Source organism: Mus musculus, chromosome 14 (genome assembly GCF_000001635.26).
Source record: "Mus musculus strain C57BL/6J chromosome 14, GRCm38.p6 C57BL/6J".
Lineage (NCBI taxonomy): Eukaryota > Metazoa > Chordata > Mammalia > Rodentia > Muridae > Mus > Mus musculus.
Genome location: NC_000080.6, coordinates 43,764,631 through 43,836,719, shown reverse-complemented (window position 1 = coordinate 43,836,719; position 72,089 = coordinate 43,764,631). Strand labels below are relative to the sequence as shown.

Here is a 72,089-nt window from a genome sequence, read left to right as displayed (position 1 = left end):
GAGGGAACCTGATAACTCCTCACCTCTAAATCTCATCCAGGGAAGCCTGGGTCCCTTTGAAGTGGAGGGTAATACAAACAATCTGCTTATTGGTCCTGAGCCTCTCACTTAAGCTTTGGTTCCATTTTCAGAAATCTTTCCTCTTGAGCCAAAAGTACAAAGGAAGATGATATGTTACTCCTGAAGCCATCTGTAAATTTACAAAGAGGTTTGTTTGCTTGCGTTTGCTTTCTACTCTGGCATGGAACTTAGTTTTATTGACTAAGACTGGCCTTGAACTCAAGGATCTACCTGCTTTTTGCCTCCTGAGTTCTGGGATTAAATGTTTGAGCCCAATTCTAAGAAGCGACACAGTGTCCACAATTTGGTCTTCCTTCTTCTTGAGGTTCATGGGTTTAGCAAATTGTATCTTATATCTCAGGTATCCTAAGTTTCTGGGCTAACATCCACTCATCAGTGAGAACATATTGTGTGAGTTCCTTTGTGATTGTGTTACCTCACTCAGGATGATGCCCTCCTGGCCCATCCATTTGCCTAGGAATTTCATGAATTCATTCTTTTTAATAGCTGAGTAGTACTCCATTGTGTAAATGTACCACGTTTTCTGTATCCATTCCTCTGTTGAGGGGCATCTGGGTTCTTTCCAGCTTCTGTCTATTATAAATAAGGCTGCTATGAACATAGTGGAGCATGTGTCCTTCTTACCGGTTGGGACATCTTCTGGATATATGCCCAGGAGAGGTATTGCGGGATCCTCTGGTAGTACTATGTCAAATTTTCTGAGGAACCATCAGACTGATTTCCAGAGTGGTTGTACCAGCTTGCAATCCCACCAACAATGGAGGAGTGCTCTTCTTTCTCCGCATCTTTGCCAGCATCTGCTGTCACCTGAATTTTTGATCTTAGCCATTCTGACTGGTGTGAGGTGGAATCTCAGGGTTGTTTTGATTTTAAATGAGGAAAATACCTAATTATATATATATATATATGTTTGAGCCCAGTAAGGAATAGGTTTTTAATCAGGTGTTGTTTCATGTCCTTTCTGTTGTTGGGAAGAGACTTATTGAGCTGCATATTAATCTTAAAAAGATGCTACTTCTGTTTTCTGCTTCCAGGACTTCCCTTTCAGCTTCTCAAACACAGGACCAAAGGCCTATGCACCTAGTTCCCTCTATAGTGATAGCCTAGGAATCCTTGCAGATGCTCTGCTAGAACAGAAGTAATCACTTCCTCCGCAATAGCCTCCTATGCCAGTCCCATCAACAGACAGCCCAGATTCCCCAGCCAAGGCTGTAACTGGCATAGGATGACAGTTTCTTTAGTAGCGATTGCTTTTCAAAACACAAGGGCATTAAATATGCAGCCCAAGGGGGAATCTGCTTGATGCTCAAAGGGACATACTGGCTCTAGGTCAATATATCATGACAAGTTCAAAGTGATTTAAAAATAATATTTAGTTAGTAGTCTCATGTCAAAAGCTAGCTATATATGGTACTGGCTCTCTTGGGATCCATCATCATGGCTTTTCTGAGCTTTGCCCTGTCTGGGGCCATCGGTTGGTGAAATGATTACTCTTGCTTGGATCTTGGTTTTGTTTTGTTTTGTTTTGTTTTGTTTTGTTTCGTTTTTGCCTCCTGATAGGATTTATATCTTAGAAACTACAACAGTTTTATACTGAAGTATGATGCCACTATTGCAGACAGTTCTGAACACAGGGCATCCAGACCCTCTTCAACAACAATAGACAGAACAGGAGGAGAGTTTCGCTGTCCTCTGGATGAAAGTAGTCATAGAAACCTGACTATTGTTCTTCAATTTCCTTGAATGATTTCTATGGCCACAGGTCTCAGGAAGCAGTTGAGGCAGGAGAGTAGGGAAGAGAGTGAAGCCCAGAAGTCCTTATCTAAAGTCTTCAACAGTAGTATTTGGAAAACAAACAATTTGGCAAAATGGAAGACTGGAAACTCCCCATTGTAGCTAAAACTGGTGCACATTCCAGAGCAGGTTCTTGGGAACAGTAGAGTGTACCTGAGGGTAACACATAGCTCATTATAGTACTCAGCCTTTTGGGTGGAGCTTTGTGTTTTCACAAGAGATGAGATGTATGAAGTTATATTTAGAACTATGTGTAACAGTAAAGGCACTGAAAGCCTACTCTATGCAAATGAATCAGAATCTCCACATTATGCAAATGATCTATAAAAGGTAGGAAGCACAGCTTAGAGTAAGCACCGGAGAAACCAGGATTGTCAATTACACAGGCCTGTTTTCTTTAAAGAAAAGAAGTGAATGATGCCTGGTCACCTGAAATGCCCTAGGGAAAGTGATCAAATGACCTGGTGATCCTTTGCTATTAATTTAGGGGCCAGTCTCTTCCTGAACCCCCTGCCTTTCCTAACATCCTAAGCATTGTTGCGCCCTAACGCTGGGCTTTATCTTCACCTATCCCTGTGAAAGATGCCCCATGTACTTTGCATCCTCCACCAATAGAATCTATCCCTATGCTTATCACTGATTCTTCCTCTCTAGACCCAGCCTGAGTTCTGCATGTCAGCCAGTAGAACTCATTCTTATTGAAAAAGACACAGATGCTTTGCAACTTTGCTGGGGAGTTTCTATGTAGCTGTGCCTTAAGTTTTAGTGTGATAACTGCCACATGGAAACCTTTTCCCAGAGTTTTACTACACGCATATGCATAAGAAGAATAAACCACAAAGTCAGACTATGAAAGTTTTGACCTGGTGCCTTCAACTATGGTACTGACTCCAGTTTCGTTCTTCACCTTGCATGTATGCCTCCCCACCAGCTGCAAGGCCCGTGGAATCCTGAACAATAAAGGGCCAGACTTCCATCTGTGGTACCTTGAGCTGTTCACTTTGGCATATCTCTCCCTTGGAAGTAACTTTCCTTATGAAGCTGTCCCTGATTCTGCTGCAACCATATGTTTACATCTACTCCTTTGTCTGAGAAAACAAGAATCTGGAATTTCTCAGGGAGAAGCAAAGTGGAAATTTCTGGTTTCTTTGGAGACTCAGGTTATTTTGATGTTTTACTGGGACACACAGGTGAAAGAATGTTTTGCTGTAGCAGACACAGATTAAAGGATATTTTGCTAAATTAAATACATGAAAGAATGCATGGTGTTCAGAAGTTAATATGAATATGACCCATCAGACAGTGGGAGCTTGAGCATTGGTTTGCTTGCTCTGCTTGCTGGTCTCCCCTGACGACATGCATGTATTGGTTTACCTTACATTGTATTGCTGAGCTTCGCTTGTGGTGACTTCAGAGAGAGAAACTCAGTCAAGAATTTCACATGAGATTCCTGTGGCTTCTTGCTGCTTCCTAGGACTCTGGCCAGTTGGTGAGCCTCATGGTTTCTTCTGGATTGAATTGACCTTGCTGATTTATGTGTGGTGTCTGTTGAATGGACTGGACTACAGCTACTGATTCATGTTTGGTGTTTGGGAGTGGACTCCACTGAGAACAACAAAGATTGGAATCCCCCCAAAAGATCTGATTCTGAACAGATCCACTTCCCTTGTATCCTAACCTTTCTTTTCCCTACCTGTGATGGGCGGTGGGCTGGAAGGGAGCTTGAACTCTTATTAAAGTAGGTTGTGAAAAATATGTGCCTACAGAGAAGGAGTGTCTATCTGTAGAGATCTATCTGGAAAGATTATATCCAAGCCAGGCCTGAGAAGGGAACTGTCAGCGCATCATAAAATCTAGAGTTCCTGTTTGGTTTGGATTTTTTGAGACTGGGTCTCTCATACAGCTTAGGCTGGCCTTGAAATTGCTATCAGAGGATGACATCAACCTTTGATTCCATGACTCTACTTGCCAAATACTGTGATTGCAGGCAAATGATGCTGGGGATTGAATGTGGGGGTCTGTGCATACTAAGCAAGTACTACTGCCAGTCAGTTAACATCTTCAGTTCAAGGTCCACGGTGATGTCAATGGAAGAAGCACTTAAGGATTTTGTCAATTGCTTTGCTGGAGTGAAAAGTATTCCCTCCTTTTTCTCATTTTCTTCGTCATGGCAGGAGACTGGATTAATCCAGAACAATCTACACAGTCTGTGCTGACTGTGGTTTAACACCATTTTCACTTCATGTCTAAATCGCCAGTGTCATCCTCAGATGGTGGCACATGCTCTTAATCCCAGCACTCACGAGGCAGGACAGGAGATCTCTGTGAATTGCAGGCAAGACTGGTCCACACAGTGAGACCTTGTCCCAAATAAACATGACTGAACAAAACTTAGTGTTAACATTTATCCAGCAACTAATGTATAGCATCTGTACTTCTGAACGTCCCTTTTGTTTTGATTTGCTATGGATTTGCTATGGCTCCTGGATAGGCAAAGCCCCCAGATATCACCCCAGTTTGTCCTTACAGGCAACAAGATGCTATCACACATATTCCCTTGAACCAGACTGTCCTGCGTCCATTCTCAGGATTTTGGTTTAAAAGTTTTGTACTGTATCAGCATGTGAAAACTGGATATGGGTCTTAGAAGTCCTCTGTCCTGGTGGGGCATGGTGGCAGCGCCTAGAAGTACAACACTTGGGAAGTGGAGCTGGAGGATCAGGAATTCAAAGTTCTGTCACCTTCACAGGGAGTTTAAGACAGGTAGGGACTTCATTATACATTCATACACACACACACACACACACACATATATACATACATACACACATATATTCATGGTATATATTCATGGTATGTATTCATGATATATATTTTAAGCATAAAGTGTCAAGTTTATATGCATGTTGTAACTTCTAAGAGTTTTCATTTTATTGAGACAGTTGAGGCAGAAACCATGTTGCAGACACAATATTCTCCTATATACCACACCCAACACTATTACCATGCATCATATTTCCTTCTTTATGTTCATTTATTTTTATTTTATGTGTATGCATGTGTCATATTTCATATAGAAAAGTCAGTCATTCTCTTACTTAACCATGACCACCAGCTATCAAATCCAGGAAATTCAAGAAAGAAGATGGTAGAGAACAGGCAGGCCTGCCCTCTACAACCTCTACAGAATTAGCTGGGAAATACTTGGTAACAGCTCTCAGTTAGGTGTTTGATATCTCAGTATCTCAAGATGTAATAGCAAAGTCAATGGGGAAATTTGTAAAGTAGAAGGGAAAGTCCAGAGTCCATTTCATATAGAGTTACTCATCTGCCAACTGGTTGGGAGCCAACTCTTAGCAGAAAGTGGCTATCATCTCTGCAGCCATCTCGGGGTATTTACTTACAGGTGGATGCTTTTCTGCCCTGATGAGAGATTTGTTTTCCTAACGTGATGTTTTTGCAGGAAGCCCACCACACCTGAATACACTCTGATAACATCTTGGTTTTCTCCTATACATCCTGGACTTGTGGATAAATGTCTCCAGCTGCACCCCTCCCCCCCAGCTTGTGCTTATATACCCATAGTTGCCTTTCAATAAAGAAGACTTGAGACTTAAGCAGACAGACTGTCTTTTCTTCACTCTTCAACTCTCTTGCAGTCTCTCAGTCACCACTCTCTCTCTTGAGGACCACATTGACAGACCAGAGGATCGGGTCACCAACTCAATACTAACCACTTGTGTTATCTGCCTCACCCCACCCCCAATCATAGGAGTAACTATTATACTAATGTATACAATATTGTGAGGATTCCCTCTGGGCACACCTGATGGCTGGAGCTTGAGGCAGCCAGTCCCATTGCATCCACAACCAGGAAGCAGAGAGTGCTGGTGGCCTCCCTTTTTTCCTCCTTCCTGTGCAGCCCAGGACCCCAACCCATGGGATGGTGTCACTCTGATGAACATTGTCTTCTTACCTCAACCCAATATAGAAGCTCCCTCACAGCATGCCCTGCTTTGACCTGGATAACTTGGCTCTGGAAACCTGACCAGGGTTGAGAGGTAATGAAGAAACTATCAGGTTCACAGACCCCTGTATAGAAAAGCTGGGCTCAAGTGCCAGTGGGCTCTGATGCAGATGTACCAGCAGCATCCTGGAAAGAGTGTGCATTGATTGTACACGGCTGTAGAGGAGGGAGGGTAGCCAATCTGGGCAGGAGGTCTGTGTAGGGGAGCAGTCATCTTGCAAGAGGAAGCTGTGGCTAACAGTTTCTGCATACAGAGGTTTCAGCTAAAGGTCAGTGGTTCCTCTATTTTCAAAGGTCTTGGATATTTCTGCAATGCTCTTCCTTTGTCTTGTCAGATCAGGGTCTTAGGCAGAACCCTACTGCTGAGGTACAACACCATCACTGAGAGGAAGAGCTTTAATAAAAAGAAAACCTGGGAGCTGAGAGTGTAGTTCAGCATGGAGGGTCACATAAGATTACATTAGAAAGCAGACAGACACTCAAACAAGAAAAAAACAAAACAAAAACAAACAAACAAAAAACCCAACGCTAATAAAAAAAGTAAACACAAAACATCATTTAATTAAAAAAACAACAACAATAACAAAAAAAAATGTTTAGAAAGTAACCTGTCTTCAGTGTGTTTTGAAAGACAGCATAGAGTGGAGGGTTAGCTAAATGGGAGCACAAGAAGACAAGATGAAGTCACAGAGAGGACATTGACTTGCTCATGTCACTACAAGATCTCTGACAAAGGCCCTGAGAGCCAATTTGCTCTGGGTGGGAAATAATGAGCGCCCTGCTGAGCTGTGCTTTCCCAGTCCTCTGTGAGAGATTAGAGATAAATACAGGAAGAAGGAGGAGACAGAAAGGAAGGAAGGGCATGTGGGTGGGAGTGGGTATAAGAGACACCAACTCTTAGTCTGTTTTATCAAACACCATTAAACTTACCTTAATGACAAGGAATTAATTTTTAATTCCCCCCAGCTTAAAAGACTTTAAGGTAAATACCCTCTCCCACCTTTGTCTACCCAAAGGCCCAGCTGCATTCTCAGAATTTAAAGAACTAAAGAAGCTGGCTCCTTCCCCTTTCCTTCATTTTCTTTGTGCAAATGATCCTTTTGAAACTAGTTAATGTTAGACTGGACTACAGCTCACATATATTTGTGTAAAACACTCACCATAATCAAGAGCCTGGTGCACTCTCCATTCAGAGCGCACTCTTTTGATCAACAGAAAGGCTTTGCCTTGTCCAGAAACTTCAGGCAGAGTGCTGGTCCCTTGTATTATGACATCAAACTTAATAATTTAGCAGGGTGGAGGGAAGAAGGAAAAGGTTTAGAGATTCTTCTCAGACAGAAGCAGTAAGCCACAGAGCAGCAAAGGACTGGCTTTTCTAGAAAATGAGAGAAATCCTCAGGGGACAGAAACAAGGAAAGGTGTCAGGACACTAAAGCCCAAAGCAGGTCTGGGCACAGATGGCCAAGACTGAAGTTATTGCTTAATAGAAGGATCCATGTTCCCAAAGGAGCCAAGCTGAGCTCTCTGTGCTTCAGCATTGAGCCCCTCAGGTGGCTGCAGCCTCAAGCACCTTCCATTCCATTTGCAAGAAGCTCTTCTGTGCTGCCATGGTGCTAATGGTGAACTGAAGGAGTGCAGGAGACGGAGGGTGTGCAGTGACTAGGGGTTGCCCACTGTCCTCCAGATCAGGCTTCCTGGATGGAACTGTCCTGCCAAGCCTCCTGGAAGGAAAGAGGTGTGCTTGAAGAAGTTGTCTTCCTAGGGCTTCCTTCCTTCCTGTTTTCCTTCCTTCCTTTTCTTTCTTCCTTCTTTGCTTTCTTTCTCACTTTCTTTTTATTTCCTCTCTCTCTCTCTCTCTCTCTCTCTCTCTCTGTATGTATGTATGTATGTGTGTGTAATGTTTTCTGTGGAAGTGTGAGAAGCATTTCTGTACCTTAAAAACTCTCTGGGGAGGCTTGATGAATCTGTGTGAGGCAGGGGGATGAAGGGGACTGCATGCTTGTGGGCAGAGGAGAAGCCAGGAGATGGATCTCAGTGGGCCTGAAAGAAGCAAACAACCTACTTCAAAGTCATGGCAGCCATTGTTCCTCTTGATCAGTCCCATCGAGTAAGACTCCCCACCTCTCCTCTCACCCCTCTCCACCCCTACATCAACTCCAAGAAGAGATGATTCAAACATCCAAGCCCTGGGTTGAGGTCAAGCAGACACACAGTCCCCTTTTCCAGATGGTTGCCCTGACTGGCAAGTCCAGCAGGTGGAGTCACAGCCCTGTCTCCAGGACACACAGACCTTATCTCCTAAACCATCTCAGACTACTGACACTATCCATTTTCTTCAGTTCCAAGGAAGGAGGCTCATTCACCAGATGCCCTTTCCCACTTTATCAGTTCTAAGTCTTCCTAAATGGATCAGATGTTGCCCAGTGTGCCAGAAGAAACAATGTGGCACTCTCACTCTCTCTTTGTGTGTATGCTGTTGGTGGTGGTGGTGTTACAACAGACCGAACTATCTTTCAACTATAGTTGTTTCCAGGTCTCTTTCAGTCACTTTGGGGAAAATTTACCTGTCTCTGGCAACATTTCCCTCCAGAGCAGGCACCAGTGTCCCCAACCCAAAGCTGAGGGGCCACTCACTTGTCCCAGCTCATTCTTTGCAGCTCACCTCCCAGGATTTCTGTGTGAAATGACCCTTTGTTATGAAAAATCAGGAGGAGGGAGGATGCTGGCAGTTGGAACTGCTCTTATAAAGCAGAAGGTGAGCGAGTGAATTAGGGGAAATTTTGGAGCAAATTGTGATGAGGAGAATTTCATGGGAAAAAAACCACACCCATATACTTAAAGTTTGGTGAAAAGAAAGGAGAATTTGGATAGAAAAAAGTTAGAAGGAGAAACACCCACACTGGGCACTGTACACTTACCATATAACAAGTGCCTGCATGTGACCAGGATGAATGTTAATGACAAATGAAAAAGGAAATTTAGTCCAGTGAAGGAATGTCTTGACCTCCTTAAAGAAACAACTTCAGTGTGAAAAAGACAAGCAAACATTGACCTCTGAACTCAAGCTATAAAACGTCTTCCAACAACAGGGCCAGACAGTTTTGGCAACAGAAGCTGAAACCAGCCTTAGCTACTCAGCTTTGTGGACCCACAGCCTGTCATAACATTGGGCACCTCATCTCTGGAACTGAAGAAAACGGATAGAGTCAGCATTCTGAGGTGGGGTAGGAGATAAGGTCTGTGTGTCCTGGAGACAGGGCTGTGACTGTACCTGCTGGAATCACAGGAAAGTCAGGTCGAACATCTAGAAAGGGAGGTTGTGTGTCTGTTTTATCTTTAACCTGAACTTTCTGGAGTGATCCTAGCAGATTCCATAGGAAATGGAGACAGAGACATTCCATCTCATGTTTATCCATGAGGCCATGCTAATCTCTGAGACAGGTGTTGGCAATTTCTCCCTTTGCTCTCTTCCTTCTATGTAGCTAGGGTGGCTTAGGCTCTCCCACACTGTCATCTCTCTGAGAAGCAGATGTTACAGGCAATGGTCTCAATCTGGACAGTGGCTCTTGGGGTTTAAGGGAGGTTGTGATTTTCTTTGATTATTATCCATGTTTTTGTTTGCTGTTTTTCTTTATTATCATGGTTTACGTTTATTGTGTTGGTGGGTGCACACATACCACAGCACAATGTGTGAGGTCATGTATGTGGAGGTCAATGGACAACTTACAGAAGTTGGTTCCCACCTTCTGCCATATGGATTCTGCAGCTCAAATTCAGATCATTAGCAGTGCCTTTTATCACTGCTGTGATAAAATAGGGCAAAACCAACGTGTATAAGAATGGGTTATTTTGACTTACAGCTCCAGGCAGACACTGGGACACAGTCCAGCATCTGTCAAAGTTATGACAGCAGACATGGAAGCCATACTAGTAGGAAAAGAGCTACTCACATTGCATCCACACTCAGAAAGCAGACAATGAGCCAGGCATGAGGATAAGCTATGGAGCCTCAAGACTTAACTTCAAAGACCTATTCCACTACCTTCTGAAAACAACAGGGGTCAGGGGCCCTCAGTGTTTGGACACACAGATTCCTGTGTGATTTGGGAACCTAATTAAGACAAAGCATTAGAACCAATTCCCAACAGAAAGGATGAGATGTTGGGATATAGAAAGTGTTAACTCAGGAATACCAGAGGGAGTGTGTGCTAGCCCCAGGGAGGTTTGGAAGTGCCCAACCACTGAGCTAGTAAGGCATATCAAAAATCAGCCAGCATGTGTGTGTCTTTCATTCATGAATCCAGGTCTCTTGAGCAACTTCAGAGCTATGAATGCTCCCACTGGGAGCTCAGAGCAGACTAACAATTTACCACTACACTTAACCACTGAGTCCTCTCTCCAATCCCTCTTAAATTTCTGTTTAGTGTTATAGGGGGATGTGGAAAACAGAGGTCAGCTTTGTGGAATCTATTCTCTTTTTCCATCTTTACATGGGTCCTAGGAATCAAATTCGGGTTGCCAGACATGAATAGCAAGGGCCTTTGCTGGTTGGTCCACCACCTCCCTCCACCCTCACCCTTATCTCTATATTCCTTAGTAGCAGGATTCACATTGTTAAGACCTAGTTAAAATAGCAAGGCCAAGATGGAATGTTAAGGCCTAAGTAAAAATATTAAGGCCTAGGTAACTGTTTCCTGGCTGACCTGTTATTTTGTGCTGTTACTAATATTATAAGGAAACTTTCTCATGTGTTGTTTCTGCTGTAAGTAGGAATTTTTCTCATGCCAAGTTGATTAAATATTCTTTTATGTTCTGTGCCCTTGGAAATCATGATAAAAGTCAATAGAACTGCTTTGTATAGGTGCCCACATAAGCTTAAACCCGAACAAACCACTCAGCAGCACTTCCTGCACCTGTGTATAACCCCTTATGGTATTTACTTTTATACATTGTGCCTGGGATGGAACCCAACATAAGAGAGACACCTGCATCGATTTATATTAAGATTTCCATTTTGAGTAAGGGTCAAATAAAGTTCAAGTTGCCAGGACCTCTGCTTCCCTGCTCTCTCCCTCTCTCTGCCTTCCCACAATAGATGCCTTAAAACCAGGAACTGCCTCTTCTAAACGCACATGCTGAGCTGGAGCAATGGAGCAGGCATTCCTGTAAGGAGGTGCTTGCTCAGAACCTCCCACCAGGAGATCTCTCTGTGTTCCCAGCCACCACCACCACCAACCTGCCCACTGAGGAAGCCACCTAAGCTGGCCAGACAACTCCTCCCCATGTGAACTGAGCCAGTGCTCCCTCTTCCTGGACATTTCCCTTCAGGCCCCAGACCAGAGTCTGCCTGAGCGTCCCCCCTCCCAGTCACCCCCACTTTAGTCTCAGGTCTTCAGGGTCATCCAGTGGCATCTGCAGTGTCCAAGCCTGAGAACCTGACACCCCTGGACTCTGTGTGGACCACAGACTCCAGAACGAGGTCTTCCACAGCGCCCAGAGCTGTCTTTGGTGCCCAACAGTCTGAACACAACTCTGTCAGGTCTGCAGGAACATGTGTCACCAGATCTGGCTAGTAAACACATCCTTTTCAAAACAAAAAGATAAATAAGAGAAATTGATGCTGGATTATATTTTCAAAATCTCTTTAGAGGCTGACATCTTGATTCCAAATCTGATTTTTATCTGTACTGTTCTACATCATTGTTCTGTTGAATTATACAAAGTTGGGTTCATACACATAAGCAGTGGAAAGAGAAGAGCTGACACACAGCTACCACAGAAGAGTTGATGGACCACCAGGGTTATTGGTCCACACATGATGTAATCAGCGACAGCCACTGGGATCCACTGTTAGCTCACTGGGAGAACCTTGACACTCAGAAACATTGTCTTGAGAGTGTTGAGGGATAAAGATGGAGACCTTTCCCACTCCTCTCATTCTTGAGACAGTAGGGTTTGGCCCTGCTGCCACCGGAGTAGAATATGCTAGAAAAGACCAATTACTAGATATAGACTTATTGGTTTATTTAGTTATTTACTTGATTTACTGATACTGTTTGTACTGCCTGTTTGTCAAGCACGACTTCACCTGCTACCTGAAACAGAATGGCCTGGAGAAATGGCAAGGGTCTGCTAAATTTAACCTTTGGACTGCCAGGGATGCTTCTGTAATCTCTTGCTTGCTTATCTGCCCAACCTTGTGGTCCTAGAGTATAAAATGAGAATAAAAGCCAACCCAACCCTGAGAGCCTTCCAGGATTTATTCTAGCTTCAGTCCACAGGTGACACCACCTCTCTTCTGGTCTCATTGGTGTCAGTGTGCTGATTTCAGAAAGATTGTCACAAAACCAACATCTTACCAATGCATGTGGGACTTTTGCCTGAAGATAGACCAAGACAGAAGAGATAGAGGGGTGGCGAAGTAACGGATTCTGCTTTCACCATCTGAGTTATGATAAGCGGCTTGTTAACTCATAACAACACCTTATTGCTTAGTGCCTTTTATCTAACATGTTCTGGGGACATCAGAATGACAACGGTTTTTGTTTTTTTGGTTTTTTTTTGGTTTTTTTTTTTTTTGGAGGATCGAGTTTCAAGGCACAAGAAGGCATGATTTTATAATAAACTTTGAACGAGAACACATGATGTATAGTTTTGTTATTATCACATGAACATTCATGAATAGAGAAAGGTATTTAATGACTGCTCATGCAAGTATATAATGCTTCAGGCACAAGCTGCCCTTACTCCACCGAGATCTCATTCCTTACCCCACCCCTCTTCTCAGTGCTTTCCAAGCTGTGTCATCTCACCATCTCTTAACACTCCATACCACTGCAAATCAGCAAGAGAGCTCACGTACACCAATTCAAAGTCCATTTGGGTCAACTGCTCCTGCCATGATTCCAACACTTTGGGAGGAAAAAGGCAGAAGACTCAGGCTGGCCTGAAATACATGCTGAGAAAACAAGAGGGGGTTGAGGCAGGCAGATTTCTGAGTTCAAGGCCAGCCTGGTCTACAAAGTGAGGTCCAGGACTGCCAGGGCTATACAGAGAAACCCTGTCTCAAAATGACCAAAAAAAAAAAAAAAAAAAAAAAGAAAGAAAGAAACCTTAAAGAACCACAACTCCAAGGAGAAGAGCTGACAGGAGAGAGAAAATGGGACAGGCCTGAACAGGCAACCAGTGCTAGTATGCTAAGCCTGTTTGTCCCTCCTGTACCCTGAGTGAAGTATCTGCTTTTTATTTAACCCAAAAACCTGGTGATCAGTTCATGTTTGCTAAGACAGACAGCTTCTTCAAACTTGTCCATAGCAATGTTGTCATAAGCTTACCTAATTTCCACTAGCTGACTGGTTTTTGTGCCTAGCTCTATACTGTTCTTCCTGAAAGTTCACAGTCAAAAAAAGGGGGATGATGTGGCCACGAACTACAAAGCAAAGGATAAGGTCGCCAGGTAGGAGCAGAGACCTGATGCCCATACCTGTGTTCTGACTGAACTACACTGTGCCTTTTATGTTTTTAAATTAACTACAAATATAAAGATTTACTGTTTTCTTAGCTCACTGGCTAAGAGCACTGACTGCTCTTACAGGGTTCCTGAGTTTGATTCCCAGAAAACACATGGTGGCTCACAACTACCTATAATGGAATCTGATGCTCACTTCTGGTTTGTCAGAAAATGGTGACAGTGTACTTACATATATTAAATAAATAAATAAATAAACATTTACAGTTTTCAACATAAAATAATCTTTATTTCTGCCTTGTGAGAAATCAGAAAGTTTGCACAGTGTGGATCTAAATTTCCCAGATGCTGTGCCCAACAGAATCTGAACGAGATGCTTTCTTCAGTGGCATCAGACATAGTGGCACAAGCTTTTACCCCAACACTTGAGAAGCAGAGTCAAGTGGCTCTGTCTGAGTCTGAGGCCAGCCTGATCTACACAGAAAATATCAAACCACCCAGGGCTAAATAGTGAGACCTGTTGTTCAGAAAACAAACCAACAAATAAAACAAACCAAAAACAGTCCTCAGCCCCTGAGTAGATGGGAGGTAGTTTATTCAGTAATCCAGCACTTGGGAGGCAATGCCAAGAATAGTACTAGTTCAAAGAGAGTGACCTGGCTGAAGACAAATCAGACAGAAGTTGGACAGTTGGTGGCACCTACAGACTCGTGCTGGGTAAGGGCCATACACTGAACAGGACCAGAGCTCCTGATCCCTTGAGTCCCCCAAAACACCATGAAACTGAAGAGAGTGTTTTATTGATAAAAATGAGAATAAAAGTCTTGTAGGTTAGGGAAGGAGGCAAGAGCAAGTGTGTCCTAGAGACTAACATGCAGCCTTTAAATGACTGTCCCCAGGACTTATCCTAACTGCTTTCATCTCTAGTGTGTTCTAAGCAGCCATATCCCAGGACAGTGTCATCAAAGGGGAAGGCTGCTGAACATGGAAGGACAACCACACTGGGATGATCTCTCATTTCAGAGTGAAGCAGCACCCTACACACACCATTACCGGTAACCCTATTAACAGAGTGAGGAGCCTGGGCAGTCCATTGACTGCCAACTCCAGTTGTTAAGTTACAACATTCTTAGTCTAGTAAAGAGACTCTAGATGAAAAGGTTCCAGTGGGAAGAACATCCACATCTGTGTTTTCTGTGTTACAGAAGAAAATGAGGCCATCTCTATGCCAGGTCCTCCTTTCCCAGGCCCCACACCAGCACAGGACTACAGGCCCGCTCCTGCCCTCTGCTGACCACAAGGAGGTCTTACAGACCTCATTCTGAGCTAGCTCTCAGCCCAACCTTTCTTAGCATCATGAAGGTGCCCAGCTTCAGCCTCTTCTTCTCTTTCTGAGACTGCACACTCTGCAAGTGATCTCCACCACAATTCTGAAGTTGTTAGAGTGCAGTGTGACCCTCAAATCGGAGAGTCACCAGTCCTATATCGTGTCAGCCTGGAACATCACCCCCGATTCTGATCTTCGGTTGTGAAATGTAGGATCTGTAATAAAAGACCTCATAGATTCCTTCCATCTCAGAATCTCTCTAGTGCTTTGAGTCACTGAATAAATGAGGGTGCACGTGCATATGTTTGCATGTGTGTGGGGGGGGGGAACAACTATGAAGGGAAACAGAACATCATTTAATTTTAGTGTCAGGGATATCATCCCGTCAGTTGGCTTTCTTGTTTGGGTGTCTGTGGTAGAGAAACACCCACGATGGGAGGCATGTGTTAAAGCAATGCTGCTCAAAGTCATGGGAGAAAAAAGGAGGACAGGAAAGGGCACTGTGTCCCACAAAATCCTTCAAGGGCAAGCACACGGCATCCTAGCTTCTTGCTGCTGAGTCTTACTTCCTAAAGCTGAGCATCCACTCACAGCAGCACAGGCTGCTTACAACCTGGCTCATAAGCTGGGTCTGGAAGTGCAAGCCTGGGACCCTAGAACTTCCAGCCTGAGGCAGAAGGACAGAAAAAATTGAATCCAATTTGGGTTTCTAAGCAAGTTCAAACCAAACCCAGGCTACAGAGTGACACCCTACTCAACACTCCTTAGACCCCCAAAAGATTAGTTCCTAAAAACAGGTTCCTGTGACAGTTTTACAAATGTTGTCCACTGTCATTTCCATAGACAGTCGGAGCACTTGACAGAGCTGTGTCAAATACTCCACTGACACTGGGCATCTGTCAGTCAGAGGTCAAGAGCAGTCATTGCAAGAGGATCTCAGGGTTGGAGAAATTCCAAGTTTTGGAAACAATCTCTCATCAATGGAATCTGCATAAAAAACATCTATCAATTGGGAAAGCAAAATAGTCACTGTAGCTTATAGGTCAAGTGCAAAAGTATTTCTTGAGATATTATTATGATATTCATCAAGATTGGAAAGAAAAACCCAAGACTTACTATTGGAATATAACTCTGGCTGTACTTCACAACAAACCCGGGAACAGGTCTGGAGATGTGTCAGTGGGTGGGAGTGCAAGAGAGGTTTGGATAACAAAAAACTTAGAGAGGCTTTTAAACTATGGAAGCCAAAACTCTCTATCTATGTGACGCTAGGGATGTAGATCACTGGCAGTTTATATCTCTATATTGCAAAAGGCCTGGTTCAAACTCCAGTACAAAGAAAAACAGAAATCAAAATTCTGTTAGAGTTATTGCATTTTTTTTAGCATTGGCTTATAGTAACTCTGGCATCTTAGATAAAGAGATGTTTTCTGAGGGTCCATGTTGTAAAACTAGGCCATCAGTAGTAGCTCTGGAACAAATGAGGGTGGATGGAAATGTAGAAAGGAATCTTATACAGAAAACAATCAGAAAAATACTATGAACTATGCTGTGAGTACAGAGTTTTGTTATAACAGTGTTCCTATATGCAATATTTAAACTTTACCTTTTAACTTTCACATGTGTGTGCACTCACATATGCCATGTGTGTACAGGTACTAACAAAAGGCAAACAGGTGTCCAATTCCCCTGGACCTAGAGTTATCTCAAGTTCTGGCTTCTTCGTGACAAACTGGGATCCTCTGGAAGAAGAGGAATCTGGAAGAGCGGAAGTTCTCTTAACCACTGTCATCTCACTGATCTCTAAGGCCTATTTTTACTAATGTGTTTCTGTGTGTCTGTGCACATGTGTATGAACATGCCAACAGATGCTATTAAAAGACATGATATGTCCTGGGATGAAGTTACAGGCAATTTTAAGCCATCCAGCTCAGGTGCTGAAACCAACCTTGGGTCCTCTGGGAGAGCATAAAGTACTCCTAACAACTGAGCCATCTCTGCAGACCTCACCATCATATAATTTTAAAGATGCAAGACAGAAGGTAAATAGCTCTTATGATTCAGGCTACCCAAGACTTTCTAAAAGTGTGTAGTCGGGCTAATAGAAAACTTGTCTGTCCCTTACTGAAAACAGTCGCAAAGCCTACAGCCAATCAAAAGGCAATAAGAGATTTCTGTGTAGAATTCCAATTCAGAATTAAAACAGCCCTGCACAAGAGGGCTTGGAATTTCTTCCTTACAATGGAGCCAGCAGCACCATGGCTTGGCCAAGTGAAGAAACAGAAGGCTGGTTGCACAAGCAGAAAATGTACCAATGTGTGGGTTCTGCACCAGCTCCACCCATAGAGCCTGCTGTATATCTATGGGCCCAAGTGGAGCTCACACATTATCCCTGATTTCCAGGACAACCAGCCCTCAGTTCCACGGGAGCCACAAAGCAGACAGGGTAAGACACTGACTGTCTATGCCTGGGACAGGGTGGGCAGGTGATGGGGCAGTGTTCAGGAAAAGTGGCACTATGAACCCACAGTGACAGCAAGGGCCTTCAGGAAGACATAGGGAAAACTGAGGCAAGGTGGGAGCAGTCACTTCTCTTCTGTCCTCACAGGAAACATGGGTCCGAAGCTGCTTGAGTCCCGACTTTGTCTCCTGCTGCTGCTAGGACTTGTCCTAATGCTTGCCTCATGCCTGGGTCAAACCCCTTCCCAGAAGTTTGCCATCCAGCATATCAATAATAATACCAACCTCCAATGTAATGTTGAAATGATGCGTATTAACAGGGCTAGAAGAACATGTAAGGGCTTAAATACTTTTCTTCATACAAGTTTTGCTAATGCTGTTGGTGTGTGTGGAAATCCAAGTGGCTTGTGCAGTGACAAGAGAAGTCAAAACTGTCATAATAGTTCATCTCGGGTACATATAACTGTCTGTAACATCACCAGTCGGGCAACAAATTATACCCAATGCAGATACCAATCAAGAAGATCATTGGAGTACTACACAGTTGCCTGTGACCCCAGAACTCCACAGGACAGTCCCATGTATCCAGTGGTTCCAGTTCACTTGGATGGGACATTTTAGCTCCAGTGCCAGCACTTTGCACCTTCGCTCATCTGCTACTGCCGAGATCATAGTAGTGAAGAGACAATTCCTCTGTCTGCGCTCCATATAACACATGTCCTCGTGAAACCTGTCACTTACTCCCTTTAATTTTGCTGAATAGATCTTTTCTAATTAATAAATACCTTTGCATACAAATCTAGATCTCTGGTATCTTTGTGTCTGTCAGTGTTGTGGAGAGAGGAAGGGGAAGAGACACACACAGAGAAGTGTGTGTATATGTGTGTGTGTGTGTGTGTGTGTGTGTGTGTGTGTGTGTGTGTGTGTTGAGGCAGGGCCTTATACCAATTGAGACATCTTCCCAGTCCCTGGAAACAAATGAATCTGAGAAGAGATGGGCATCTTTCCCGAAAGTTCCCACACAGCATCTTACCTGAAGTTTCTCTGTGGGAAAGAAGTGGCTGGCAGAGGAGACCAGGGAATTGGGATCTCTCTGTGAGGCTATCCCTTGCCCTCTCCTTGTATAGCTATCCTTAGATATCAATTGTGAGAACATTCAACACAAACCAGAAGGACAGACTCCAAGATAAGGGAACTGGAATCTGCACAGGAAAGAGATGAATAATGAGAGGTTCTGCCCTGGGGTTACAGATGATTGTAAGCTACTTGGGAACTAGGAATGAAACAAGCAGGTCCTCTGCAAGAGCAGTCAGAGTTCTTAACTGCTGAGATATCTCTCCACCTCAATGGATTTTTAAAAGTGGGGTGTGTGTGTGTGTGTGTGTGTGTGTGTGTGTGTATGTACTTATATGTAACCATACATGGATTTAGATGAAAAGCAAAGATGAAATCTTAAGGAAAGTGTAAAATAGGGGAGTAGAATACATGGAATAGGAAAGCAGAAGCTGGGACTGTGTGAAACCAGAGAACCTGCCACACAGGGTTAGGAAGTGCAAGACAGTTCAGAGAGGCAGAGGAATGAAGGAGAAATTATGATTACACAAGTGAGTGAAATGTCCATGATGAACACCACTACTTTGTATCTAACCTTTACACAGACAAGAAGCAGGAAGTGGATCTTCAAACTGTGCTTTCTGGGGTGGCCCATCCATCTGAGAAGACAGAGGCTCAGCATCCTGCTGCTGTGTCTTCCTGTCTCCTTTAGCTAACAGATTCCATAGGAAATGGAGACAGAGACATTCCTTCTCATGTTTATCCATGTGACAGTTCTTGTCTCTGAGATAGGTGTTGGCACTTTTCTCTGTATAGCTAGTGTGGCTTATGCTCTCCCACACTATCATCTCCCTGAGAAGATTATGTTACAGGCGATGATCTTAGTCTGGACAGGGGGTGATGGCATTTCATGGGGGTGGAGGTTTGTTTATTGTTTGATGTTTTATTTTAATGCTTTACATTTATTGTGTTGGTGGGAGCTCACATACAATAGCACGTATGTGGAAGAGATGTATGTGGTGGTCATGTATGTGGGTATCAAAGGAGAACTTACAGAACCTGGTTCCCTCTTCCACCACATGGACTCTGCAGCTCAAACTCGGGACATCAGCAGTGCTTTCATTTGCTGAGCCAATTCGTCGGTCTATTAAGAGAAATTTGAGAGCCTTCCATAGATCATAGGTGGGGGATTATTCCTCTATGTCCTCAGGTGGAATCTCTGCTTTGAGGCCGCTGATTTTAGCTTGAAACTATAACCCCAGGTATTAACATAAAAAATGTGACAGTCATTAGAGTTCTCAGAACCACCTCATAAGGTCCCTTCCACAGAGGATCCAACTATTCTGTGGATTTTACCAGGAGAAGCCAGATCCATTTAGGCTGAGTGTGTACAACTTTGTTTCCATATTCTTGTAGGGTTTTTGTACTTGCCCAAGTTCATAGTGTATTGTACTGAATCATCTGATTGACCTCAGAGTCTAACCCAGGACTCATGTAAGGAAAAGGCATAGAACAACCAAGGACTATATTTGGTGTCAGTTTGTGGAGTTATTCTAACACTCCTGGGGGCAACAAGAACAGATTCACCCATTTATCAGATGTTTTGAAAGACCAGGAAACATTCAGAGGCCCTAGCAGCAAGAATGTAGGTTAGCAGGTTCAGTGACGCTGCTCCAGGACCTGGCCAACCACAAAAGTTAGATTAAAATCCTGAGAACAATCGTGAGAAGCAGGGAGTTTCCCCTTGTGATTTTTAGTTCCCCCTTGGGATTTTTTTCACTAGTGATTTTGGCATTTTCCAATAATGCCCTCCTTACCACCTTGGGCTGTGCTTTTTTCCTTTAAATACCTCCTTTTCCAGCTACTCGGGGTCCACGGTCCTCTACCCCTGCGTGGTGTGCAACTGTGGGGCCCAGAGCTTGCCTGGAATAAAAAAAAAAAATCCTCTTGCGGTTTGCATCAAGGCCATTTCTGGTGAGTGATTTGGGGTGTTGACTCTCCTGAGTCAGAACACGGGGGAGTCCTAACTTTGTGGGTCTTTCATTTTCTTGGCAAAGTTTTCCTAGGATCTACTTAAGAGCTTGGTTAATACTTTCAATACCACCTGAGCTTTGGGGCTTCCAAGCAGAGTTTGGGTAATGTTTTATCCCTAGAGCTGTGGATATAGATAGAGTCACATGTGTAAATAAAGGATAATCTGTGAGTCTTAAATGACCAGGAGAGACCAAACCTTGGGACAGTGTCCTTTACAGACACATATTTGACTCCTCTGTAATTGTTTCAACCCCAGTTGCTAAAGATTCTATCTAGTACAAGAAGGTGTGTACAAACACTAACACAGATTTGAAGCTGCCCCAAGGAGACAAAAGAGTACATTCTACCTCCCAGTCCTCACTGGGATAGGAGCCCCTCCTCTGCATTGCTCCAAGATGTGTAAAGAATGAGGGCAACAACATTGTGAAGACCATAGCCCTGATATTCTTACTTTACTGTAGGTTACTCTCTACCCAAGAACAGTCAAGATACCATTTACAGAGTGACATCCTTCCCTGGATGGAATGAATCATGTATTCCCTGATTTTTCTTAACTGCAGGACTTAGAGAGGAAAGGTGCTTTCCACATTGATCCATGGCCACTTTCTGTTGCCCCTTTTTCATGGCACAGTGATGTACATATAGGTTTTATATCATCTGTCTTTGGAAGGATCAGTACTCTCATGGAGATCTATCTGCAATACTGTCTTCTTTGCTTTTCTCTGTGCTGGTATATTTCCTTGGGACACATGAGACATGCCTGCCCTTCTGATGGCCCTTCCAGTAGATGACTGATCTTTGTCAAAATCTTCGACAGCGTCCAACAGGATTAAAATCTTTTTTGCTTATGTTTGCTTCTATTTTATAGGTCAGATGTTGGCCAATAACCATTATGTGGGATCTAGGAATCAAACTCAGGTTGCTATACATTCATAGCAAGGGCCTTTGCTGGCTGATCCACCACTTCACTCCACCCTCACCCTTATCTCCATAATTCTTATTAGCAGGATTCAAATTGTTAAGACCTAGGTAAAATAGCAAGTCCAAGATGGAATGTTAAAACGTAAGTATAAATGTTAAGGAAGGCCTAGGTAACTGTTTTCTGGATAGCCTGTCATTTTGTGCTGTTACTAATATTATAATGAAACTTTCTCATGTGTTGCTTCTGCTGTCATTAGGAAACTTGCTAATGCCAAGTTGATTACATATTCTTTTCTGTTCTGTGCCCTTGGAAATCATGATAAAATTCAATAGAACTGCTTTCTCTAGGTACCCACAATAAGCTTGATCCCGAACCAACCACTCAACAACAGCACTTCCGGCACCTGAGTATAAATCCTTATGGTATTCGCTTTTATAAGTTGCCACTGGGATGGACTCAATCATAAGAGAGACATCTACATCTATTTAGATTAAAGCTTCTATTTTGAGTAAGGGTCAAGTAAAGTTTAAGTTGCCAGGACCTTCCTGGGAGCTGACATCCTACTTGGTACAAAGAGACATGTATTTTGGTAACTGTCATCCTGGTTGGCACGTTTAGACATGAAGGTTAGACAAATTCCATCCTGGTTGACAAGTTAACACATGAATGTTAGACGAGGCAAGTCCCTTGCCACAGTTGAATACTCCAACCAATGGGAACAGGACGAGTGTACAACAAAGACATGTTCCTAAGGAAACCCCCATCCCTAAATCCTGATGGGTGAAAATCTTGGCACAGATATTTGTAATCTCAGACTTAAAAAGCCCTACTGGATCTTGACACAAGGTGACAGACTGCTCCCACGTCTGACTGGAGTCCCTGAGCTATCAGCCTTGGGGTATGGTGTTCGATAAACCATTCCTGTTTGCTGAGATCCACCAGTGTCTGAGTGGTGTGTGTGAAGATTCCCAGACACCAACACAAACATTTGAGTCATGGTGTCATTTTACACTCTCTAACTTGCCTTGATTTGTGGGGCAGTTAGCTGTGCACCTACAGGCTGGTCCCTAGTAGAGCACAGACCTTGAACCATGGTGACCTGGTTGGTGGTGACTTCTGCCTGCATGGGACGGCAGGTGTTCAGCCACATCTCCTGGGCCCCTGGCTCCTACTGCAGGCACAGCCTCCCACAGTCACCCTGCAGGGGGGTGTGTGCCTATCAGTCACATAGACAAGGCCCCAATCTCCTGGTATTCTGTATGGTCTCCACCCTGCCAATTACCTGGCCACATCTAGGTTCCTCTCCACAATTACTTGGCAACAGCCAGGTAGATCTGTGTACTCTAAAAGGGGTTATTTGCCCCCTTCTCCCTTTCTTAACCTCTTACCCTCTTACACTCTTACTCTCATGTCTCTCTTATTCTTGCTTCCCACTTTCTCCTCCTTTCCCCATCATCTTCAGCTTTCTCTCCATATGGCCATAGCGAGCCTCCCTGTTTCCTTGCTCTCTTCCTCTCTCTGCCTTTCTAAAATACATGCCTTAAAACCATCGACTGCCTGTTCTTATTGGGACCCGCCTTGATGGAGCAATTGAGCAAGGGAAAACCCTCATAGAAGCATGATAAAGGGGGATGGCATGGGGATTTGCAGAGGGGAAACCTGGAAAGAGTATAAGATTTGAAAATCAAATAAATAAAATATCCAATTAAAACACAGAGTAAATTGGCGATAGGTTAAAAAAAAAAAGAATTTGGGGTCATCTTAATAAGGAATCAAAAGCACCTTAAGAGCACACTTAAAATCTCTAGGATGAAAAGAAGCAAGCACATTGAAGAGGAATAAATGGCAGAAAATACTCAAACTCAGGGCTGAAGTCAACCAAATGGAAACAAAGAGCAAGATACGAAGAATCAAAGAATCCCAGAGCTGGTTCTTTGAGAAAACAGTTAGCAAAACTAACTAAAGGGCACAAAAACAGTACCAAAATTAAGAAAATCAGAAATGAAAAGGGAGACATGACAACAGAAACTGAGGAATTTAAAAACTCAGCCTGTCTGACTACAAAAGCCTATGCTCAACCAACCTAGAAAATGTAGATGAAGAGGAAGATATTATTTTATTTTAAGATTTATTTTGAAATGTATGAGTGCTCTGCTGCATATACACACACGTGCCAGAAGAGGGCATCAGATCCTGTGATAGATTTTTGTGAGCCACCATGCTGCTGCTGGGAATTGGACTCGGGACCTCTGGAAGAGAACCCAGAGCTCCCAACTGCTGAGCCATCTCTCCAGCCCAATACCAAATACCAAACTAAAATCAAGATAAGTAAACTATATAAAAAGTCACATAACCTCTACAGAAACAGAAGTAGTCATTAGAATCCTCCCAACCAAAACCAAAACAAAAAACAAAACAAAAACAAAAAACAGTGAAAATGAGGGCATTGACTCTCTAATCTGGAATGAGTCTGCACAAATCATGTTTGGAACCTTAAAGATGGGTGCTTTAGCTCAAAACCTTAGCAATTCCAGATGCCTCCAAACCTTTTCATCTACAGGTCCATGAAACAAATATTACTGCAAGTTGTGTGGAACTACATATTTTAGGCCCATTGTACCACCGTGCAACAACCCTGTCCAGGCTACTGGACCCTGTCTCCTCAGGTTGTTCCACTTAGGGAACAAAATACCTATAGTCTCGTGCGAGGCTATGCAAGTGCCTGTCAAATACAGATGTGGATGCTCATAGTCATCTATTGGATGGAACTCAGGGCCCCGAATGGCAGAGCTAGAAAAAGTACCCAAGGAGCTGAAGTGGTCTGCAACCCGATAGGTGGAACAACAATATGAACTAACCAGTACCTGTAAAGGGCTGCAATCTATGTGCCGCCACTAGATGGTGCTAAACCTCATTGTGCGCAGCTGTGAGAGCACAGCCAGCTAAAGTCACCAGTCCGTCTCCGAGGCTTTTGCCCAACCCCTGGGGGCTTTAACCTATCCCCAGGGTGCATGAAGATCATGGGTGTTGCTACCAGTCCTAGTTTAGACACGTCACCAAAAGTATTTAAGCCACACACTTTCTGAGCTTTCTTTGTCTACCTCAATATGATATAGAAGTAAAAGTTAACCGTGGAAGAATCTGGTGTGTCCTGTGTTTATTTCCCGCGGGACGGGGATAAGCTCGGGATACTTGGTGCCGAAACCCGGGAAAAAACGCCTTAACAACGCCGGCACCAGAGGAGACCCTTCTAATTGAAGCAGGTTCAGAACCACGGTGGATTTTGGAATTCCGAGAGCATGCTGAATCCTTGTAAGTAACTCTGATCCTTCTTAATCCCTCCCCTTAACTGGAAGGCGGCACTGAAAGCCTTTTGTTCTCATGCTGGCTGTGTTAACTCTATTTCTCCCGGTTTGATCCTGCACTCACCAGAAGTGGCGCTGAAAGAAAAAGTTTTGAATGCTGTTAAGCACGGTCAGACGGACGTATATAAGCCGCAGTGCTCGTCTCATATTTAAGCCTCTCGTAGATAAGGGAGCAGTATGGGAAATTCACATTCTGTAACTACAGCTCTACACTCTGTTTTAAAACAGCGAGAGATAAAAGTTTCTACAAGAACCTTAGAAACGTTCATTAGGGAAATAGAACGTATATCACCTTGGTACGCGTGTTCAGGGTCGTTAACTCTTTCCTCTTGGGAGAAATTAAGGGAAGACTTAGCTAAGGAACAACAGAATGGGAAATTAAAGGCAGGGACCATGCCATTATGGAAACTGGTGAGATCATGCCTGGAGGATGAGAGATGCCGTCCAGCAATAATAACAGGGCAGGCAATATTAGAAGAAGCACAGGACAGCATGGCAGAAACGGAATGGTGTGAAAGGTTAGGAGCTCCAAAAAAGGAAAATGTGCACAAAAGAAAAAAAGCCCTTCCAGAGACCTTGAGTCAGAGGAAGTGAAAAATTTGAGGATAAGTCCTCAGGGAGAGAAAAAGGAAAAGGAGAAAGTTCAGAAAAGGAAAAGCCTTTATCCGGTAAAGGAACTAGAGGCTTTGAAGCTTGATAGTTTAAAAGCAGATGAGCTTAGCTCCTCTGAGGAAGAGGAGTCACATTATGAGGCAGCTCATTATAAAAAAGAAAGATACCATCCAGAGGAAAGGCGAGTAAAGAAATCAGAGAAAAAATTAAAAGTTACTGGAGACACAGAACAGGCCACCTCTGGGCCTTCTAGTCTCAATACACCTCCACCTTATGTGGAGAAATTTTATTCTGATTCTTTTCTTTCAAAGGAGGAAAAGAAAAAATTATATCAGGCATTTCCTGTTTTTGAAGCTGCAGATGGAGGGCGAGTACATGCCCCCGTGGAGTATACTCAGATAAAAGAACTTGCTGAGTCGGTTCGCAATTATGGAGTTAGTGCCAACTTCACTATCTCCCAAATTGAAAGATTTGCTACTTTAGCCATGACCCCAGGAGACTGGCAGACAACAGTGAAGGCTGCACTCCCTAATATGGGGCAATATATGGAGTGGAAAGCGTTGTGGCATGATGCTTCTCAGACACAGGCCAAAGTCAATGCCACTGCTGAAGGCAATCAGAGAAATTGAACATTTAAATTATTAACAGGACAAGGGCAATATGCTAATAATCAGACGAATTATGATTGGGGAGCATACAATCAAATCTCCACTGCTGCCATTAAGGCGTGGAAGGCACTTTCCAAAAAGGGAGAGTCTGGAAGATACTTGACAAAAATTATACAAAATCCTCAAGAGTCATTCTCAGACTTTGTAGCTAGAATGACAGAGGCAGCAGGCAGAATTTTTGGAGACTCTGAACAGGCAATGCCTTTAGTGGAACAGTTGATTTATGAGCAAGCCACTCAAGAATGCAGAGCAGCAATTACACCTAGAAAGAGCAAAGGACTGCAAGATTGGTTAAGGGTATGCCGTGAGCTTGGAGGCCCCTTATCTAATGCAGGGTTAGCGGCTGCCATCCTGCAAGGCCAAAGGCGTTCAGATACAAATAGTAATACAGGGTCTGCTATAACTGTGGCAAACCAGGGCATATGAGAAGAGACTGCCAGGCACTCGTAAAAGGGAAAGTGCTAGGGCTATGTACCAGGTGTGGAAAAGGCTATCATCGAGCCAGTGAGTGTCGTTCAATTAAAGACGTCAGAGGCAGATTTATTCAGTCTGGACCTCAGGCAGAAAGAAGTGAAGACAATTCAAAAAACGAGTTTCTGGGCCCCAGGTCTCAGGGCCCCAAAACATATGGGATCCCAGCTCACAACAGGCGGACACTACAGTCCACAGAGCTGCAGAAGTCTCAGCAAGAGTGGATCTCTGTGCCATCACTCGATTCATGCTGACACCCTCAATAGGGATGCAGCCCATTCCCACTGACTTCAAAGGGCCTCTGCCATCCAGAAGTGTTGGCCTAATACTGGGCCAGGCCTCCTTGGCTTTGCAAGGCCTCATTATCCACCCTGGAGTCGTAAATCAAGACTATGAGGGGGAACTTCAAGTTCTTTGTTCCTGTCCTCAAGGTGTTTTTTCTATAGCACAAGGAGATAAAATAGCTCAGCTAATAATCTTGCCAAGCCTACATGGCTACTCCCCCTCCCCTGGTGTCCTTCAAGCTGCTAGAGAAATTGGCTCTGCTAAAAATGATTCTGCTTACTTAATAATGCCTCTTGATTCCAGGCCAGCTTTAGAGTTAGTTATAGAAGGGAAACACTTCAAAGGGATTCTAGATACAGGAGCAGATAAAAGTATCATCTCTTCCCACTGGTGGCCAAAATCTTGGCCCGTTACTCAGTCATCACATTCTTTGCAAGGGTTAGGCTATCAGTCCTGCCCCACTATCAGCTCTCGAACTCTGAGCTGGCAAGCACCTGAAGGTCAAACGGGAAGGTTTACTCCCTATGTCTTACCACTCCCAGTTAATCTTTGGGGGAGAGACATTTTACAGGCACTAGGAATAACCTTGACTAATGAGTACTCACCACAAGCTGTTCAAATGATGAAGAAAATGGGCTATAAAGAGGGAAAGGGATTAGGGAAAGGAGAGCAGGGTAGACTTGAACCTATTCCTCAAGAGGGTAATAAAGGAAGACAAGGCTTGGGTTTTTTCTAGAATCAGCTGTTGAGGGTTCCATGCCCATACCATGGATTACAGAGGAAATTGTATGGGTTCCTCAATGGCATCTATCCTCTGAAAAATTAGAAGCAGCCACAAAACTAGTCTCTGAACAGCTACGCTTAGGTCATTTAGAACCCTCTACCTCACCCTGGAATACACCCATTTTTGTAATTAAGAAAAAATCTGGCAAATGGCGTTTATTACATGATCTTAGAGCAATTAATCCACAAATGCGCCTGTTTGGATCAGTTCAGCGAGGGCTCCCATTGCTCTCCGCCCTACCTAAAAATTGGGAAATTATAATTATAGATATTAAGGATTGTTTTTTCTCTATACCTTTATGTCCTCAAAATAGGCAAAGATTTGCATTTACCATCCCAGCCATTAATCACTTAGAGCCTGATCATAGGTACCAATGGAAGGTCTTGCCTCAGGGGATGGCAAATAGCCCCACTATGTGTCAGCTGTATGTGCAATTGGCACTTAAGTCAGTTAAAAATCATTTTCCATCGATTCTTCTGATAAATTATATGGATGACATACTGATATGTCACAGAGATTTACAGTTATTACAAGAAGCATATCCTATATTAATAAAAACATTAGGGAAATGGGGACTGCAGGTAGCCACTGAAAAGGTGCAAGTTGCTCAAATAGGAGCCTTCTTAGGGTCACTCATTTATCCTGACAAAATTGTTCCTCAAAGATTAGAGATTCGCAGAGATCATTTACACACCTTAAATGATTTTCAAAAATTATTAGGAGATATAAATTGGCTAAGACCATTTTTAAAGATTTCCTCTGCTGAGTTAAAACCTTTATTTGACATTTTGGAAGGAGAGTCTCATATCTCCTCCCCTAGAGCCCTTACTCCTGCTGCAAATCAGGCCTTGCAGACAGTAGAAAAAGCTTTGCAAAAGGCTCAATTACAACGCATTGATGAGTCACAACCTTTTGATTTGTGTGTCTTTAAGACAGCCCAGTTGCCAACCGCAGTCTTGTGGCAAAACGGACCTTTATTATGGATTCATCCAAATGCATCTCCTGCTAAAATAATAGATTGGTATCCCAATGCAGTTGCACAACTTGCACTTCGAGGAATAAAAGCAGCTATTACTTATTTTGGACAAGATCCTAAAATCCTAATTGTACCTTATACTGCTGCACAGGTTCAAACCTTGGCAGCTACATCTGATGATTGGGCAGTTTTAGTCACCTCCTTTTCAGGACAGATTGACAACCATTATCCTAAACATCCAATTTTACAGTTTGCTCTAAATCAAGCTATAGTGTTCCCACAAGTAACAGCTAAGGACCCACTTACAGATGGGATTGTGGTGTACACTGATGGATCAAAAACTGGTATAGGTGCTTATGTGGTTAATAATGAGATAGTAACTAAGCAATATAATGAGACCTCACCTCAAGTTGTGGAATGTTTAGTGGTACTAGAGGTTCTTAAGGCATTCCCAGGACCGCTTAACATTGTATCAGATTCCTCCTATGTAGTAAATGCAGTTAACATTCTTGAGACAGCTGGGGTAATAAAACCCTCCAGCAGAGTTGCCAATATTTTTCGACAAATACAGTTTGTTTTATTAAATAGAAAATTCCCTGTTTATATTACTCATGTTAGGGCACACTCAGGCCTCCCTGGTCCTATGTCTCTGGGAAATGATTTAGCAGACAAAGCCACTAAGGTTATAGCTATTGCTCTGTCTTCCCAGGTAAAAGCAGCAAAAGAATTTCATAAGCGCTTTCATGTGACAGCTGATACTTTACGTCGCCGCTTTGCATTAACTAGAAAAGAAGCTAGAGAGATTGTTACTCAATGTCACAATTGTTGTGAATTTTTACCTGTCCCTCATGTGGGGATAAACCCTCGTGGCGTCAGGCCATTACAGGTCTGGCAAATGGATGTCACGCATATTTCCTCCTTTGGGAGAAATCAATATTTGCATGTTTCTATTGACACCTGCTCTGGTGTAATGTTTGCAACACCTTTAACAGGTGAAAAAGCCTCTCATGTTATACAACATTGTCTCGAGGCATGGAGTGCTTGGGGAAAACCCAAACTCCTTAAGACAGACAATGGACCAGCTTACACCTCTCAAAAATTTCAACAGTTCTGTCGCCAGATGGAAGTGACTCATCTGACTGGTCTTCCGTATAATCCTCAAGGGCAGGGCATTGTAGAACGTGCCCATCACCCTCAAGTCCTACCTTATTAAACAAAAGGGGGGAGTCCAGGAAGTTCTATCCACAGTGCCAAGAGTAGCTGTTTCTATGGCACTCTTCACTCTTAATTTTTTAAACCTTGATGCTCAAGGCCATACTGCGGCTGAACGTCACTGTTCAGAGCCTGACAGGCCAAAAGAGATGGTAAAATGGAAAGATGTTTTGACTGGTCTCTGGAAAGGCCCGGATCCTATATTAATAAGATCCAGGGGAGCTGTTTGTGTTTTCCCACAGGAAGAAGACAACCCATTCTGGCTGCCGGAACGACTGACACGGAGAATTCCGACACCTGAAGATGACTCACAGATGGATCCCTTGGAAACTACCTCTAGTCCTCGTGCTACCTCTGTAGATTTGGGTTCCTAGTATATTTGGAGAGTATAGATGGGCAATTCTGTCTGCTTTCCCTAAGCCCATGCCTGTCCGTCATAATACAGCTGTTTTTCCCAAGTTTTTTACGACCAATAAAACTTTAGGCCTGCCATACCTACCATTTGACCCTATCTGGGCACCATTGGGAGAAAAACGCTCTTTAAGGGAACGAGGTTCTCTCTGTTTCCAAATTTATGAATTAGGAAATTGTATCAGACTCACCAGCCGAGCTTTGGGAATGTTTTTTAAGTATCGAGGAGGCGTGGTGAAAATAACCCAAGACACTTCCAACAGAGATATTACCCTTACAAATCGGACCTTCTGGCATGAGGCAACTTGGGTTAATGGTACATTTCTACCACCTAACTTTTCAGACAAAGAACGTCCCAATCAACCAAAAATGGCTCCTCATTGTAGCTTGGAAGATGAAGGGCTGATCCTGCCTTGGTCTGATTGTCAATCCTCTGTCACTCGTTGGGCAGATCAGAGTAAAACTTTTTCCTTTTCTCCCAACATGATAGATGACCCAGAGCAAAAATATGTTATGAAAAAGGGACTTTTCATACAGGACTTTAGAATGCATCCTTTTCATAAATGGGTACTTTGTGAGATTAATGGTAGCTGTACAGATCTTAATCCCTTGGTTTTCCTCCAAGGAGGAGCTGCTGGAAAAGCGATTTTTAATGGTATTTCAAAATTTCCTCAGTTTCATCAAGTTCTGTTACCTGATAGAACCATTTATCAAAATTCTACTACTGAAATCACTGGATTTAATAAGACACTGATAAAGCAGACTAATTATTTACCTACTCCAGTTTGTGTGTACACCCCTTTCTTGTTTATTCTTTCTAATGGTTCCTTTAAATCCTGTACTAATGAAACCTGCTGGATGTCACAATGCTGGAGCCTTAAGTGGGCCAGCCGTGCAATGCTTGCCAAGATTCCACGATGGGTTCCTGTCCCCATGGAGATCCCTTCCACCATAACCTTACACAGGCAAAAGCGAGACTTTGGTATCACTGCAGCCTTTGTGGTGGCAATGGCTGCCAGTGCGGCGGCAGCTACAGCTGCTGAAATTGCTATGGCAACATCAGTCCAGTCAAGTACAACTGTCGAGCAGTTGTCCTCCTCTGTAGCAGAGGCGATCGATCAAAATTCAGTGCTCAGTGCCCAATTAAAAGGTGGGCTAATGATAGTGAACCAGCGCATTGACCTGGTGGAGGAAAGGCTGGAAATTCTGCTCCAATTGGCTCAGCTTGGCTGTGATAAGAAATCAGGAGCCTTATGTATTACTAGTGTCCAATATGAAAATTGGACACATGCAGCTAATCTATCTAAAGAATTGTCTTTGTTTCTTACAGGAAACTGGTCTGAAGGATTTGACGAAAAGCTTGAGGCGCTACGTACAGCAGTGATGACGATTAATTCTACTCGCGTGGACCCATCATTGATCGATGGAATCAAAGGACTTTCTTCCTGGATGTCCTCTACATTCTCACATTTTAAAGAGTGGGTGGGAGTGGGCCTGTTTGGCGCAACCCTGTGTTGTGGACTAGTGTTTCTTCTATGGCTGGTATGCAAACTCAGATCTCAACAGAAACGTGACAAGGTGGTAATTGCTCAAGCACTTGCTGCCATAGAGCAAGGCACCTCCCCTGAAATTTGGCTATCTATTCTCAAGAATTAGTTGGCATTTGAGTTCTCTGTCTTTGCATCCCACAAAATTGTGGATACATTGCATTGAGATGAGAGAAACTCAACGATCATTGATCAGTCCGTGCACATTGCTGAGGTTTCCTCATTGCATGTGATAAGGTGATCATGATTTCCCCACTAATTCATTTTTGGCTGGCCTCTTTTGTAGAGTTCACCCTAGGCCATTTAGCAGTTATAGTCACACAGCACTGTGGTATCCAAAGACGGGCAACTTTCCTCATGCACAGACCAACCTAAGACAATGGGGCCCGGTGGTGATAGGGTTACCCGATAACGGGTAAGGCTGTGACATTGGAGGAACAACCTAAAACAGGGGCCACAGCAGATGGACGTAACTACATAGGCCTAGACCAGCCTCATTTTAATAAATTATAGAGGGGGAGATGTAAAGGGCTGCAATCTATGTGCCGCCACTAGATGGTGCTAAACCTCATTGTGCGCAGCTGCGAGAGCACAGCCAGCTAAAGTCACCAGTCCGGTCTCTGAGGCTTTTGCCCAACCCCTGGGGGCTTTAACCTATCCCCAGGGTGCATGAAGATCATGGGTGTTGCTACCAGTCCTAGTTTAGACACATCACCAAAAGTATTTAAGCCACACACTTTCTGAGCTTTCTTTGTCTACCTCAATATGATATAGAAGTAAAAGTTAACCGTGGAAGAATCTGGTGTGTCCTGTGTTTATTTCCCGCGGGACGGGGATAAGCTCGGGATAAGTACCCCCAGAGCTCATGTCTCTAGCTGCATATGTAGCAGAAGATGGCCTAGTCGGCCATCATTGGGAAGAGAGGCCCCTTGGTATTGCACACTTTATATGCCCCAGTACAGGGAAACACCAGGGCCAATTATTGGGAGTGGTTGGGTAGAGGAGCAGAGCAGGGGGAGAGGACAGGGAACTTTTGGGATAGCATTTGAAATGTAAATAAAGAAAATATCTAATTAAAAAAAAGAGCTATGTTGGCTACTACTATTTTAGCGAAAGAAGCAGAGACGTTAACTCTGGGTCAGCATCTCATACTTACATCACCCCATGCAGTGAAGGTTCTTCTCAAAGGAACACCAGAACCCTGGCTTATCAAGGCATGTTTGAAAAAGTAGCAGGTCCTTTTCTTGGACTAACCTGGAATCTAGATAGAAAACCCCACTGTCATCAGTCCTGCTACATTCTTGCCAGATGATGACACACAGAAACTCATTAGTAATTATCTGAGTAAAGAAACATGTCAAAAGAGATCTCTCTCTGTAACTCGTGTACCCATAGAAGGAGTTACAGAGACAAAGTTCGGATCTGAGACAGAAGGAAGGTCACACAGAGACTGTCCCACCTGGGGATCCATCCCATAAACAACCACCAAACCCAGACATTATTGTTTATGCCAGCAAGATTTTGCTGACAGGACCCTGATATAGCTGTCTCTTGTGAAGCTATGCCAGTGCCTGGCAAATACAGAAGTGGATGCTCACAGACATCTATTGGATGGAACACTTGGCCCCCAATGGAGGAGCTAGAGAAAGTACCTATGGTGCTGAACGGGTCTGTAGCCAATATGAACTAACCAATACCCCCAGAGCTCATGTCTCTAGCTGCATATGTAGCAGAAGATGGCCTAGTTGGCCATCATTGGCAGGAGAGACCCTTGGTCTTGGGAAGATTATATGCCCCAGTACAGGGGAATGCTAGGGCCAGGAGGTGGAAGGATGTGGGTTGGGGAACAGGGTGGGAGGAGGGTATAGAGGACTTTTGGGATAACATTTGAAATGTAAATGAGGAAAATCTCTAATAAGAAATTAAAAGAAAGAAAGAACAAAAGAAAGAATGAAAGAAAGGAAGGAAGGAAGGAAGGAAGGAAGGAAGGAAGGCAGGCAGGAAAGAAAGAAAGAAAGAAAGAAAGAAAGAAAGAAAGAAAGAAAGAAAGAAAGAAAGATAGATCTGTCTGTTTAAACCTAATAAATATCCCCACATCCCAGGAAATCTTTCAGTTCTGAGGCAATGCTTGGCATTCTGAGGCAATGAGGCATGGTTGGGAAGACCATCTTTAAACATGGATTCAGGGACACAGGGGCTTCAGCAGAAATTGCAACTGAAATGATTTGGACCCCAGACTTATAGACCAAATATATGGTGAAAAAGAAGACCTGTTATCTCATAATCTATGCCTTAGATACTGCACATGTGAATGTTCTGATCTATCAAGAAGGAGGGCTCATCACTGCTGGCAGAAAGAACATTAAAAACAAAGAGGAATTCTTGGCTCTCCTGGAAACTCTTTGCCTTCTTCTAGGAGTTTCTTGGTTTCAATGCTTAGGACATCAGTAGGAAGTAGGAAGCCAAGTAGGAAGGGTCATTCTGCCAGGAAATATTGGCAGGGTTCTGGAAAGTAACTTTCACCAGGGTACCAGACCGGGGTCCAGTATACTTTCTGAGTTGCCCAGAAAAAGGTATGTTATAACTAGACATGACAGCCTGGCCCGATTTATCTAAGCAATATGTCAGGTTTATAGTAAAATAAATGTAAAGACAGACACTTATCCCAGAAGTGGGCACATATGAGGGGCCAAACTATGGTCAATTGTGAGAAACTGACTTCAGTGATGTGGCCTGCTAGGGGAGGATACGAGTCCATGCTTCTTTTTAGTGATACCTTATTTGGGCATGTATAAGTTTTATCCACTAGTCTCAAAGGTCTCAAAGAGTAGCTCAAAAGCTCTTCCAGGCACTGGACCAACAATTTTACCACTCACTTGGAATTGTGTCAGACTATAGCAGAGAATTCATAGCCAAACCTTGTCAAGTAACAGTGGATGATTTATGAATAGATGAGAAACTTCATTGTATATGCAGACCTCAGAGTTCTGCTCACATTCAAATGAAGAATAGTTCATTAATGGAAACGGTACAAAACTCTCAGGAGATTTCCTGGAAGGGTGGATGGGCCTCCTTCTTCCTTGGGCCTTTTGTACCCAATACATGGAGGAATCCATCCCTACAGTATTTGTTTAGAATGCCTCCCCCATTGCTTCCCAATATCAAAGATAATCAGTTAACCGAACTATAACTATTTCTTTTTCATTGTCCAGGTCCTCCTGTTCTCCATAAAGGCTATTCATCAAACTCTTTGAGAAACACAGTGGACATCTGACTTCTCCACCATCATCCTAGCCACCTCTGAGCCTTGTTGTAGTGATACTACTTGGCTGAAAAGGGTAGCCAAAGACAACACAATCAATTTGAAAAAGACTTGCAAGATGTTTCCACTCTTACACCTGAGAGGTTAGGTGGCATTTTACCATGCATTCAGCACACCCAAGTCAAGAAGCTAGAAGCCAGAGATGACAATGCCAAACAGAGACCATCCTGAAATTATGGACCCATTAAAATTGAGGTTTCCCCAGACATGAGCCCTTTCCATTGCCTATACACCATATTGAGTATTAGGTATCTTGTGAATACAGGATCATAGTTTAACCTAGGAATGGAAGAAGGTAGATATTGGAGAAAGGAGAGCTAATGGGACTACAGAGCAGCAATCCAAGACCCCTGTTGACCTTTGCTCACAGATGCCTCCTTTGTCTGGTTCTTTTGGATAAAGAGAGAATGTGAGGTTTTAGCTTTTGAAGAAGGGACATATACTTTACAATTTGATATTCCCCCTGTATCTGAGTTCCTCTATTGCCAAGTACAAGGGAGTTTTCATTGCAAAAAAAAATCTGATTGTAAAACAGAGTTTTTGTGAAAGCATATATCTCAATATATTGAAACAATGTCTCCTCTCAAGGTATGTTCCCACTAAAAAATATAACCCAACATGCAGAAAATTAAATGTGCAGGAGAATGATTTTGGCCTCTGAAAACCAGGGCAACCTGGGGAATTGGACTATATGTTATATGAATGGACACCAGAAGTAGATTTATATTGGAGAACAATCTACCACATGCAAGGATCCTAGAGCTCTTGGTCTTAACGAAGATGAGCTATCCATGTTTAGGCCCTATGAAACTCTCCCCATCCTAAGCACTTAACATGTAGTGAAGCAGAGAGAGCTCTCTAGCTTTGGAAGCAGAAGGTGAAAAAGGGAACCCCTGGGTCAAAAGAGAGAATCCCATTGTTTTTTTGTTTTGTTTTGCTTTGTTTTTGTAATTAAAACTCCCTTGTTCATGGCAATAGGGAATCTCAGGTACAGGGGGAATATCAAATTGTACAGGCACCCCAGAAAAGGGTCTAAATGGGACAAGCTGGTAAGCCAGTGCACCATGGTAGTTCCCAGTGACATCACCAGTAGTCACATCCCTGGACAATCTCTTGTATCCAGGAGAACCCTTGACTCTTCTGTGATGTCACCATTGTTGTGGTGACACCAAAGGCCTGTGGTGTATTCCTTCAGAACCAATTGGTTTCACAGGCAAGCATGTTGTCCATGCAGCTCACGCTATTTTGGAGGGAAAATACAATACACACAGAGACCAGACTTTGGAGGAATGAGGCCGGCCTTCTGTCATCTTGGGAAATGGTAAGAAAGAAATGGTCCTGGAGAAGGCACAGTATGTCCTGGGCAAAGGTTGGGGAGCTACATTGAGGACGTGGGCTTGAGCTGGTCCTTTCAGGAATAGAGCTTATGATTTGGATCCTCAAAACTCTTCAATCGCAGACCCAGAAACAAGAATTTATGATGATTAGTTTGCCGAGAGCCAGGAATTGAGAAACCTGTACTTACTTTGTTGAGAAATTTTAATATCATCCCAAGTGGCAAAAATATGCCCGGAGGAAGCTCTGGGAGGATAACAGAGTGTTGCTCTCAGGATAGAGTGTTGAAGTACTTCTTCCTGTTAGATTTTCCAGAAGGTTATATGAGGATGTGATGGCAAGAATAGAGTGGGCTATTCACCCTGCTCATGAATCAAGGTCTCTGACACTTTGGCATTGAACACACAAGATGTGGACTGATTCACAGTCTGAGGTTAGTGTATTCATGTGGGAGCTCTCATCATGCATTTTAAGAAGCCTGGACAGGTGTTGGTTTATGGGAGATGTTAGGTGTTAGTGTTTATGGTCAAACTTTTTTATGCTAAGTAGAACGGACTACATTGTCAGATAAGAGCTGACAATACCCTCCAATTCTTCTTGCATGGGAGAGCTTATGCATTTCAGGGCTAGGTGAATTGCAATAGGGAGGGAGGAATATGCTTAATGATGGTGATTGGGAACAGGGATCTAGCTGAGGAGCCCAGCCTGAAGATAGCTTTCCTGCTCTTTCAGGGATTCTCTGTGACTCTAGATTTTCCTCTTCCTGAGACTTCTGTGTGGGACAAAGCATGTTGTCTCCATTCCCTGCCCTATTATCTCTACGAGTTTACTAGTGTTGGTCAACCTACATGGTCTGTTGGAAAGGCATCACCCCAAGCCTCCACCACCAATAAGCAGGATCAGAGAATGAAGAGGATGGAGAAGCTCAAAAGGGATCTCCAGAAGATCAAAAATGGGAGAGACAACTCCAGGGAATCCTAGTCAATTACACTAACAAGGATTTGAACAACAGGTAGTCATTATGCCCAGTTCTTTGCTGACTGTCTTGGGCCCTCTCTGTTAACCTCAGATTCCCTCATATCACAGGAGCCTACAACACCAGGCTGTCCACACATCCAAATTCATTTTGCTGAATGGATTTTCAACACAGAACTTCAAGTTCAGATAGGAATGATATGGGTCTTAAGGACTTTTGATTCCTCCAAAAGTAAATCAGAGCCTGTGGTATGAATCTTAGTCTGGGGATAAGGGTAGTATTGTGTGAGTCCTAATTCTGCATTGTAAGAATCCTATACAGCTGTTGGTTTGTGGGAGATACAAGGTCCTCTCTGTTTATGGCCAATCATGATTGCAGTTTACATGGAGGTAATTTGAGTCCAACTAGTCCAGTCAACAGCTGGAGGGACCTGGTCCCACATACTGCCTCTCACGATGACTGGATTGGTTGTAGTTCATCACTGCTTTTCTCAAATTTTGTTCATTATACTCTCAGATAATGTGTGTTTATTTGGAATTCTGATTGTGTTTAATTATGTGGTGTGTGTGTTTGTGTGTTTGTGTGTGCATGTTCCACTTAAAATCTAGAGTAACTGTTTAGTATGCTGGGGCCTGAGATTTTGCTTGACACAGTTTCGAGGCAATAATAATGAAGATGCCAGGGAGCCTCACTTTGAGCAGCACAGCACATAATCTCTGTGCTCACCTTAGATGCACACTGGAAACTCCTGGTGTATGTTATAAAGGCTTTCACCTGTAGAAACTAATTATGTCCTTTGAGAATTTATGTAAGCAATAGAACCAAGGATTGAAAATTTCTTTTCTACAAACAGATGTGCCATCACAGGTCTATAAGGATGACAAACAGAACTCTCCAGTGGAATGGGAACACTCTGGCCGTACAGTCTTATTCTGACAAAGGCTCGAGAATTCAAGATTACGAACCATAAAACTAGAGCAAATCTGTGTGTAGGACACTATTGGCTCATCAAGCCTGGGATGCACCAGGGCATACAGTAGGCACATATTTGTTGTAAGGAATCCCTACAGGAATGAGAAGACATGATGAAGACGCCAAGATCATCCCTCTAAAAATAAGAACTGAGAATGTTAACTCGTCAACTAATGTGTAGAAAAGTCTGTGCATTCCCTTTTAACTTCCAGCTATGCATGTGTTTAAAAAGGAGAATGAGAAAAGGCAAAATAGGGAAATCCCAGCATCTTTAAGAAAACACCATTTTCTTCAATCACAGGAGAGTGGGTTAGGAATGCCTCCCCCACCAACCCCCACAACTCTTCCAGGGAAAACAGAGGCTTTAGAATCTAAAGCACAGACTCACATCTTACCAATGACAGAGGCATTCTAAGTCAGATCATACCAGTCCACAGACACTAAATGATACAATCAGAAAACCTTTTGAGAAGCAATCCCCTCCACCCTACCACCCACTCCTCCTCCCTTTCTTTTCTCAGACAGGGTCTTTTGTAGCTCAGGAGGGTCTTGAACTCTGGATCTTCCTGGTTCAGTGTTCCCAGTACCCCAGCCTTGAGAGACATTTTTCAAAAATGTTTAACACTAGGCATCAGAGTCTAAACTTTGGAACTTCTAAGACTAGCAGAAGCCATTTTACACCTATATAAAAAAGTCACCACTGTGGGTGTGATTGGCAAACACATTCTTGCACATTTCTGCATTTTCTTAAACTTTATTTACATTATGCTCCACCCTTAAAGTTTCCTTCTAATTATCTGCAAGCTGGATAACTATCTCACTCTGTCTCTCAAAAATCCCCCCACGGACTGGAAAAGTTAAGTAAGGGCTGGAGGGACATTTCTGGTTTTGTCCCTAAAAGACACTCAATGCCCCTGGACCCCTTGGGGCAGGCAGAGCAAAAGCTCTTCAGAAAAGCTTGGCTGGTTGGAAGCTTTTTTCTGCCCTGTCTAGCAGGGTCACAGGTTTTATCTGGGGAAACTCAACTCTTAACTTTAGTTGGGCCACCAGCCGCCCTTGCCCAGCACCTTCCTGGACCCCATAGTCAGTGCTCCTGGCTCAACTGACCATGTTGGGGTGCTCCAATTCTCCAGGTGCCTTAGCACTGCTACCTGGTGGATGATGGAGAGTCGCATGCCCTCCTCACTGGTCTGCACTCCCAAGAGCTTCAGAGCCATGAAGTGGCCACCTTTCTTCAGGTCACAAGCCTTGAACCCCTTCCCATAGGCGCCTTCGCCAATCTCTGCCAAGCACTCATACAGCTGATCAGTGCGACTCAGGCTCTCCTTCTCTGTGCTGGCTGCAGGCTGTCGTGGCAGCACAGTGGAACCCGGGTGTACACTGGCTGCCTTACACGCCTTGGGGACGCCCAGAATCGGACTCAAGGCCGCAGGGCTAAACAGACCGACCTCCTCGCCCTAGGGTGCAAACCAAGGTGCAGCTGCCAGGAAACTTGGCCTAGCCTAGTCGCCGCGCCTCGCCTCCACCACAGGAGAGCGCTGATCCCTCCTCTTCCCCCTCCTCAGTGATTGTATAGTCCGCCCACTATCTCTGCACCTAGGAGGAGGAGACCGGGGGACGGGGAGAAAGTGGGATCAGATTGCCCGGGAGACTTCCACCGGGTTCCACCAGCTCCTCTCCTCCTCCCCTCTACTCGCCCTGGCTTCCTAGTCTGGCCGGGTTTCTCGGTGAAAAGCCAAGTTACTTTTTTCCCCAGCAGGGCTCCTGCAGTCTTCTGGAGGAAAAGGTTGCTGGGGCCCCTCGGGGATGAGTACAGCGAGGGAAGAGAGGGGGCTTGCCCAGCAGTCTAGAGTGTGCCCAGAGCGCGGGGGAGGGGAGGCGCTGGGCCCATCAATGTCAATGGCTCAGTATTTATACTGGTATCATTGTTCTCTGCTGCCCTACCTGACTCTGGGGACCTGGTTGTGCGGGGTACGGGGCGACCTGGGATAATTCGGAAGCTGGCATGAAAGCACGGGGTGGGGGGTTCACCTGGGTGGGGCCGCAGAATGGGGTTGGGGCTCCTAGGATGCTGTAACCCAGTGCTGCCAGTATGTCAGTAGGGGTGTCAGACATCTGCTCAGAGATTGCTTCCTTTCTTTCTACTTTCATTTATTTCTACAGGGAGACATTTGAAAGGGACTCGCTCTCACAAATGGTCTTTGGAGTATGGCAAGCTTAGTGGAAGAAGAAATTCTGCCTCCAACTTGGAGGACCTCCCTGGTGGAAACTCAGGGTGGACAGACCATCTGGTAGAGGAGGGCTGGGGCTACTAGAGGTGGGAGAGCAAGGGGCTCTGGAAGGGGAGAAGTGTCCTGCCCCACTACCCCACTTCACACACACACACACACACACACACACACACACACACACACACAAGCAAACTAAGATCCCAAGGGTGTGGGAAAGGCAGGTCCATCACACTTTTGCTTGTCCTGTCCTGAAAAAGTAACTTTGAGACTTTGCTAGCTAACATGGACTGATCCTTAAGTTTTCAACACATGCAAAAGCAACCAACTTTACGACAGTGGGGGTGGGGGCAGTAAACATGGGTCTCTCAGGTGTGAGAAGGGGCGGCCCTTGTGTAGCCACTTCTGAACCGCCTCCTGGTATCCTGGGCTGCTGAATGTTGGTAGTGTTAGAACCTAGTGGGGAAACCCCCACTCAACTCCCCATTCGGTGTGCACCCAAGAATCACGAACAGACTACCATCTTGATGTAAATACATGAGGACGTTTAATTATGGAGCTCCAGACCGACATGCATCCCACACAGGAGATAAAGGATGTCGGCCACGAGGCTCGAAAGCTAGGGGATTTTATGGGGTAAGGGGCTTAGGGATGTGAAATACAGCATAGTGACACACTATTGGCTTATTCAAACATTAACAGAAAGATTACAGGGCATCAGGATTTTGTTCCTGTGGGCTGGGGGCTTATCTTTATTCACATAGCAACCAGTTGATGTATGACTTTACCCAGCATCAAGGGGCAGTAGACAGATGGGAGGTACCAGCCAGATGGTGTTGACCTAGACAAGATAGCCCTGCTTGTACAATCAAGCTGTTCTTAGGAATGTCTTAACAACAGCCCTGTCTGTTCTGCTTTGTTCTCGGCCCCAGGCCAGGGGCTCATAGACAACTCTTTTACATGAATTACAAGATACAAAATCTCATTTTCTTTCATTCCCCTCTTCTTCTACTAAGTAATTCTAATCTTAGAATTTCAGAAGTCTATATCTCTATGCAGAGAATACCGCATTTACTCTATCTTTAACATGGGAACAAAAACAGAATAAGAAGGATTAGTAAACAGAACTAGGCAGGGACCCTTTTAGTGAGGCTTGAGGGTCTGGGCATAATGTAGGTGCACGTAGATCAGATCTCTGGCTGGAACTGGTGAGATGTCTTTGGGGTACCCGGCTCGTTCGCTGTAGCCAATTGTGACCAGCCTTCTTTCTGCACCACCTGCAAGCCTTTTAACTTAGCATACAGATTATTATTACAAAAACAAGTAGGTGTAAACACATCATTTAAGACAGTGATGGGCATGGGAGCCCCATAAAGGATCTCAAAAAGAGTAAAACTGAATCAAGAGGGAGTATTTCTAGTTTTAAATAGGGCAAGGGGAAGGAGCACCAAGTCTGTGCCAGTCTCTATGATTAATTTTGTCAAGGTCTGTTTAGAGTTCTATTCTCTTTTTTCTATCTGTCCTGAGCTCTGAGGTCTGTACACACAATGCAATTTTTATTTGACCTCTAAATACTTGGTCACACCCTGACTTACCTGGGCAACAAAGTCAGGGCCATTATCTGACACTATTGCTTTTGGCACTCCGAACCTTGGAAAATTTTTCTTTAATAATCTTCTTGATGACTATCTGAGCAGTCTCATTTTTACAGGGAAAAGCTTCTATCCATCTTGAGAACGTTCACAAAAACCAGAAGGTATTCATACACATATTTTTCTCAGTAAAGCGATGTCAGGTCTGTCTTACCAAGGGACGACTAGTTTTCTTCCTTCAGTTTCTACTATTTTATACAGGGTTTTTTGTTATTTTTTACCAGTCTTAATTTGTCTATAACTTGATAGTCTTCAGACTGTCAGGATCATTGCTCTTTGGGATGCCTGTCTGGCTGTTAGATCTGCCATCTGATTTCTTTTAGCCACAGAATCTTAGGTCTTTCTCTGCAGATGTCAACAGCTCTCTTTGTCTGTATATTGCTCCGTACAGTGGCAAAAGCATACCTGCTGTCAGTGTAGACTTCCCTTTTGTCATTTATAGAGCTTGTATCAAAGCCACAAGTTCAGCTTTCTGGGCTGAAGTCCCTTCAGGGAGGCTGCTGGCCTAGATCACTTGCTTTCTGTCCACCACTGCACTGCTGTCCCCGCCTTCTGCTTACCTGCAACCGTGAGGCTACTGACATCCCTGTACCAGCTCAAACTCTCAGGCCAAGGCTGATCTGATCCTTCAGATCATTTTGAGTATCAGTTTCTTCTGCCAGAATGTCAGAGCAGAGGTGAGTAGGTGAAGTCTCCGCAGGTTAGCAGGGGGAGCAAAGGTCACTCGTTCAGTCAACAAAAAGCTCTGATAATGTGTCCATCGGTCAGGGGAACAGTTGGATAATGTTTTCAAGAGCATTAGTCAGCCATCAGTCAGGGGGGCTGAACCACACTTTTTGGGGCATGTGCCAAGTTTTGTCTCAGAGTCAATTTATCTGTATCTTTGACCAGAAGCCACTATGTGCAGACAAGCAAGCCATCTTACAGTCACCAGGTCTAATTTTTTACAAGTATGCCACAGGTCTTTTTTAGGGTCTCAATCTCTGAGTAAGAACCTCTTTGGCAATATCGTTGTTCTCAGTCACATCTAGGAGTCCCAAAATTGGGGACAACATTAGGGCAGTCTTAATAGCATCAAAGGCCATCTAAGATTGTTCTTTATTTCTCTATATGAAGGACTGTTTATCTCTTTAATTTAGCAAAACCTGGAATCCACAATCTGCAAAACCCCGCAGTGCCCAGGAAAATTTCTAGCTTGTTTTGCACTGGTTGGTGGGGGAATATGAAACATAGTCTCCTTTCTAGCTGCTTCAACAGGTAGGCCACCGGTCTCTTCTAAGGACTCAGCTTCTGTGTTAGCACCCCTTTTGCTATCTCTTTACTTTTAGCCATGAACAGGTGAAGGGTTTGGTGATGAGGGGGGCTCCTCTTCTTTTTGTTAGGGCAGTCTCTCACCCAGTGCCCTTTTCTTTACAGTAAACACATTGATCTTTAGCCAAAAGCTTTCTTTTGTTGCCAGGTACTAACTTTTCTAGTTTCCCTGACTTTTGTGGCCAGCATTTTATTTCTTTTATCTTTTTTAAATTTTCTGGATTCCTATTTCTTACAGATCATTTCTAACACAATCACAAAAGAACTCAAATGATATGTACTCACTGATAAGTGGATATTAGCCCAGAAACTTAGTATAGCGAGATATAAGGTACAATATGCAAAACACATGAAACTGAAGAAGACCAAAGACCAAAGTGTGGACACTTTGCCCCTTCTTAGAATTGGAAACAATCACCCATGGAAGGAGTTACAGAGACAAAGTTTGGAGCTGAGGCAAAAGGATGGACCATCTAGAGACTGCCATATCCAGGGATCCATTCCATAATTAGCCTCCAAACGATGACACCATTACATACACTAGCAAGCATTTGTTGCAAGGACCATGATATAGCTGTCTCTTGTGAGACTAGGCTGGGGCCTAGCAAACACAGAAGTGGATGCTCACAGCTATTGGATGGATCACAGGGCCCCCAATGAGCGAGCTAGAGAAAGTATCCAAGGAGCTAAAGAGATCTGCAACCCTGTAGGTGCAACATTATGAACTAACCAGTACCCAAGAGCTCTTGACTCTAGCTGCATATGTATCAAAAGATGGCCTAGTCGGCCATCGCTGGAAAGAGAGGCCCATTCGACAGGCAAACTTTATATGCCCCAGTACAGGGGAACGCCAGGGCCAAAAAAATGGGAATGGGTGGGTAGAGGAGTGGGGGGGGGGAGGGTGTGGGGGACTTTTGGGGTAGCATTGGAAATGTAATTGAGGAAAATACGTAATAAAAAAAAAGTCACTCAAAGAAAATACAAACAGTAAAAATCAACTAAACAAAAACATCCAGCAAATTCAGGACACAATGAAAAGAACAAACCTAAGAATAATAGAAAAAGAAGAGGGTGAGGATTAATAGTTCTAAGGCCCAGAAAACATTTTCATCAAAATCATAGAAAAACAAAGTCCTTAACCTAAAGAAAGAGATGGTCATAAATTTCCAAGAAACCTACGACACACCAAATCGATTGGACCAGTATAGAAAATCATCCTGTCACATATTTTTAAAAAAAAACTGTAAATATGCAAAAGAAAGAAAGAAAATATTGTGAGCTCTAAGGGAAAAATGTCAAGTAACATACAAAGGCAGACCTATGAGAATTACACCAGACTACTCAAAAAAGATGATAAAATCTAGAAGATACTGGACAAATGTCATGCAGACCCTAAGAGAACACAAATTCCAGCCCTGGCTCTAATATCCAGTAAAACTCTATCACCATAGGTGGAGAAACTAAGATACTCTGTGAGAAAATAAAATTTAAACAATATCTTTCAACTAATCCAGCACTACAAAGGATACTAGAAGCAAAATTCCAACACAAGGAGTGTAATTATACCCACGAAAACACAAGAAATGAATCATCTCACATGAACCCCAAAGAAGAGAATCTCTTTCACAAAACCACCAGGAAAAACAAACAAACAAACAAACAAAACAAACAAACAAACCGTGGAAGTAACAATCATCTCTCATTAATGTCTCTCAACATCAATGGACTCAATTCCCAAAAGAGGCATAGGCTAAGAAACTGGAAACATAAACAATATCCAGCATTTTGCTGCAGACAAGAAACACACCTCAGTGTCAAACAAATACATTCCTTCAGAGTAAAGTGCTGCAAAAAATGTTTGCAAGCAAATGGTCCAAAGAACCAATTTGGAGAAGCCATTCTAATGTCCAAGAAAGTAGACTTTCAGCCAAAAGTTATCAAAAGAGATGAGAAAGGACACTTCATACTCATCATCCAAGAGGAAGCCTCAATTCTAAACTCCTATGCCTCAAGTGCAACAGCACCCAGATTTGTAAAAGTTATGTTGCTAAATCTCAAAACACAGGTTCAACCACACATAATAATGGCATATTTCATCTCTTTACACTCACCGGTGAACATGCCACCCAAACAGAAATTAAAGACAGACACAGTGTAAGTAAGAGAAGTTATGAACCAAATGAATTTAGCAGATATCGACAGAACATTTCACTCCCAATTTTAAAAAGGATAGGTTCTTGTAAACACACCATGGAACAGTCTATAAAACTGACTATAGAATCAGACCAAAACCAAGTCTTAACAGATACAAGAATATTGAGAGAATAGCATGCATTTTATCATATCGTCAGGAACTAAGACTGGTCTTCAATAACAACAAGAACAACACAAAGCCCACATACTCATAGAAACAGAAAAACTGTCTACTCAATGATAACTTGGTCAGAAAAGAAAGACATTAAAGATTTTCTGTATTCAATGAAAACAAAGAAGCACCATAGTCCATCAATTGGGACACAAAGAAAAGCAGAGTTATCAGGAAAATTGTCAGCACTGAGTGCCTTGGGGAACTGGGGGTAGCAACCAGAAAGTACCAGATGACAAGAAAGCAAGAGCCTCTCAGTACCCCCTCCGGAATGACATTAGCTGAAACACCACACAAACTGGAGGGAGAACCTGTTGAGACAATATCCAGAGGTTAGGCATGGGCTCCCAGTTGAGGGAAAGGGCTAACCTCCCATCTCTAAAATTGTAACCCAGAATTGCTCTAAATTCTAAATTCCTGTCTAAAGGAAATACAGAGACAAAGAATGAGGCAGAGACTGAAGGAAAGGCCATAAAGAGACTACCCAACTTAGGCATACATCCAACATGCAGACACAAAAGCCAGACACTCTTGTAGATGCCAAGAACTGCTTGCTGACAGGAGATAGAGTGATACCGCTGTCTCCTGAGATGCTCTGTCAGATCCTGATCAATATAGATGTGGGATGCTCACAATCAACCATCAGACTGAGAACAGGGATCCCAATGGAGGAGTTAGGGAAAGAACTGAAAAAGCTGAAATGGCTTCATCTGGCATCAGTGGGAGGGGAGACCCTTCATACTGTGGAGGCTTGATGCCCCAATGTAGAGGAATACAATGGTAGTGAGGCTGGAGTGCATAGTTGGGAGGGAGAACACCCTCATAGAGACATGATAAGGGGGATGGCATAGGGTGTTTGCAAAGGGAAACCTGGACAGGGGACACAATTTGAAAATCAAATAAATAAAATATCCAATTAAAGAAAAAAGAGTAAATTGGTGATAGAAAGAAAAAAAAAAGAATTTGGGGTCATCTTAATAAGGAGTCAACAGTACCTTAAGAGCACACTTAAAACCTCTAGGATGAAAAGAAAAACACATTTAAGAGAACTATGGGCTCTATGTTACCCAAAGTTGAGTATTTCAACCCATTAATGCCTTATTAGGCTAAGAGAAACCATGTTGCCATACTTAAAAGTGAATAAAAACATAGATAGTAAATCCCACCCTTCCCAAATCTTACCATTTGACCTCAGATTCCCCTACCCAGTCCTTCCCTCATTCATTACACCTTCCAGACACAGGGAAGTACTCTGCACAACTCTGAGTGAGAATATATCCTGAAACTAAGCCATGCCCAAAATATAGTTAGCAAAACAATGTCAGCAGAGGGATGCACTGTAGGCTTCTGTGTATTCTCATGGTTAAGCCAATATGACAAGTCAGAATCTCCCAGGGCAATAACTCTAAGCAGGAAAAATTAAGAAATCTAATACTTATTTTAAAAATAGTAATACTGTTTATCAATTTGTTGATATAAATAAGAGACATATCTCCACATGGTAGTAGACAGGAGATGAAAAGTCTACTGGACATCGAACAACAGGAAGTATCAGGTTTATTGAGAGACCTAGGCCCAAAGAACTAAGTTAGAGAATGACTACACAAAATCAGATGTCATTAACTTGCCTTACAACATACACACAAAGGTACAGATTGGCGCACAAGCATCCATAAACACACACACACACACACAAACACACACACCCCTAAAATAATAACTGAGCAGAAAACAAGGAGGAATCTGTCATGCTAGAGGAACAAGATAATTTAGACTATGCAGAGCAGATGTTTCAACTGAGAAACATGACTCTGCTATTCTTCCTAGAGAACTAGAAAGCTCTAGAGAACATTCTTCTTGGTCAGAATGGGGGGTATATATGGAGACATTTTTTCATGAAGCCTCAAGACTCTCACATCCAATCTGAGATTGTGAAAAGCGTTTGCTACAACCCTGGTCATCCAGCCAGCTCCAGACTACAAGGCCCAGGAATGACAACTATAACAGCAGTCAAAGAAAATAGGACAGACAAGCTGCTACTCAGGCTCTCTCAGTGTGAATCAAGATCTATGAAACCTGAGCAGACCAATTTGAGATACAGGAAGAAGAGGCGAGACAAAAAATTCCAAAAGGCAACAATGAAATCCACATATTTCTCAATCCCACTAAGCTCTCATCCCTGCAAACTCCTTCCTCCCCGAAATCTCACAAGCTCCCCATAAAACTTTGAAGGCCTTTACATCTTCCTTCAAAGCTCTCTACTATTCTAAAGAAGGGCTCCAACACAGCACCCTTCAAACTTAATATCATGTAGAGTGGTGATGTGTAATCAACTTATCATCCTTAATGAACTGCAGATTTTAGCAGAACAGAAAAATTTGCTTGTCAAACATGCAGTTTCTTGAAAAAGGCTACCTCCACAAAAAGCCTTGTAGATGACCCCATAAATAAACACTTGAAGGAGACGCAAACAAGTGCCTGGATAAGTTGGTGGATTGTTACATTGGATTGTCTATGTTTATGGTTAGCCATGAGGGCAAGCTGCCTCTGATTCACATCATTCTACCTGCTGCTGCTTGGCACTTGTGACAAAGATGTTCTTGCTGGCCTCATTACAGAACCTGTTTTCTTCACCATAGGATGCTTCCTGGTCAGCCTGCTCTACCAGCAGCTTTCTGTTCCCATTCAGCAACATCCTTACTTTTTCCTTCAATTAATTGCAGTCATTCAGGAGGTAACAGTGCCAGAACTGGTTCACAAACAAACAATCAAAAAATGGTCACTTCCAGGAAGCTTAGATTTCTCTGCCACTCTTCCAAGTACTATGATACCTGCAAGAGTCCTGATATCCAGACAGACCCAGACTAGAGTCCACACTATACCAACCAGTACCAAATAGAGGCAGGTCAAATCCAGAGACCAGCCACATGTCAGAAGACGACTTTGGAAAACCATATCACCAATAATGTTCCATGTACATCACTGAAGAGGAAATGTTCCGCATGGTTGCTTATATGTCTGTGTACCAGAAAACAATCAGCAGGGAAAGGGAAAAAACCCTCTGAGGGAGGAGAGAAGACCCAACAGGTATAAACTTATTCCATTTTTGTCATGGATCAAAGAACTTTAAATCTGCTGTCAGAATCCTAAAGGTTCAGGGTTGCTTGATATTCCCAGCGTGGTGGAAATGGTTTCTATGCAGAGGATTATGAATGTGGGAGAATAAAAGTTGGAGTGTCTTGGACACTCTTCACACTTAAGAAATCTGAGTCCAAGAGTTACAAATCCAAGACCCTTACCTCAAGAGAGGGCTCCTATTAAGAAACAGATAGTGGGGCTGGAGAGATGGCTCAGAGGTTAAGAGCACTGACTGCTCTTCCGGAGGTCCTGAGTTCAATTATCAGCAACCACATCGTGGCTCAAAACCATGAGATCTGACCTCCTCTTCTGGAGTGTTTGAAGACAGCTACAATGTATTTACATATATAATAAATCTTTTTAAAAAACAGGATAGAACAAGAGCCCTTATTTTTGTTCAAAGTCTTAGAAGGCCACAAGCATTCCCTGCCTAGTGCTGCCTCTCAGCTGTGTCAGGGGCTCACCTGTAGAAATATTTATCTTCTATAAGTTCCTTGTACTTCTCTATGATATCACTTATTGACAGGGTCATTTTTCCCATATCCAACATTGTCTCATCATGTTGTGATTTAATAATAGTGAATTCATTGTTCATCCTGTGGTAGAGCATGGCCCAATATCAAATATTCCGCTGAACTAAGCAACCAAGTATCATGTGCAAAAAGGCTGTATCTGGAATTCCCAAGCAAATTGAATGCCACATCCTTGCTCCTTCAAATTGGGTCCTATTGGTACTGATTAAACTTATTATCTTGCCCAGAGGACAGCAGAGTCTGGGGACCAAATGAAGAGAGATGACCCTCAAGAGCTCCTTAGGTGAGCCTGAAGGAATACATTAGTTCTGTGAGAAGTTTCTAATAGACCTATCAAGATATTGATTCCTTTAAACTCAGACTGGTCCTCTTGTCTTAGAGATGTGGTGGCTACCACTATTCTAGTGAAAGAAGCAGAGATTTTCTCTCTGGGTCAGCATCTTATATTCACATCACCCCATGCAGTTGAGGTTTTCTTAAAGCAACACCACATTTCTGGCCATTCACAGCAAGGGTCAAAGTGCAACCCTTTGACAATACTGGAGTCTAGTTTGAAAAACCCACTGTCATCAACAGTGAAGTCTACTGACATTCTGGTGACATACTGTGAACATGCTGCCTGAGACTCTATAGTATAAACAAGGGGAAATAAGGGATGTAAAAATATCCAAAGGGTAGCTGAAACCAAAGGTTGGTGGTGGACACCAGAGGGAAGGATCACTCTGCCAAGAAATACTGGCAGGTTTCTGGAAACAAACCTTCACCAGACTACTTGACTGGTATTCACACTACTTTCTAAGATGCTCATAACAAGGTATTGTATAACTGGACTTAACAGCCAAGCTCAGTTCCTCTAAGCAATATGTCAGCTTTATAGTAAAATACATTTAATGACAGATACTTCTTCAAGAAGTGGGAACATATAAGGGGCCAAACTATGGTCAATTGTGGGAAACTGACTTCACGGATATATGTCCTGCTGGGGGAGGATAAGAGTCCATGCTTGTTTTTAATGAAAACTTCTATTAGTTTATCCACTAGTCTGAAACTTCTAAAAGAGTAGCTGAAAAGCTCTTCAAGGTACTTGACCAACAATTATACCACGCTCTCTGAATTCTGTCAAACTATAGTAGAGCACTCATAGCCAAAAGCTGTCAATAAACACTGAGTGATTTATGAATAGATGGGAACCTTCATGGCGCATGCAGACCTCAGAGTTCTGGTCTCATGCAAGTAAAGAACAGTTCCCTAAGGAAACACTACAAATCTCTCAGAAGAGTTCAGGGAAAGGTGGATGGGCCTCCTCATTACTTTGGGCCTATTGTACCCAATACAGGGAGGGATTCATCCCTATACTATTTTATTGGAATGCCTGCCCCATTGCTTTCCAGGTTCAGATATCATCAGCTAGCCAAAATATAACTATTTCTTTTTCATTAGCCATGTTCTCCAGTTCCCCATAAAGGCTCTTCATACGACTACCAGAGAGACAGAGTGGACTTCCTACTACCCCACCATCTCCCCAGACACCTTTGAGCCTTGTTGTAGTGATAATCCATAACCAAAGGTGGTAGCCAAAGACAACACAATCAATTTGAAAAGCCTTTGCATGATTTCTCCACTCTTACACCTGCGAGGTTAGGTGGCATTTTACCATGCACTCAGCACACCCAGGTCAAGAAGGCAGAAGGCACTGATGTCAATGCCAAAGAGAGCCCCTTCTGAAATTATGGATCCATTAAAATGGAGGTTTCACTGGACCCGAAGCCTTTTCATCCCCTATCCATGCAATTGAGTCTTAGGTATCTTATGAATACAGGATCATATTCCAACCCCCAAGAACTCAGGCCTAGAAATGGGAACACAAAAAGGTAGAAACTGGAGAAGTGAGAGATAATGGGACTACGAAGAAGCAATTCAATGTCCCTGTTGGCCTTTGTTCACAGATGCCTACTTTGTCTGGTTGTTTTGGAGATAGAGAGAATGTGGGATTTTAGCTTTTGAAGAAGGGACATAAACTTTAAAATTTGATGTTGCCCCTGTCCCTGACTTCTTCTATTGCCAAGTACAAGAGTGTTTTCATTGCAAAGAAATGGGGTTGTAAATCAGAGATTTCGTGAAAACCCATGGCTCACTATATTGAAACAATGTCTCCTCTCAAGGCAGTTGCACACTAACACATATACTCCAACTTGTGTAAAAGTAATGGTGCAGGAGTAGGTTTTTGGCCTCTGGGAAACAGAGACACCTGGGTAAATCGACCGTTTGTTACATGAATGGACGCAGAAGTAGATTAATATTGGAGAAGTATCTACCTTATAAAAGGACCCTAAGTAAGATAAGCTAGCCATGCCATGGCACTAACAAACTCTCCCCATTCAAAGCACTGGACTTGTAGTGAAGCAGAGAGAAATCTCTAGCTTTGGAAGGAGAAGTTGCCAAGAGGTATCCCCAGGGCCAAAAGAGAGACTCCAGGAAAGGGCACCTCAGAAACTGGTCAAGATTGGGCAAGCTGGTAAGCCGGTAGGCCATGGAAGTTCCAGGTGACATCATCAGTAGTCACTTCTCTGTATCCAAGAGAACCCTAGAATCTTCTGTGATGTCGCCAGTGTTGTGGTAACCAGAGTGGCTTGAGGGACATTCCTTCAGATACTCATGGGTTCCCAAGCAGGCATGTTGTCCATGCTCCTCAGGGTATTTCGGAGAGAGAATAGAATACACACAGACACCAGACCAAGGCAGAAGGAGGCCGGCCGCCCATCATGGTGGGAAAGGGCAAGAAACAACTGGTCATGGAGAAGGCACAGTGAGTCCTGGGCAAGGTTTGGGGAGCTACCTCGGGGATGTGGGCTTCAGCTGGTCCTTCCAGGAATAGGGATTATGATCTGGATCCTTCAGATTCCTCAGTGGAAGAACCAGAGTCAAGAGTGTCTGATGATTAGTTTTACAGACATCCTGGTATTGACAAGCCTGCAGTGGCTTTGCTGAGAGATCTTAATTTCCCACTGAATGGCAAATTATGCAAAGACCAAGCTGTGAGAATAGAAAAGTGTTGTTCTCAGGATAGAGTGTTCATGTACTTTATCTTAATATAGTTTCCTCCAGGTTACATGAGCATGTGATGCCAAGAACAGAGAGGGCTATTCCCCTGCCTATGAATCAAGGTCTCAGACACTTTGGTATTGAACACACACGATGTGTACTGATTCACAGTCTGGGTTCCTATAGTAGTGTACGAACTGTCATCATGCATTTGAAGAAGACTAGAAAAGTGTTGGCTAGTGTGCTAAGAGGTATGGATGTTGTTGTCAGATATGAGCTGACAATGCCCTCCATTTATTCTTGCCTGGTTCAGCTTATGCACTTCAGGGCTACAGCGATTACAATAGGAAGTCAGGCATATGTTTAGTGTTGGTGGTTGCGAACAGGGACCTAGCTGAGGAGCCCAGCTTGAAGATAGCTATGATGCACTATCAGGGAATCTCAGCGTCTCTAGATTTTCCTCTTCCTCAAGCTTCTGTGTGGGACAAAGCCCGGTTTCCCTTTCCCTGCCCTATTATCTCTACAAGGTTACTAATGTTTTTCTACCTACAGGGTCTGCTGGGGAGGCATCACCCCAAGCCCCCACCATCAATGAGTAGATGAAGAGACACGAGAGGTTGGAGAAGCTCAAAAGAGAGCTCCAGAACATAAAAAATGCCAGAGATGAACTTCAGGGAATCCTGGCCAACTACACTAACAAGGATTTAAATAACAGGTAGTCATTATGCCTAGTTCTTTGCTGACTATCTTGGGCCATCCCTGTTAAGCCCAGATTCCCTCATACCACAGGTGGCTACAACTCCAGGCTGTTTACATACCCAAATCAATTTTGCTGATTGGATTTTTGATGCAGAACTTCAAGTTCAGATAGGAGTGAGATGGGGTCACAGGCACTTTTGATTCCTCCAAATTAATTCAGAGCCTGTGGCATGAATCACAGTCTGGGGATGAAGGTAGTAATGTGTTAGCTCTCATCCTGCCATTTAAGAAGCTTACACAGGTGTTGCTTGGTGGGATTTGCTAGGTAATGTTTGTTTATAGCCAATCCTTTCCATAATTGACCAGGCTGTAATTTGGGTCCAATTGGTCCTGTCAACAGCTAGAGGGGCCTGTCACACATACTGCCTCTCAGTATGACTGGATTGGCTGCATTTCATAATGGCTTTCCTCAAATTTTGTTCATTATACTCTCAGATAAAGCCAAATCAATTTATTTATTTGGCATTCTGATTGAGTGTAAGTGTGTGTGTGTGTGTGTGTGTGTGTGTGTGTGTCTGTGTGTGTATCTGTGTCTGTGTTTGTGTGTGTGTGTAAAAGAGAGATAGACAGAGACAGACAATGAGAGAGATACTGAGTGCATGTGAGCTTGTGTGTGCATTTGTGGATATGTGTATTCCTGTGTGTGTGTGTGTGTGTGTGTTCCTGTGTTTGCAGCTTAAGATCTAGAGATTCTGTTATGTGATATATCCTTAGGTTGTGCCTGACTCCATTTCCAGGCAATAACAGTGAGGAAGCCAGGGAGGTTCATTTTGAGTAGCACAGGACTTGACCTCTCTGCTCACTGTGGATGCACATTGGAATCTCCTGGTGTGTTATAAAGGCTTTTCCCTATAGATATGATTATGTCCTTTGGGAGTTACTGTATCAATAGAGCCAAGGATTGGCAATTCCATGTCTAAAACCAGGAGGAAAATCATACAGATTTAACGTGGACTCAGGCCTGTGACACAGATTCCTGGAAAGTTCTGGGAGAACTAGTCTATTCTTTCAAACACCTTCAGGGAGCTGAAGCAGATCAGCACCCTGCCTTTAATTCCCTGGGCTTACTGGCCCAAGCTGAAGAATAATACCTTTAATAAGCACCAAGTGGAACCGGTAACAAGGAGCTAGGTTGAGTGGCATATATGGGGTGGGGTAGTGCATGATTCAGCTTGAATTGAAATGATCCTTGTATCCTCAGTTCACTGGACAATTTGTTCTTTGGGCCATGCCCTCCCACAGGATCAACTTTGAGACATTCATGCTTGAGATGCAACATGACCAGGTGATGACTGACCTGAAGAGAATGCCCCAGGACATCAGTGAGGCCTTGTCCAAGTGCAAGCAGTTGACTAAAGAAAATCAGTTCTACTGGTGAGTGACTAACAGGGTCATGACCCAAGACCTATGGAAAAGGATATGTCTGCCAATCCTTGTCTTTGAACGAAAGTGGGGACTCAGGTTCTATACTGTTAGTCTCTAAACAGGAAACCTGCCTCCTTCAAACAAGGCACTAAGATTTTAACATCTTGGATCATTTTGACCAATTGTGAAGAGACTGGGAAACGCCTCTACCCACTTCCTTTCCAACTAGGTATCCTCAAGATCAAAAAGGTTTCCACCATGATGGACATATCAATCACCCTTGGTCCTCTTTGGCTCTGAACATAGATTTATAGATGGGGTTTCCAGGAGAAACATAGAAAGATTCTGTGATGCTTGGGTCTCTTCACTCCTAGAGAATTTTGCCCCAGGTGGGTTTTTTTATACCACAGACTTATAAGCACATATAGAGCCCATGCTCTTTTCTGAGAGATACATGAGTCCCTGTTGCTGTCAGGGTTTTCAAAAGTACCTTGGGTCTTCTGGAAAGTGGCAGTCCTCTGGATTTGATCTCCCTCTATGGCCAATCTGGATACTTGTCTGGGGCTGCCTGGGGATCAGGGCCAATGATGAAGGAATGGTCTTTGGAGGAATGGGAGGAAGATGGATGCTTCCTGGATTCACCATGTTTTGTTTGTGGCTCAGCTGCAGGAACTGCCACCTCCTGATTGAATCTAACCTCATCCAGCACAAAGTCAGGATGTTGAGGAAGGAGAACAGACAGCTGCTAAGGGAGCAGATTGCATTGGAAGAATGCAACATAGAAACAAAAACACTATGTAAGGAAGGCATCCAGAAGATCAAAGACCACTATACTAAGCAGCAGCAGGTAGGATGAATGAAGCATCAGGGGCAGAATGCCCTAATGTGTGATCATAAACACAGTTAAGCCTATGTAACCATCCTGCACCTTATCCAGGCTCTCTCCTATGTCTCATCCAGTTTTACACTTCTGTGATCATTTCCAAGTCTTTCTGTGGACTTACCCTCTTTTGAAGAAATTGGATTTCTGCCATGCCCTCTCCTCCCCATCCTATTCGGCCATCTCTAGCTTGCCACTCTAGGCAGAGGAGATCCTGGACCCCTGAAGGCAACCCCTTGAGGCTCTATGGTATGGAGAGATGCCTCAGGATGCCACTTCCTGAATTATCTAGGAACCAGGTCCTCTGTTCTGCTCTATGGCAACTCATCCTGAGGGGCTTGGGCCTGCCCTGTCCTAGGACAGAAGGGCAGGCTCCAATTTTAGTGTGTGTGTGTGTGTGTGTGTGTGTGTGTGTGTGTGTGTGTGTGTGTCATGGCTTGGCTGAAAAGATGCAGCGTCCTTTCACTGTCTCCAAGATGAGGTATTAGCACAGGATTGCAGTACCTAAGGAGCCATAAGCATAGCAGGGCTATTGGTTTTTGTTTTTGTTTTTGTTTTTTTTTTTCCTTCATGAGTATCGCCTTTAGAGTTCAATGCTTACCCTTGGGAAGATTTGCATGAAGCACACTCTTGCTGATTACAGTATCCTTTCAGTGTGCATGAATTTCCTGTGAGATGGTTTCTCTGGGGATTCCAAGATATAGGGGTTCCCAAGGAGAGCCAAGGAAGGATTCAGCACTCCAGAAATAATAAGAGCCTTCACTTCAAAGTTTGCTAGGCTCCCTAGAAGGCCCCTATTAAATGTTAGATTCAGTCACTGATACACACTTATTTTCAATATCAAGTATTTAGACTATTGGAGAAATTGGTGTTTTACTTTAACTCCAGCACAGTGTGTAGTTCACAATCCATTGTCAAGCAATTTTTTACATTTGAGAAAAACATCCAGGCCCAGGTGCTCTCTTCCCCTTCTCCTATGGGGATACAGGAAAGATCTCAGATGAAAGGTCATACTGGATTTTCCTGTTGAGTAAAGTTGGTATTTGCTGGATCGATGACATGGCAAGATCTCACCAGGCTTTTTTTCTGTTCCCCGGTAGGTCTGAAATATTCTGCAGAAGCTCAAACAGATGAGAGACCAGGTCAAGATCTTGCTCAGACACAACTGTTCACCAGGAGCACTGGGTGTGCAAAGCAAATTAACCACCATTGCATCTAATCCTTGTAACCATGGCAATCTTGGGCTGCATTTTCTTCTTTTTTGGTTTGCTATGGGTAATGAGGTCTTTATTTTGTCTAGCCGCTGGTCCAGCAAGACTGCCTGTTTGGAAGGCTTCAGAGAAGTGCTGAGATACATAAAGATCTGCTCAGCATCCAGGAGGGCTCTGAGAATGCCAATTTTGGCTGGTCCTGTTGGGTCATCTAGAATTATATCATGGTGATCAGTCACGTGAATTTGAAAAACTTTGAGGTATCATCTGTAACATCTCTCATGCTCAGACTTGGAAGGCCTAGTCCACCAGCAGAACACCCACCCCAATGAGGCATGCCTATATTCATCCTGAACAGATTATTACCATCAGTGACTGCCTTTGCACTATTTCACCAAGGCCAGCAACAGGCTGTAGGTCTGTGCTGAACATCTGCAGCAAGAGAATGATGCTTAGCTTAATTATTTTGTTTGGTTTTAATAATGCTTAGCTTAATTATTTTGTTTGGTTTTGGTTAGAGTTTTGATTTCTTTGTGTCTTTGGTTTTCCTGTGTTTTCATTTGAAGTTTCATTATATATTCAATATCTTTTTGTTACTGTAATTTGCTTTTTTTGCTAAGTCTATATACTGTATATACTCCTCCCTCCCTCCTTCCCTCCCTCCCTCCCTCCCTCCCTCCCTCCCTCTCTCCCTCCCTCCCTCCCTCCTTTACCTTCTGTGATTACTTTGTTTAAATTTAAGATGTTATTGAATAAAATTAGTATATTGTTATGGATAAAACATCATCTCTAATTATTTCTATCATAAGGACAATCCTCATTCATGTGTGGTTCATACATAGTCCTGTAACACTAGAAGTTTTATCCCGTCCCGTGGGATTCAGTTATTCGTGGGCTCGAGGGGGACCGCAAACCTGGAAGGAAATGGGAATAAAAGAAAGAAGAGTCGGAGGACCAAGTAGATATGCCAACCTATCAAGGTCTCGTTTATTAGGCTGAGGTGCCTTCTTTTTAAAGCATACATCACGGGGAATATGGGAGGGGTCGAGGGAGAATTATACAAAGAACAAAGAAGTGGGCATCTGCTGAAATGGGGGCCGAAGTCAGGCGCCAGGCAGTGAGCACTCTGGATCTTATCTCTGGAACATCGATCCTCCTTGACAGCCTTGGGGGTCAGGCTGGGCTCAGGCGTAACTTATGTCCTTGGATGGCATGGGAACTCAGGAAGAGATAGGGAAGAGGGGACTATAATTCAGCTTTTACAGCCTCAGGTGCCAAGAAAGGAATAGGGAGGAAGGGGGTGATAACCAGCTCTTAGTACAAGGCCATTTGGCCTGTTAGGGAGATTGTGAAGGGCTCACTTTCTCACAGGATGGTCTCTGACAAAGTTTCATGCAGGAATGGGACTCTTCAAGTATCATGTTGTTTAGGCTTCATAAGTAGTACCCAGCCAGCCAGAGCTCCACAGAAAATTGAGATTTTTCATGTGGATAATGTGTCAAATTATGTGGATCCCAAAATCAGGATGAAAAAAGTATCCATGCTGTATCTCTATAGTCATAAATTTAGCTATAGTTATAATGTACTCTCCTGTGCATGACCACGTCGGACAAACAAATAGGATACACAACAGTATTTCTCTAATACATCCCAGGAAATAAAAATATTCACATTGAGTAATTAAAATCTTCTGAATTATAAATAAAGTAATTTGGATAAAAATGACCTTCAAAAGTCATTTCATAATAGAATGTTTGATACCTACCTCATAAAAATGTTTTAGGAAGGACTAGTAGATATGGCCTTGCTGGAGGAATTTTGGCACTGGAGGTTGGCATTGAGGTTTCAAAAGCTCATGCCAGTCCCTGCCTCTGTCTTTGTCACTATCTCTCTATCTCTGTTGATCTCATATTGTTTCTCTCTTTTTCTCTATATCTCAGTCTACACTCTCACTGTCTCTGTCTCTGCTTCTGTCTGTTTGTCTGTCTGTCTGTTTGTATCTATCTCTTTCCTCTGCCGCCTCTATATGTATCAGATGTAAGTTCATCTACTCCTCTAGTGTCATGATGTCTATATGCATGCCTGCCTGCCTCCTGCCATGTTCCCCACCTTGACAATCCTGGATCACCCTTTTATATTCTTGGCCAAACCCAATTGAATATTTTTTTTATATGTTATCCTGGTCATGGTGTGTCCTAGCAATAAAACAGTGAATAAGAAAGCAAAACAAACTCTTAATCAATGGAAAGATCAGCTACGAGATGGGAGAGGAACTTCACTAAGTGTACATATAACAGAGAGTTCATTTCTAGACAATCGGATGGTGTTAAAAACTAAACACCAGGAAACCTGCCTGTTAAACATTAAAACATTTTAAATTTAAACATTTCAAAATGTTCTATGGCTGTCCATGGTAGAGCACACCTGTAATCCCAGCAGTCAGAAGGCAGAGGCAAGAAGACCTGCATGAGCCTCTGGAAAGCCTGGTCTATGTACTAGATTCTGGGACAGCAGGGCTAAGTAGAGAGTCCCAGTCTCAAACACACTCCCTTCTTATGTTCTGTCAAACTGAACAGAATCTTCAAAAGAAGAGAAAGAAATGAATCATAGATATGTATTTAAATGTTTAATATCCTTCCTCATCAGAAAAATGCAAATTAAAATAGTTTTAACCTTGTATCTTACTGCAGTCAGAATGGCTATTACAAATAGACTAAATGACCACAACTCTTGGCATGAGTGTGGGGTAAGAGAGTATATATTCACATGTACAGTCATTATGAAAAACAGGAGAAATGTTCTGGAAAACATTGTTAGAGATAGATCTTCCATGAGAACCAGCTGTACTATTTGTGGTGGTTTGAATGAGAATATATTTGAATACTTGGTCAACAGGGTATAGCACTCTTTGATGGTATTCAGAGCTGTGGCCTTGTTGTGGGGGTGGGCTTTAAAGTTTCAAAAGCCCAGCTCAGGGCCAGCATCCCTGCTTCCTGCAGATCCAGATCCAGAACTCTCAGCTACTTCTCCAACACCATGTCTACCTCTGCATGATTCTGTCAAGACAAAAATGTACTAAAGTTCTGAAATGGTAAGCAGGCCCCCATTTAAATGCTCTCATTAAAAGGTCCATCATGGTCCTGGTGTCTCTTTCTAGCAAGAGAACACAGACACTCACACTATTCCAGGGCATATAGCCAAAGGCATTATCCTAAGACAGAGACCTGGGTGTGCTCATGTTCCCTCCTGCTTTATTCACAATAGTCAGGACATCAAAACAACCCAGATGTAATATAACTGATGAAAGGATAATGAATATATGGTTCATATACACAATGGTAATGAACTATGACAATATAAATGAAATTTACAGGTTAATGGATGGAGACATGAATAATCTTTCTGAGTGATATATCCCACACCCAAAAAGACAAATACCTCATGATGTGTCTTATGTGGATGGTAACATTGAATGTCTAGAGATGTGCATTTAAACTGCAGTATCCATAGAAGGTAATGCACTAGTGTTCAGTTATAGGAGCATATTTCAAGAAAATAATAGAACACATAATTTGTGAAGGAGAAAAAGGAAAACAGTAGGACAGAGTGAAGTAAATGTCTTGGGAGATTGCAGAGGAGTGTGGTGGCTTGAATATGGGAGTGGTACTTTTAGGAGTTGTGGCCTTGTTAGAAACAGTGAGTCAGTGTGGAGGGTAGGCATTGAGACCCGCATACTAAACATATGTCCTGGTGTCTCCTCACATCAATAAATCTCAGACTAACACCTGGGACAGTAGACTACCATGTCCAGAATTTGGTAAAGTTGAGTGGGTTGGAAGTCCCAGACCCACAGTAGATGGCAAAAGTGTCACCTGCTTCCTACCAGGCCTCTTTCATGGGACCAAAATCTCTACATAGGAACATGGCCTGTGGTTATTTAGAAGAGAATAGGGTTCTCCCTGCTAATGAGGTAATAGAAGATGGTAGGGTTCAGTCAATAAGCTTCCCTTCCTGGACATTCCTTCCTCAGAAGTTACTTAACTTCTAGTCTAACTTAAGACATGTTATGCTTTCATTTCCATGAAAAAACAATCAATAAACAGTTTACAACCAAGGACTGTCTCTCTCATCAAACCAACTGTGGGTTACATGGAGAAAAAGCCTTTGCCTACAGAGCCTTGCTATCTAAGTCTCCAACAGAAGGCCTCTCAATACTCCTGGGATAGTCACCTCTGAGCTAATCCAGAATTCCCCATTCCCTGATTTCAGGGCAAGTTCTCAGCCTGCTGGCCTCCTCCATGCTCAGGTCCTCTGAGACTTCTAGCAGTGCCTGCATGTCCAAGATTCTGAGAACCCCTTGCCCAGTTATCCTTGCAGGCCAGCAGGGTCAAACCTGCTGTGAACTCTCTGCAACACGGCACTGTCTGGATGTCCAGGATTTTGTGGGTCCCTGTCCCCAAACTCCTAAACATAGGCCTGTGGAATTCAGAACAATATACTACCCAATGAAAAGCCCAGGACCAAGTTTGGGTTACCTTGTTTGAGGTTGCTCATCATTGAGTCTCATACATACTCCCCAATCATTAAAGACTGCTGCCATTGCTCTTCCTTCCTTTCTGGAAGTCAAGGGTAAAACCACATTGCTGAAGAAGATGGTATCTGGCACAGGCATCAATTCAGGCATCTATCTCATTATTTTCTGTGTGTTGAGAACATATTTATTACTCTTTTGCAGTTACTTGGAGATATTTGGCCCATTACAACCCACCAAATTTCTATAGACGTGGTAGTCCCTTGGTAGCGGAGATTGCAACTCCCTGTCCCCCATAACCCTCCCAAATCTGTCTTAAGATCTGGCAACTGTTATTCTAATTTCAGCTTCTCTAAGTGGGCTAAACTGAAGAGGGAGCCGAGGGCCTCAAGCAGCAAAAACTACGGGAGAATACACTATACTTCACCACAACACACTGCACCACACCACACTACAGTATACTTACACTAGAGAACCCCCAGTCCTCCTGTTTCTCTGAGATCAACTTTCTTTCTTAGCCCTTTCTCAGCCTTCCTGCATGGATTATCTGCTCAAACAAGGTGAATGTAATAAAAGAAAGTGAACATTTTCTACTTTCATAATCCACATTGAAATTTGCTGTGAACTCTCTGCAGAGTTCATGACCACCAGGAACACCTGGCCTCCCTTCTCCCCATTTTCACTTACTGGGTTCCCTCTCAATTTTTTCTGTTCTCTTTCTAATCTGAGGATACAGCCTTGGATACTCAGATTTCGGGTACTTTGTCCTTTCCTTCAGACCTCTGTATTTGCTGTGTCTCCCCTTAGGACTCTGTGCATCAGGCTCAGTAGAGCTGTTTCTAACTCTGCATCAGCAGATACCCACAAGAGCTTCTAGCCCTCAGACAGGTGGTTCTTCAAAGCTTTAGAGAAGAGATGTGACTCTGAAGAACACCCTAACTGCTGCAGATGGATGGCTGCTGAACAAACTCCATGACTAGTTGTCCCAGGAGGGTTTTGGGACTCCTCCAAATCTGGCTGCACTGCAGCTTCTCCTAGAATTCAATGTGGATGCCTTACAGGTTAAGAGGATCAGTCAAGTACCAACAAGGTGGCCACATGGACGCATCCAGAAAGGCATGGTACAGGAGAAGCTGAGAGTCTTACATGGTCATGTGAAAGCTGCTAATAGAACATTAATGTCCAGGCAGCTAGGGTGAGGGTTTTGACCACACACACAGTGTCCCATATACTCTAACCTGGCCACTCCTTCTTATATTGCCACTCAGTGGGCTGAGCATATAAAAACCATAGCAATTATTGATGCAAAAATACTCAATAACTTCTTGGAAACTCTTTCTAATAACAGATGCAAATGATCACTCACCATGATCCAATATGCATCATGTATAGGATGTAAGAATGATTCAATGTTTTGGAATTCATTAAAGTAATATACTATGTAATAAATTTAAGAAATTATTACTTGATCATCTCATTAGATGCTGTATCATCCCACGGATGCAGGAATGATTCAATATATGGACATCCATCAATGTAATCCACTATATAAAATAACTTAAAATATATTGGATAATCTCATCAGATGCTGAAAAAGTGTTTGACAAAATACAATATAACTTCAAGATGAATGCATTGGAGGAATCAGAAAGCCATGGTCTATATCTGAATATAGAACGAGCAAAATAGAGCAATCCAGTTGCCAACATCAAAATATATGGAGAAAAGTTTGAAGCCATCCCATTAAAATCAGAGACAAGGAAAGACTTCACCCTCTTCCCCTATGTATTCAACATAGTCCTTGACATTTTAGCCAGAGCAATCAGGCAAAAATGCAGATTAAAGTGATACAAATTGGAAGGGAGGAATTCAAGACACTACAATTTGAGGAGTATGGGATATTACACATAAGTGAGCTCAAAAAAAAAAAAATCCAGGAGAGAACTCCTACAGCTGATAAACCACTTCAGCAAAGTCAATGGATACAAAATTAACTCAAACAATCCAGGAACTTTCCTCTACTCAAAGGATAATTATACTGAGGAAGAGATTTTTTAAAACTACATTCTTCACAATAGTCACAAACAATATCTTGGTGTGACTCGAACAAAGCAAGGGAAAGATCTGAATGACAAGAACATTAAGTCTCTGAACAAAGAAATCAAAGAAGACCGTAGAAGATGGAAAAATATCCCATGGTCATTGATGAGCAGGATTAATATACTGAAAAAGGTCCATCTTGCCAAAAGCAATCTACAGATTCAATGCAATCCCCATCACAATTCCAACTCATTCCTTCACAGAAATAGAAAAAGAAATGTTCAAATTTATCTGGAATAACATAAATCCCAGTATAGCAAAAACTATTCCTAACAATAAAAGAAAGGCTCAGGAAATCACCATCCCTGATCTCCAAATATACCACAGGGCAATAGTGATAAAAATGTCATGTTTCTGGTATAGAGAGACAAGTAGACCGATGGAATCGAATTGAAGACCTAGAAATGAACCTGCACTCAAATGGTCACTTGATCTTTGTCAAAGGAGCCAAAACCATCCAGTGGATAAAAGACAGCATTTTCAACAATTGGTGCTTTTTCAACTGGCATTCTGCATATAGAAGAATGCAAATTGATGTATTCTTATCTCCTTGTACAAAGCTCTAGTCTAAGTCACTCAAGGACCTCCACATAAAACAAGATACATTGAATCTAATACAAGAGAGAGCAGTAAAGAACCTCACACACATTGTCACAGGGGAAATGTTCCTGTACAGGACACGAATGACTCATGCTGTAGGACCAAAAACATTGTCAAATGGGATCCCATAAAATTGAAAAGTTTTGTAAGTCAAAGGATGCTGTCAAAAGGACAAAATTGCACACACATATTTGGAAAACTTCTGAACCAACCCTAAGTCTGATAGAGGGCTAATATCCAAAATATACAAAGAACTCAAGAAGTTACACTCCAGAGATCCTAATAACCCTATTAAAGAATGGGGTACAGAGCTAAACAGAAAATTCTCAACTGAGGAATCTTGAATGGCTGAGATGTACTTAAGAAATGTTGAACATCTTTAGTCATCAGAGAAATGCAAATCAAGATGACTCTAAGTTTCCACTTCACACTTATTGCAATGCTACTTCATAAATGTAACTGTTGGTATTTGGTGTCTCTTGAAATGCTATGCATGCAGGCAAACATGAGACCGAGCAAGTGGACCTAGATTGTGAAGTTAGGACAAGGACCGAAGGAACAGAAGGGGCTTGCAACCCCATAAGGAGAACAACAAAATCAACCAAACAGAGCCTCGCAAAACTCACATGCACTAAACCACCAAGCACATAGTACATGAGGGGATATCCAGAGTTCCAGCTGGATACCTAGCAGAGGAATGCCTTATCTGGCATCAATAGGAGGGAGTGCCCTTGGTCCTGTACAGGCATGATGATCCAGGGTTGGGCAATGGTAGGGCACAGAGGCAGGAGTGTTTGGACAAGGGGTTATAGGAGCACCCTCATACGTAGAGGCAACGCTAGAAGTAGATGGTATAGGGATTTTGGAGGGGGAACTGAAAAGGAGGATAACATTTGGGATGGAAATACATAAGAAAATCAATAAAGAAAAAGTAAAAATAAAGGTATAAAAATCACAAATGGGGCAACCCTGGAGAAGGACAACTTACAAAAAACATCAGGGTCTACAGATGCAAGCCTCACCAACAGAACATAGAAAAGAGAATCACAGGCAAAGGAAATATCATAGATGATATTAATAGATGATATTAAAAAGTTACTCAAAGAATATACACAGTAAAAAATTCCTAACTCAAATCATCTAGCAAGTGCAGGACACAATAAAAAGAACAAAACTAAGAATAATGGAAAAAGAAGTGGGTGAGGGATAACAGTTCAAAGACCCAGAAAACATCTTCAACAATATGATTTTTAAAAGTCCTTAACCTAAAGACAGAGATGGCCTTAAATTTACAAGAAACCTACAACACACCAAATCATTTGGACCAATACAGAAAATCATCCTATCACATATTAAACAAAAGTATAAATGTACAGAATAAAGAAAGAAAATATTACAAGCTCTAAGGAAAGAAAGTCAAGTAACATACAAAAAAAGACCTATGAGAATTTCATCAGACTTGTCAACATAAATGGTAATATCTAAAAGATCTTGGACAAATGTCTTTCAGACTCTAAGAGAACACAAAAGTCAGCCTTGGCTACTATACTCAGAAAATTCTTTATGACCATAGTTGGATAAAATAAGATATTCTGCGACAAAAACAAACTCAAACAATATCTTTCCACTAATTCAGCACTACAGAGGATACTAGAAGCAAAATTCCAACAGATTGAGTGTAATTATACCCAAGAAAACACAAGAAATGAATAATCTCACAAGACCCCAAAGAAAGGGAAAAGCATGTTGTCTCCATTCCCTGCCCTATTATCTCTACGAGTTTACTAGTGTTGGTCAACCTACATGGTCTGTTGGAAAGGCATCACCCCAAGCCTCCACCACCAATAAGCAGGATCAGAGAATGAAGAGCATGGAGACGCTCAAAGGGATCTCCAGAAGATCAAAAATGAGAGAGACAACTCCAGGGAATCCTAGCCAATTACACTAACAAGGATTTGAACAACAGGGAGTCATTATGCCCAGTTCTTTGCTGACTGTCTTGGGCCCTCTCTGTTAACCTCAGATTCCCTCATATCACAGGAGGCTACAACACCAGCCTGTCCACACATCCAAATTCATTTTGCTGAATGGATTTTCGACACAGAACTTCAAGTTCAGATAGTCGTGAAATGGGACTCAGGAAATTTGATTTCTCCAAAGATAAATCAGAGCCTGTGGTATGAATTACAGTCTGGGCATAAGGGTTGTAGTGTATGAGCCCTAATCCTGCATTGTAAAAATCCTATACAGGTATAAGTTTTGGAGAGATGCAAAGTACACTGTGTTTATGGCCAATCATGTTTGCAGTTGGCCTGGAAGTAATTTGGGTTCAACTGGTCCTGTCAACAGCTGGAGGGGCCTGGTCCCACATACTGTCTCCTAGTATAACTGGATTGGCTATAGTTCATCACTGCTTTTATCACATTTTATTCACTATACTATTAGATAATGTGTGTTCATTTGGCATTCTGATTGTGTTTGAATATGAGGGGGGTGTCAGTGTGTGTGTGTTCCACTTAAGAGCTGGAGTGTCTGTATAGTATGCTGGGGCCTGGGATTTTGCTTGACACAGTTTCCAGCCAAAAATAGTGAAGACAGAGGGAGCCTCACTTTGAGGAGCACAGCATATGAGCTCTGAGCTCACCTTAGGTGCACACTGGAAATGCAGTATCCTGTAGATACTGATATGTCCTTTGGGAGTTTATGTAGCAACAGAAGCAAGGATTGACAATTACTCGTCTACAAACAGATGTGTCATCACAGGTTTTAGGTGGATCCAGGACTACGGCACAGGTTCCTGGAAAATTCTTGGAGAGCTAGTCTATTTCATGCCCCATCAGGGAGATAAAGTAGGTCAAATCCCTGCCTTTACTTCCCTGCCCCTACTGACCCCAGGCAAAGATTAATAAGTTTGATAAGCTCCAAGTGGAACTGGTAACATGGAGCAATGTCGTGGCATATATGTGTTGGGGTAGTCCACGATTCAGCTTGAATTAACATGATCCTTGTATCCTTAGTTCATGGGATTATTTGTTCATTGGGCCATGTCCTCCCACAGAATCAAAATTAAGACATTCATGCTCAAGATGCAACATTACCAGGTGATGACTGACCTGAAGAGAATGCCCCAGGACATCAGTGAGGCCTTGTTCAAGTGCAAGGAGTTGACTAAAGAAAATCAATTCTACTGTTGAGTGACTAACAGGGTCGTGATTCAAGCACTAGGCACAGGATATGTCTGCCCATTCTCTTCTTTCAACCAAAGTAGGGGCTCAGTTTATATACTGTTTGCCTCTAAACGAGAAGCCTGGCTCCTTCAAAGCAAGGCTCTAGGATTTTTACCTCTTAAAGGCATTTTGGCCAAGTGTGAAGAGTCTGTGAGCAACTCAAATCATTGTCCTTTCCAACAAAGTATATTTGAATGTAGATACATAGATAAGGTTTCCATGGGACACCTAGAAATACTGTATGTTGGGTGGGTCTCTTCTCTTCTCCTAGAGAAGGTCTGCCTTCTACCTACAGGTGATTTTTAAATAACATGGACATATAACCACACATGTGTTCCAGGTCCTCTTGAGAGATACTTAAGTCCCTGTTAGTGTCACAGTTTACAGATATACCAGGGTTCTGAAATATGGCTGTCCTCTGGATTTGACCTCTCTCAATGTGATGCTCCATGGCCAATCTGGACAGTTGTCTGGGGCTGTCTGGGCACCAGGGCCCATTGTGGCAGGGATGGTCCTTGGAGGAGTGGGAGGAAGATGGATGCTGACTTGTGTAATCATTTGTTTGTTTGTGACTCGGCATTGGGCAGTGCTACCTCCAGAGTGAATCTAACCATCTCCAGCACAAAGTCAGGATGTTGTGGAAGGAGAACAGACAGTTGCTAGAGGAGCAGATTGCATCAGAAGAATGCTCCAATGAATCAAAGAGGCTATGTAAAGAAGGCAGTCTGAAGACCAATGACCTACCTGCAGCAGCAGGTAGGGTGCATAAATCATGAGGAGCAGGTTGCAGTCATGTCTAACCTTAAACAGAGTCAAGCCTAAGCAACCATCCTGTACCTTATCCATGCTCTCTCCTATGTCTCATCCAGTTGTTCATTTCTGTGATCATTTCCAAGACTTTATGTGCAGTTATCCTCCTTCAAGAAACTACATATTTGGGAAGTAAACAATCCTGCTCAACTAAAAGCTGCATTTCCTTATAATAGATAGGTTGAACACATAGTACACAAGTACATGCCAGTATGCTAAATGAGTTCCATGTGCTTGCCTCCATTGTAGTAGCACAGAATGTTGATTGATGAAGTCAGAGCTTTAGCTCATTTGCTTCTGAGGGGTCATGTGAGATCACAGGCAGTACAAAATTTGCAAGTATTAGATCACAGTGTAATTGCCATATGAGAGGAAATCATTGCCTTTTGTGTGTGGGGGTGGGTGGGGGGGCTTTTATGCTTTCTCTCCCCTTTCCCTGCCTTGCAAGATTGTCTCATCACTCTGCCTACATCTTGGCTCACACTGAAAGTGCCTGAGCAGGTACTTGTCAGGACTGTTTTCTCTCAGTGTTGCTAGAGTTCTTTCCTAGAGCTTATATTTTGGAGCTGACAGGGATGTGAGAAAGGCTTCTCTCAGCCTGAGTTTTGGTGTGAGAGATGTGAGGCTTCAAGAATGAAATTTCACTAACACTCTCAACCTAGTCTAAGAAATGTGCCCCCTAAGAAATGTTAGTGCCCAAGGGATGGATAGCAGAGTCCTGTGTCTCACATTTAACATAAGCCTTCCATAGTCCCCATTCAACTGTTTCTCTACCATCCATTGTTATCTCCTCATAGTTTTCTACTCACTTATGATTTTTGGACAGAGATAGCAACAGGTATATATATATATATATATATATATATATATATATATATATATATATATATAGAGAGAGAGAGAGAGAGAGAGAGAGAGAGAAACAGAGACAGAGAGAGAGACAGAGAGAGAGACAGAGAGAGAGAGTATGTGTTTGTGCGTGGCATAAGCATGTGTGTACCAATATGTATATTGGTGGGTGTGTTGAAAGTCCAGTTATTTATGTAAGGTTTTGTTCAGTTTTTCTTTTTTGTTTTATTTGTTTGTTTGTTTATTGGGACAGCAGGTTTTTGTTTGTTTGTTTTTTATTCAGCCTTTCTGTAACATATTCCCTGGAAACCAGGTCTGTCACTCAACCTGAGACTTCCTGTTTGGTTTAAGCCTTCTGACCAGCATCTGTGAATCTTCTGTCACCTCCCAGGCAGAGATCTTTGTAGGGTTTGGTCTCAATTAATTGTTAGGAGGTTCAATTGCTCATAGCTAGGAAGATCATGGTGTTATTTTCTATGATTTTATACAAACATTTTAGTGTTTTGGAATTTTTTTTGTTTGTTTATTTTTGTAACTGCCAATTCATTAACAAGGAGGAAGACAATGCTGTCTGCTTCAGGTGTCAGATACACAACTTGACTCACTGTGCCTTCTCATGAGTTTTATCTCATCATGATGGAAACTTCAGAAAGTGGTAGTAGGGAGGGGGTAGACCAGAGGTGGTCTTAACCAAGATACCTGGGCTACATGTTATCCACAGTGGAGTGTTTCAACAATTAATGCCTTTCTTAACTAAGAGAAACCATGTTGCCAACACTTAAAAGTGAATGAAAACATAGATAGTCCAGCCCACCATTTCCAAATCTTACCATGTGACCTCAGATTCCCCTTCCCAGTCCTTCCCTCATTCATTACAACTTCCAGACCCTGGGTTTGGAGGCCCACCAATGTGAGAAAAAACCGCAAAGCAGGCATGGTACCCTTGGAATACGAGTATGATATGGGGCACAAAGGGAGTGCTCAATAACAGCTAGCTAAAGAAATGAGACAAAACGGGGCTCCAAGGATCTCGATGTTTCTATTGAAAGAACACTTAGGAACCTAAAACAACAGCCTATCCTTCTAAGATGGGAGTGTGGGGCTCTTGGAGGTCAGGTCGCAGGAGTCCAGGCACCCCAGAGTCACAAAAGATGGTTCCCTGGCCTGGTGGGAAAGCATTGGTGTTGGTTGAGGGACCACAGAAGCCAACTTACCTGGATTATCATGGCTCTCCATCCTAAACCTAAACCTGGTCCTCAGACTCCAGTGGCCCTGGGATCAAGCTTCTTCGTGAAGTTCTACTTCTGTGTCTGTCTTCTGCTGCAGGGCCTTCACAAAGCACTCTTTCTCTTGCCTGTCTCGTGGATGCTGGCAGGGATCACTGGAGATACTCAGACCCCTATGTCAGGAGGTGAGGACACCAAGCCAGATGTGACCTTCGTGGCCACTTCCAATCCAGCCACATGCTCTTGTCCCTCTCCCAGTTGGTCACTGCTAACTTTCCTTTCTAGGCAGAGGAGTTCCTGGACCCCTGACAGCAACCCCTTCCAGCTCTATGGTATGGAGAGGTGACTCAGGATGTCACTTCCGGAATTATCTAGGAACCAGGTCCTCCGATCTTCTCTATGGCAGCTATCTCAGAGCAGAGCTTCCAATACACTCCTAGGACAGAAGGACAGTCTCCAGTTTTATTGTTTTCTAATTAAACTCTTTAGTAATAAAAAGGTAAACATGTTAAGCATTTTAAAAATAAAACTTAGACTCCCTTGCCTTCATTGCACTAAGATAAACCCCTGGAATCTAATGAGTGTCTTACTGGCTTCACCGAGTGGATTCATGGAATCCTACACTGCATCCCTTTGCTGACGTTGTTTTGCTGAGTGTATCATAGACATAACTTTGCTTCTGTACAGATTCCCTCTCATTGTTTTGCAGAGTGCTGCATTTCAGAAAAATCAAGGCATGTTAATTCACTAACCTCTTTTTGGCTGACATTATTAACTTGTGTGTGTGTGCGCACGCGCACAACTGTGTTTTTAAATTGGGTATTTTCTTTACTCACATTATCCTGTTTCCTAGTTTCCCCTCATAAAAAAACCCTCCCCCAATTCCCTTTCCACTCCCCTTCTTACCAACCTACCCACTCCTGCTTCCTGGTCCTGCATTATATCGCATGAACTGTAATGTGTTGAATTGCAGCTACTGGATAATATCTATGGCTAACTGTTTTTATTAGTGCTAGAGAGTCTTATGAGAAGTAGCTGAGCTAGGTTAGAGAGCAGAGTATATTTCAACTTGGAGCTTGCTGGAGGATGTTCTTTTGAACCCTCTTTTTTACAACCTTGAATCTTGTGTGGACCCACTTGTGTGTGCAGAGGACCCATTTGTCTGTTTTATATCATACTTGTAGAAGCAGCAAATATCTGCATGGAAAAAGTTCCTGACAAGGAAATCAGCACAGGCCCAGGCAGCACAAGTTGGGTTAATTTAAGAATTGATTACACATCTCAGGTCTCAATACTTCCTCAGTTGTCAGGAAATGTGCTGTAATATAGCAGTGTTTTTATTGGTGTGTGTGTGTTTGTGTGTGTGTGTGTGTATGTTTGTGTGTGCATGTGTTTTTGCCCAGGTGTTTGTGAGCATGTTTATGTGTCATATTTGTGTAATGGTAGCTGCTTGGTGTAGGTGCAAGTATATAGTACTGTTCATTCATGTATTCATTTCTTTTATGTGTGTGGTATGTATATGTGAAGACACGTACACATATATATGTCTCTGTACACATATATATGTATTTGTTTGTATATATTCACATAGTCACTTGGTGAGCAAACACCTTAAATGATATAATAGAGGACAACTTAAAAGAGAAAAGTACTCTGTCAGTTCATTTTGCATTGGGGAAACAGTTCTTCATCATGCCTGTCCACCTAGCTCACTAGAACAAATGGAGACAAACACGGTGTAAAGTCAGATTCTGAAGGGTTTGTAGAGGGAAAAGTGCTTATCTGTATTGAAATCATTTGTAAGAAAAGAAAGGAAGGTGGAACCTGGAATTAGCAATGAGCCTGCTGTGTTAAACCCATTTGGCTGAGAGTCAAATAGGCTGGCTAAGCCTTTGTGCTCCTTCTCTGCACATCATGAATAGTGACTGCACAGTGGAAGACCAGGGGGCTTCTTGCATCTTCTTGGCATCCTCGTTTATTTTCCTTCTTGCCTGCTACCATTTTCTTTCCAACTTTCCCTTGCTTCAGTCAGTCTCCCTTCCTTGGAGTTTGTTCAGGGTGTTATGACTTGAAAGACTGAGTTGCTTGGGGTTGAGACTGTCCCAAGCCAAAGGGCCATAAGTATGGTGAAGTGTAAGAACAGGGCTGCCTCAGACAGCC

At 43.0% G+C, this 72,089-nt stretch overlaps 1 protein-coding gene, 4 long non-coding RNA genes and 1 pseudogene across 5 annotated transcripts; 3 read left to right on the top strand and 3 right to left on the bottom strand.

Annotated features, from left to right (window-relative positions):
• Positions 1–7,146: 7,146 nt before the first annotated feature.
• Positions 7,147–18,291, bottom strand: Gm32427. The gene is made up of 3 exons (XR_383383.4): positions 18,191–18,291; positions 7,836–7,942; positions 7,147–7,623 (listed from the first exon to the last, which is right to left on the bottom strand). It is a non-coding gene; the product is annotated as a predicted gene, 32427 (long non-coding RNA).
• On the top strand, positions 17,081–17,955 carry Ear1 (eosinophil-associated, ribonuclease A family, member 1). Its single transcript, NM_007894.2, has 2 exons — positions 17,081–17,143; positions 17,306–17,955. Exon 2 carries the CDS (start codon positions 17,311–17,313, stop codon positions 17,776–17,778), a length of 468 nt encoding a protein of 155 aa, NP_031920.1. The 5' UTR covers positions 17,081–17,143; positions 17,306–17,310; the 3' UTR covers positions 17,779–17,955.
• Positions 18,292–35,989: 17,698 nt separating the features above from the next.
• Positions 35,990–38,272, top strand: Gm41138. The gene is made up of 2 exons (XR_874564.2): positions 35,990–36,140; positions 37,984–38,272. It is a non-coding gene; the product is annotated as a predicted gene, 41138 (long non-coding RNA).
• An 864-nt stretch (positions 38,273–39,136) lies between these two features.
• On the bottom strand, positions 39,137–48,353 carry LOC115488355 (annotated as a pseudogene).
• Positions 48,354–52,103: 3,750 nt separating this feature from the next.
• On the top strand, positions 52,104–54,401 carry Gm8180. Its single transcript, XR_874565.1, has 3 exons — positions 52,104–52,135; positions 52,924–53,086; positions 54,373–54,401. It is a non-coding gene; the product is annotated as a predicted gene 8180 (long non-coding RNA).
• Positions 54,402–59,612: 5,211 nt separating this feature from the next.
• Gm41139 lies at positions 59,613–70,350 on the bottom strand. Its single transcript, XR_001781250.1, has 3 exons — positions 69,918–70,350; positions 61,122–61,285; positions 59,613–59,642 (listed from the first exon to the last, which is right to left on the bottom strand). It is a non-coding gene; the product is annotated as a predicted gene, 41139 (long non-coding RNA).
• Between the last annotated feature and the right edge of the window lie 1,739 nt (positions 70,351–72,089).

Bases quoted from the DNA above. Each gene is read 5' to 3' on its own strand.
- Ear1 (NM_007894.2), top strand. From the start codon at position 17,311: ATGGGTCCGAAGCTGCTTGAGTCCCGACTTTGTCTCCTGCTGCTGCTA.